A 72,089-nucleotide genomic window follows, 5' to 3' on the forward strand; every position below is an offset into this window, starting at 1 on the left:
TGTTTGTAATTTGGCCAGGAAGGCGCATTGGGGTTTACCTGTAATGCCTTCCTGGTATGAAAAAAAAAAAAAAAAAAAAAAAAAATGAAATTTCAGTTCAACAAACCAAAAGGTTTGAGAAAAACATAAAAAACCTCGATTCTTTAGAGTAAAAGTACTACTTCCGGTTCAGATAGAAATATTTAAAAATATAAGGTTATAAAAATTATTATTTCTATCATATTTAAAAAAAATTCAGTCTGATGCAGTTAGTGGTTTGGGAGATAATTGAATTCAAAAACTTAAAAAAAGAGGACACCTATAAGGGGAGGTACCATTTCCGGTCAACTTATAATATTGGAAAAAAAATTACAACGTGTCGATAAGAATTTCATTAACCGATACTAAGTTTCAGTTCGATAGGACTAACGGTGTTAAAAATATCCCCAAAATACACACACACACATTTTTTCTAGATCATGAAAACGTGATCAGTGATCGATTCTGAGTTCGAATCAGTCAAAATCTCGAGTTTGAATTTTCGCATGATCACAAAACTTCATCTATTGTTACTATGTACGTACATAGATAAAGTAAAAATATGTACCAGGCATCAATCAATTCATCTTGAATCGATAATTTTCTCATATTCAGAATGATTCACCAGTGATGAATCATTTGTGTACATTATTTGTATATTTTTAATTTATGGTTGCTTTTGTTCCTATTCAATATAAAAAAGCAGAGAATAGATTTTATTCCTATTAATGGGTCCATGTGGACTTAACATTGTATTTTTTTGGATGTTTATGACTGATTTTATTCCTATTGAAGTTAAATTAATATAAATTAAAAAATATTTCAACAGATTTTGTTTGTGGGGGGGGATGTCCCGGTCTGACTTCCATGAAATCTGACAACCCTAGCTTTTGATAAAAATGGAACAAAATTTTTTTTTTGGCTTTTTATAATAGTTGGGGGGGGGCAAATTTTAGATTCCTACTTCAGTTGATTAATACAAGGACCAAAATAGGACCAAAGAGTCCCTAGGGCGAGATGTGACGTATGCATGTTCGCGCTTCCAATAAAATAATTAAATGGTTTACCAATCACTTCAAAGTTGCATTTGGTTCAAAGTGCATACTTCAAGTGTCCGATTTAAATCGAGTTTTATATTTAGTCCACGAATAAAAATAATCATTTAATGCGGACAGATAAGAAAAGGAAAGAGAAAAAAAGAGGAAAAACTGCCGTCGAGGGTAAAGTTTGCAAAATATCAGATAAACAAAGCGGATAAGGAAATCATGTAGAATAGCGATAGCTATTAGCCCCTATAGGGGGGTTGAAGGTTTTGGACCGTTTCCCAGCCTATGGAAATTCAGTTGAATTTTGAAGAGGATCTTTATTACTCGATTAATACAGGTGTATTTGTATGTACAGCGAAGTAGGTAAAGGATTCACTGGAACGAGCTAGGTCGAGTTCCTGAAGCTCACTGGCATCTGGGGACGATGCACTGGTTTATAAAGGTGTTGCTTGAGCAACGCGTAGCTGGGCTGGTGAGATCACGTTCTGGAAGATTCCGACGGGGTCGAGGTCTTCCTTTGTGTTCGATGTTTGATGCGTAGCTCCTTGGGATTTCCCGTGTACTCGTGATTGCGTATCTGGAGCGAGTCGAATCGCCTTTATGGGTAAGCTGGACGAAGTATTTCGGCCACGGCTAACTTTCGTGTACGAGAAGAGGACACGATGATGTCATTTGTACAGATTAAGTTCGATGAGGGAAATAGGTGATATCACAAGTCGTGCTATATCTCTACACCCCCTTTACAGTTCTTCTATCGCGCGTGAAACAGCTAATCGTGTGCGTGTAAAGATCGTGGACCGGGAAGGGATAAACCGCGCGATAAACTCAGCAGTCCTGCGCGCAATCGTGTGGCTTGACGTTGTCTTAACACAGAAAATTCTTTCGGGCGCGCTTTTATTACAAGATGGCGGACTTAGGCACGTGGAGTAAAGAATTGATTGCGGAATTACTTTTAATGTACCAGTCTTCTCCGTGCCACTGGAAAATTAAGTCCGAGGAATATAAAAACAAAAATCTGAAAGAAGCTTTTAAAAAAATAGTTGACTTCGTTAAAGAAAGAGGATTTTCTAATGCTAATCGAGATTTTGTTGTAAAAAAGTTTCAAAGTTTAAAAGGGTCCTTCCGGAAGTTAAATTTTCAATAAAATAATTAATAAATAATTTTGAATAAATTTTAAATTTAGAAGTTAAATTTTAATTCTTGAAATCGTTAATAATTTTCTCGTAATTCTACAATCAGTGGCATATGACAATATTGCTTATCTATATTTCTTAACCCACATGGTTCGTTTCTTATTTTTGATTAAATCGACATCAACGAACATCATAACTTGCGCCGTGATATTTCTTCTATCCATTTTTCACCGCAACACTACTATAAAACTGCGTTACTTCACGCACGATTAGCCTTTACACGTTCGCTCTTTCCGTTTTAACAAAAAGTGGTAGGAGTAATCGCGCGGGAAAGAACGTTAGTGTTTACAACTGCGAAAACAGTATCGCGCACAGGCTTACCCGCACGCAATCCTGTACGCTCCTGAAAAAGCGCGATAGAACGACTGTGCAAAGGGGGGGGGGGGGGCTAATGACTCTTCAGGATAGAATTCAAAATGGCCGCGACGGAACATTCTGGAACGGAGACCTGAGAAATAAATTTAAAAAAAATGTCCTCTTAAATAAAGGACGAATGCTCAGCGTAGGTACTGTAGGACACTGGGCAGCCAAGATTAGATGTGCATGTTTGTACATGAGCGATGATGATGTCATCGCAAAGTCCGAACCGCATTTGCGGTGATGATGTCATCGCAAAGTCCGAAACGCATTTGCGATTTTCGACCGCGCCATCTTTTTCCCGCGCGTCACTTGGCCGCAATTACGGCCGAACGGCTCTATACGCGCACTTGCGATTTTCTGTCGCGCTATCACTTGGCCGCAAATAAGCTTGTAAAAAAAAATAGAACATAGTTATGACTGCGCGCGCACACACTAAGGTTTCCGTCGCGCAAAAAAAGACGACGCGGTCGAAAATCGCAACTGCTCATAAAGGCGCCGATGACTTGTTTATTTTTAAGAAGTATATAAAATCGCTGGCTTTAATTCGGAATAGCACAATTTGTGCAGTATACTAAAAGCGCGCGTCAAAAGTCGCTTCATATAAAATCCGGTTTTATTGTGCAGTACCACAACAAGGTTGGTCGCGCCGCAACTGAAGAGCTCTCCGTTCGAATTGTTTTTACCGAATGCGCAAGCGGGCGATAGCTTCCGATAACACAATAGCGAGAACATTTGATAAAGAGTACTTATCTTCGGCTGGAGACTAGCAGCTTCCATCTCCAGGTTCTCTTCTTCAAAATGGCAGCAAGGCAGCGGGATCGGGACCGGCAGATAGAAACACGCGCAAGGGCTGACGTAGAGCTACTGACCGGTTCGGGCCAAAGCCGGTCGCTTATATAGCGTCGGTTCGCGCACTCATGAATACCAACTGCTCCACGCCACGGACGAAATTTTTACACACATTTCATTTTTAATTTGTTTCTAAAATTCTCAAATTGATACAATTACAATGTAAAACACTATTATTTGTTCGGAAATAATATTTGCTAGATTTTTTATGCTGTGTGAGTCTAGTTTTTTCGAGTTTTTCTTTGTCGACATGGCGGTAAAGCCATCAATGGCTACGTCCACGCACCGATATATACACCCGAAACACCCGATATTTAGGAATTTTTCCATAACCAGTTCCCATATTGCAACCTGTAGTTGCTATTTAGGAACTGGTTATGGAAAAATTCCTAAATATCGGATATATCGGGTGTAAATATCGATATTGTGGACGCAGCCAATAGCCGTTACGCTCTTGCAAGCTTCAATATTGGGGTTTCCCCGATGTCGTATTTTTATCGATGCGCCATCGTATTTGTCGTTGGAATATTATATCAGAAGCTAGCGACGATTTATGATTTGTTTTATTTAGATTGAAGTTTCGCACGCATTAGCTTAGATTATTTGTTGGAAAAGCTTAAAACGTGTGGAATTAATTGATAATTTGATTTTTATCGATCCATCGACCTGAATTCTTGCTCTAATTTGCTTGAAAGCTTTAGCGCGAATATATTGCGATATAAGTTGACAGGATATTTTCATATGACAGGCGATAGATTAATCTAGATACGTAAAATTTGCTCGGAAATAGTTGTCAACTATAAAAATATTCAATGGAGCGTTCAATAATGTACTAATAAAAGTTATAAAAACTACATATATATGAACACATCACTAATCAACAGATTTTATATAATGACAATACATATGCAAAGAGATAAAGACACGTTTGTACTTTAAAACTTAGGTTAAAATGGGCCGAGGCCACTTAATTTTGAAGGTGTCTTTCTTTGAATTGAACCTCTTTTCATTTCCTTTTGAGCTTGCATGATGCTGGTTGGTTTTAAAATAAAATAGTTATCATAACAGACATGTTTTTCATAGAAATTAGTGCAAATATATGTCGAGTTGTCAAATATGTCAAAACAATAACTAATTTTTATTGTTTAATTCAAAGTGTCCAAAAGCTAAAACATGTTAGAAATTCAAAAGACTTGAAACATTTAATAAATCAAAGAATCTTTCTGTTCATAATATATAAAACATACTTCATATTTCCATAGAAAGAAGGTTTCTATCGGTATACAAAATTTGAGTGTTGTTTCATATCTTTAACAATATTTGCACAAGTTTATAAAATTAAGTAATTCAACTCCTTTAAAGTCCTCATTTATCAGAAATCATTCAACATCATTGGTAATTCTTGAAAGAAGTGTCCCAACAGCATCTGAATAATTTTCACCGATTATTTTGCTAATGAATTTGAATTATGTTTGTTCCTTATACAAATCTAAACCAAATTTTACATAGTTGATTTTTAATAGATTATTGTCTACTTGATATTTACACATTCTATCACCATTCCTGGATTTCGTTCTCTTTACTAATAATTGATTATATATCGATGGATTCTTTGTTATTTCTGAAAATTTTATACACAGTATGTATATATATATATATATATATATATATATATATATATATATATATATATATATATATATATATATATATATATATGTATATATATATATATATATATATATATATCATTTCGTTACATGATATTACAAAGTTATACTATAATAGATTCATAATGGCCATTGTTGAAATGCTTATTATTTCATTATTTGGAATTTTAAAGTTGTGTGGTCGGAGAATTCCGGCTGTATCAGCTAGTTTTATATTTCTGTATCTGAAACTAAATACACAATTCATCAGCAAAAAAGCTCAATGATAAAATTTGTCATTATGCAGATTATTCCAGAAAGAATTATGTGTCAAATTACGCGATATAATATTGTTTGCTCAATGAAATGCCAGTGATAAGGAGGTGTCATATGTCGACAGCAACTCGTCGAGATATTCTACGGCAACAAATTAAACGATCAGAATTTAAATTATTTTCAATAACATACATAATTATATCATTCAGGGTCAGAAAAAATAATCAATAGTCAGAATAAAATTAATAAACGGTCAGAACAAAGATTATAAATGGTCAGAATGTGAAAATTAATAAATGGTCACAATGTCGAAAAATAATAATTGGTCAGAATACTTAAAAATAACAAGTAGTCAGCAGAATTTTTTTTTGTCTTAGACTTTTTTTTTAATATAAATATTTGCAATCGATAAGCAAATTTTATCACTGGTCAATTTTATTTTATAAGATTTGGCAATCCATTAATTGCCATCTTTTTATCAATTATTCGAGCACTCTGTGGCGCTTTAGTCTAGTGTCTTTTGCACTAGACTTTATAAAAGCTTTTGCCAGCTCGTTTGAGTGGGTTTCGAGTCTACGCTTGTAGTTCTTTGTATAAATATCTATTTCAGTTTTAATTAATGGTATAGTTATAGCATGTTTATGAATTTAAATGCTTCTCGCAAACCATGGGGCATTTGTTATTATTCTAAGAGATTTATTTTGGAATCGTTGTATGATTTCCACGTTAGAATTACTACTCGTTCCCCATAGTTGGATACCATATGTCCAGACTGGCTTTAAGATTGACTTATATATTAAAATTTTATTCTCTAATGTTAGACTGGATTTTCTTCCTATCAACCAGTTCATTTTGTGTAGCCGCTGGGTGAGTTGCTCTTTTATTTTTGATGTGATCTTTCCATGTCAGTCTCCTGTCAAGGGTATTTTGCTGCAGTACTTTCAGTCAGTTCATCGTTTTTCAGTCTGACTACTCGTTTCTTATAGACTAATGCAAATAATTAAAAATGAATTTTAAATATGTTTAAGTAGTTCTTCTATTAAACAAATAATATGCTTCAATTATCAGTAAACTTTAAAATTTATCGCTCATAAATTATTTTACTATACAATAGTAAGACCTGTAGTCATCGTATATGTATTACCCAAAAAAGGAAAAAAAAAGCATAAATAGCATTATAATATTTTATTTATCGATCATTATATCTCTCTGTTAATTGTTATTTTGTGTCCTCTAAAATATTTTTCACTTCATTGACAGTTATGATAGATTTTTCAAACTTTTTAATTTGATTTTCAATCAAAAACATTTGACTGTATACAAACAAGGTAGAAAGTTTTGATAATGGATTTGTAAACAAATTGGTTTCCGCTTTTTTTCATTCCTTACTGTATATATTGAAAAAAATTTAAATAATTTTAAAACTACAGATTCTACATCTATTGACAAGACATCAACGGTAGTAGAAGCTTTGTTGTGAATAATATGTGCAGGACCTCCGACGCTTTTAGCATATATTTGCAAACAATGTTTCATGTATTTTTTAAAAAATGCCTCTCTTCCTCCAAAATTCGTGTTAGTATTGTCAGCCCAGAATATTAGGAGGGCTTTTACTGGAATATTAGAATGTTTTAATGCCTCAATTATGAATCGGAGGGCATCAAGATGGGCGGCGAGACGATCACCAATATCAGATATGCTGATGACACAGCACTAGTTGCTGAAAATTTAGCAGACCTGCAAAGATCTCTAGACCGTGTACATCAAGAAAGCAATCGAAGAGGTCTGTGCATAAATCTGAAGAAGACAAAATTTATGATAGTAGATAGAATGCAAACAGACACCGGGAATCTAACCTTGGATGGAGAGGTGATAGAAAGAGTAAAAAGATTCAAATACTTGGGTACCTGGCTGAATGAAGAGATGGACCTAGATGAAGATCTAAGAATCTGCATCGAGATGGCTAGAAAAGCATTTGTAAAAATGAAGGCGGCGCTTACAAACAAGCATCTCAATCTTCATACACGGTTGAGATTCGCGAAGAGCTACGTCTGGACAGTATTACTACACGGATGTGAGACGTGGACTCTGAAGACCAAGATGATACAATATAATATTTCGCAATACAATACAATATCTAAGGTGATACAATATAATATCTCGTTTATACAATATTTCCCGTGGGCAACTTTCTATTGATGGAGGCTTTTGTACCTGATGTTCCGTTATCGAGATTTTAGTGATGTGCGCGAGATCGTTATTTGCGGAATAATCACCAAACTATTTAATTTCTGGTAATTGGACTATTCGTCACATTGAGGTGGTCACAAAGACAATTTTTGCCATGAAAATCGCGAATACACAATATTTGGCACTCAAGTTCTCGTTAGTATGATGGACTTTTCGGCTGCCAGATGTTCCGTTATAGAGATTTTAGTGACTTTGTGACGAGTAATTTGTGACCAGTAATCACCGAACCTTAATTTCTATGACATCTACAATAAAACCATATGGTTGGAAACTGTTTGATTAGGACCATATCTCAAACTGACAGCAGGATTGCTTTTGTTATTAATCTTCTGTTAGAAGTGATATGGAGTGTAGGCTTTGTCTCTGTTCAGTTGCAGTCGAGTCTTCTGTCTCCATTCATGACAGTCCTCATCCACTGGTTCAACGCATCTCGATCTGCTGTCATTTGCATGTCGGCCACAATTACTTTTCACATATTGACATCTCAATTCAATTCCATTACTACCTAAATTTATTTTTCAGATCGACAAAGACGATAGCTTACCAGATTCCATATGTAGTTCGTGTGATAACAGCCTGGAAAAGCTGAACACCTTCAGAAACATTTGTATACGCAATCACAATTCGCCGAAACCAAAGTTACCCACAGTTAGCCTACCGGCTAAAGCACACACTAGGGAGAACCAATACAAATGCGACACATGTTCAAAATCATTCAATAATAAATCTACCCTGACGAGACACTTAAAGACTCACACAGGGATGGAACCCTTCAAGTGTGACAAATGTTTGAAATCATTCAAACGTTCTTCTCACCTCTCGAGGCATATGAAATCTCACACGAAAACAAACTCCTTCAAATGCGACATATGCTTAAAATCGTATAACCGTTCAGCTCGCCTCTCGAGGCATATGAAATCTCACACTGGCGAGAAACCCTACGAATGTAACATATGTTTAAAGTCGTTCTCCGATCAATCTTATATGGCGAGGCATACAAAATCTCAGCACGGGGTAAAACCCCACAAATGCCAAATATGTTTAAAATCATTCGCTTCCAAACAAAGGTTCGAGGAGCATGTTAACACCCATAACGGAATAAAACGATATCAATGCGAAATTTGTCTAAAATCGTTCACAACTAAATCTTACATGGTGAGACATATCAAATCGCACACGGGGGAAAATCCATACGAATGTGACATTTGTTTAAGATCGTTCAATTTGAAATGTTCCCTTTTAGCGCATATAAACTATCACAACGGGATAAAACCACACCGATGCCACATTTGTATGAAATCGTTTACGACTAAAAAAAACCTGGTGGATCACATCAACTCGCACAAAGGCATAAAACCGTACAATTGCGAAATCTGCTTAAAATCGTTCACTTCCAAGTGTAACATGCTCAAACATGTGAAATCTCACAGCGGGATAAAACCGCATCGGTGCGAAATCTGTTTGAAATCATTCACGGCGAAACGCTACCTCGAAAAGCACATGAAATCTCACACAATGGCAAAACCGTACATTTGTGACGTTTGTTTGAAATCACTCGCCACTAAAAGTCTCCTCATCGAGCATATTAATTCTCACAGTGGAAAACTCCACAAATGCCACATTTGTTCAAAATCGCTCACTAGTAAGCGTAGACTCGTGGAACATATTAATATTCACAATGGGATAAAGCCATATCAATGTCCGATCTGCTTGAAATTCTTTGCTTCTAAGTCTAATTGCGACACGCATGTGAAAACACACACTCAATTAAACTATTCGAATTCGGCATATGTTTAAAAAGATTACTTGTTAATCTGATATTGTGCAATATATTTATTTATTTATTTACAAATTTGCCATAGTGACTTTACAGATTAACTCCAACTCGTCACTATGGCTACATAAAAAGAAAATGAATTATTATTATATTATATTATTATTATACAAAAATTATAAAATAAATATAAAATATAAAACAAATATAAAAATACAAAATTGTAAAAACATGAAATATAAATATATAAAAATATGAAAAATAAAAATATAAAAATTTGATGATATAAAAACATAAAAATGTAAAAATATTAATATAAAAATATAATATGTTATAAGTAGAGTCCGGAATCTGAAGGGGTTGTTTATTGTTCAAAGATTGTAAATGCATTGTTAAAGGTTTGCCGAACCTTTTTTACAAAGAATTTACAACAATGGAACAATAGGCGGCACGTTTCCGGCCCCTTCAGATTCCGACCTCTAGTAATAAGGTGCTACGATCTCAAACTAAACAATAAATCAACCAGATCAGTATATTTTAGATTAACACATTCAGCCCGGCGCATGATTTCATACATTTGCCCATGTGGCGGCACTGTCACGCGTATCGGCATTAAATCACTTTATATAATGAGTTTTCCCTAAATCTTTAGAATTTTACAGGAATTTTAGGGTTGGGGTGCTCAATGCAGTGGAACCGTAAAATTATAGTCGGCTATAGCACTATCCGCGTGGTACACGCCGGGTTGAACGTGTTAAACAAATCCAATCTAATAGAAATGCGGTTGAGGAGCTTGATGCCCCTGGCGACAGGGGACGAAAGCATTAAATTGGTACGTGCCTCAGGTGAGAAGAACAATTCGCGGTATCTAGTAGATCTGTATTTGCTGAATCTGAAACATTGAGGTTCAACTCGGCAAGAATACGAGGATTGCATATTAATCCAATTAGAAGTTTATAAAAATGTTTTCCCCTATATGTACATATGTACATATATAAAACTGATTTGATTTTGATTTTTAAATGCTTTTTATTATTACTAGATTATGTTCTTAATGCATCTTATATCTATTTTAATAGCTACTGATAGTCTGATCATTTTCTATTTTATTTTTGTTAGTAATCATAGTATTATATTATTCAAATGTTAATGTACACGTGATTGGAATAAAAAGAGCTCAAAAGCCTATTTATGTACAATTCTTATAAATTATCATAATACATCTTATACATACTAAAGACTCTAAATTCGAAAATCTAAAGCAGATTGTGTTTAGGTAATCTGTGTTTATACCTGAAAGGTGTAGACATCTTGTTGTAATGACCGAGACTCTTCATAAGTGTGTTAGTATGGTTATTAGTGATTTTGTCATACAATCTACTGGTTAGTTTGTTAGTAATATCTGTGATTAACGGAATATTGTTGATAAATGGTTTGAAATTATCAAGATTTGTCACAAATTGACACCTCGAGTTTGCTGACATGTGCCATGTTGATGTAAACTTCAAACTGAATAAAATCTTTGTTCTCAAAACAATTGTTTTTATTAAACAACCAATCATCGTCCCTAAACTCATTATATCTTATACCAATGTTTTTCAGCCTAGATTCTAAAGAAGTTTTGAATACACGTGTTGAATGGGTTCGGTGATAACTGGTCACAAATTACTCGTCACAAAGTCACTAAAATCTCTATAACGGAACATCTGGCAGCCGAAAAGTCCATCATACTACCGATAACTATCATAGTAACGAGAACTTGAGTGCCAAATATTGTGTATTCGCGATTTTCATGGCAAAAATTGTCTTTGTGACCACCCCAATGTGACGAATAGTCCAATTACCGTTGAATGTTGGGCACAGAAAATCACGAAATAACAGCAGGTTAAATCTATTTTATGGCCCCCAAAAAAGGATCCCGTATAGATAATATCTCAAACAAATAGATACGCACGCGATTCGCAAACGATTCACTTTTGCGAGGTAGCCCGTTTACCGTAAATCATATACCTAGAAAGCATTGAAAGTGGTATTTGGTTGTCAAATGAAAACTTAATCAGTGTTTTAAAACCACAATTTCACTTGTGTCCTTTTGGATCAAATTGAAAGCAGAATTCCCAGATCTTTATGAATTTATTAATTTATTTATTTTACAGGCAAAAACCCATTTAAGCAAATAACATAATATGAAAAATATAATATAAAACGTATTGTATAAAAATAAAAGGTAATTGGATTATTAGTCACATTGCGATGGTCACAAATACTATTTTTGCTATGAAAACCGTGAATGCGGAATATTTGGCAATCGAGTTTTCGTTAGTATGATATGTAGCTATCGTTAGTACGATGGACTTTTCGGCTGCCAAATGTTCCGTTATAGAGATTTTAGTGACTTTTGGGGGAGCGAATTATGACCAATGATCACCGAACCAAATAAAATAATAACATCAAAAGAAAACAATAATAATAATAAATATATTAATAGAAAACAATATCAATATCAAAGTAGTGAACATCAAAAATATGCGGTTTTATCACATGACATAATATATTGTAGCGTATACTAAAAAGAACCGCCGTTAAGTACAATCAGATTAGGCCGAGGCGCATCCCTGACACTGTGCGACCGTTATAATTGGTTTCGAGGATTATCTGCGGACTAAGTGCAAGTAGGCTAAACAATGGCCACCGAATTGGCGTAGTAGCGGCACTCGGTCGCATTCCCGTGGAGTTCTCAGAAGTGACCGATAGCGTGGGACTGAGTGTCGTGGGAATACATATCCGGGTACATGCCTAAACAATAGGGAAGTAACCGGACGTCGAAGATGCCCAGGGAGACCTTTCCTTTATAAGGAGGTACTTAGGCGATATCCAGACATTCTGGACGGAGCACTGCCAGTGTGTGTATCTCCTTTTTAGTGATCACCAATTTAGTAGTCAATGGTCACCAATTATAGGACGGGTGAAAGGTTTCGACCGTTTCCCAGCGTATGGAAATTCAGTTGAGTTTGAAAGAGGATCGTTTATTTTCATTGTACCAATATCCTTGAAGAAATATATCTGGCTGTCGCAAAGATAATAGAACATAAAAGACCTAGCTCTATGCAGACCACAGCTATACCTGCTATCACATTATTTCCCGGAATTATAGTACAAGTTGTATCTTAATAACAGCAATCCACAAATATACAACAAGACAACCTAAATGCATTTTAAGTCCTCTTTAATAGCATTCGGAGGGTCTTTCAAATTCACCTTTTTCAACATCCAAATATCTTGCAAATACTAAAATTTTGGTTGGTTTTTGTCACATCATTACTTTCAACTAAACATAAACTATAAAATGGGCCCTTATTAATGGATTTTCAAGTCCTATAAACCGTCCTATTTAATTCGGCTGCCCATCCAAACCCCCCCCCCCCCTGATCAAAGCGACATATTAATTTTGAGTCAATTGGTGTTTATTTTAATCCAAATGGCCAACGACTAGTATTTCCCCTACGTGCTAAAACGGTTCGGTGATTACTGGTCACAAATTACTCGTCACAAAGTCACTAAAATCTCTATAACGGAACATCTGGCAGCCGAAAAGTCCATCATACTAACGATAACTATCATATAAACGAGAACTTGAGTGCCAAATATTGTGTATTCGCGATTTTCATGGCAAAAATTGTCTTTGTGACCACCCCAATGTGACGAATAGTCCAATTACCGCCAAAACATGATAAGAAAACATGGCTGTAAACTGTTTTTAGTTTAGGCCAGATGTCAAATTGACAGTCGTATTCATGTAATTTTGAAAGTGCCATGGAGTGTAGATTTTGTCTCTTTCCTGCTTCAGCAGAGTGTTCTGTCTCCATTCATGACAATCCTCATCCATTGGTTGAACGCGTCTGGACCTGCTGCCGGCTCCAAGTCGGTTGCAATTACTTATTAGTCGGTAGCAACTATTGACATCAGATATCAGATATCAATACGATCTTCATTATATTTTTCAGTGTTATGAAGACGATGGCTTGCCGGACAAGATATGCCTATCATGTGAAAATAATTTTGAATTGTTTTCTGGATTTAGAAATGTCTGTATTCGAAGTGACCAAATCCAGAAATCGAGGTTATCCAATTGCCTTAATATCAAAACGGAAGAAGTTATACTGGATGATTTAATATTCCAGGATGAAATTGACTCTGATCCAGTAAACGTTAACGTTAAGGTTAGTAAATAGGAATTGAAAGCCTCTGAGAGGTGATAAATTAAAGAAAATATTCCATTATCAATAATACACTAGTACTACTTTGACATTTGGAAATACATAGTATGCATATATGTAAATTGAAAACAAAATGGCGAAGTTTCAAAACAATAGAAAGTTTGTAGGAAAAAATACTGAATCGTTAGCGAAGTGAAGTATAGAAGACGCTTTTTATGATATAATTTATGTTCTTTTATATTACAGATGCATGGAAGTGGAATTGGTGCTAAACCTCGCACAAGGGAAAAGTCGTACAAATGTGACACTTGTTTAAGGTCGTTTACTTCTGAATTTTATATAATGAGACATATGAAAACTCACACAGAAACAAAAGTGTACGAGTGCGACATTTGTCTGAAGACATTTCCCTTCAAATCATACCTCAAAATACATATAATGGCTCACAGCGGGATAAAGCCGCACGAATGCGAAATCTGTCACAAATCGTTCACTCGCAAGACGAGTTTATCAAAACACGAAAAAATTCACACCGGGGAAAAGCCATACAAGTGCGAAGTTTGTTTTAAACCATTCTCTACTAAGTTCGCTCTCGGCGAACATAATAATTCTCACAATGGGATAAAACCGCATCGGTGCGAAATCTGCTCGAAAGCGTTCACCCACAAAGCAAACCTTGGACAGCATGTGAAATTACACGCAGAAATGAAACTGTATAAATGTGAGGTGTGTTTGAAAGTATTGTCTACGAAATCGAACCTTTTAAAACATGCTAAATTACACACGAAAATAAAAACGCACAAATGTGATATTTGCTCTAAAGCGTTTTCTTACAGATGTGATCTTGCAAGACATGTAAAATTTCACACTTGTAAGTGACAGTATTTTTTTTTAGTACTCTTTCGATTGGTTTATTTACAAGGCTCTTCTATATTTCACTTTGTTGATTGGTCTGACAATATATTATTCATAATAGGTCCTTTTGTTGCCTTAAATATGTAGTTCAGCGTTCATGTTCGCTTCCATATCTTTCTTAGTTTCCTTTTCTCAGCGATTGTTTGTTAAATTAATAAGAGTATATTTCTGCCATTTTCTTGTTCTTAAAAAGGGAACTCATTTTCAGAGACTAGAGACACTATGTATAATAATAAAAATAAATTATTTATTAAAAATTATTTAATTATTTGGTTGAGGCAAATATTTTGTTCCGTTTCGAAGTCCATTATGTTTTTAAATATAAGTTAACATTTAATTTCCTTTACGGCGCAAAAAACGAATAGATATTTTAGAAGTTAATGCTTCAAATTATACGAAAAAATATAAATAAATTGACTCTCGCAGGGAAGCAAATTTCAAATAACATTAAAAATATTGTACATGTAACATACTAATACAATACAACAACTGGTAACGGGCTCTCTTTGGGCTATCGATTGCAGCCGGTCGCAAATTTTTGTAGAAGGGCGTGTGCCTCTGAGGCCATTCTCAAGATGAGAGTGGCCTCCCTACGTCGTTTATAGGGATTGATTCCGTAGTGCCTGTACATGACCGGAAGAATGGGGATATCATTGGTGATGATTTATAAGATGGCATCAAAGGAAAAAATATTCTAAGCCGTATTTGTTCAAATTGTATTTTTCAAAAAGGAGAAATAGGACGGGTTTTTTAAATTTTGTATATGTAATTTATATATATATATATATGTTTAATTTTTGTTGAATTTTTAACTATTGTGGCAAATTATGAATTCTTGTAATGCTGCAATGGTCCAAACTTTATATAAATAAATATAAATTATGATTTGAAAGGATTTCTTCTTTTAGAGCCCACGCAAACAGAGGAAGGTCTGACGTTCTGAGCTCGAAGTTCAGCCTTCTATGTCTGGACTTCTTAGTAACAACGCACACAGCAAACTGTCAGATCGCAGCGATCTGATGGTCCAAACCAGAGAAATGTAATATTAATAGAAGTGGCTTTAGGTGTTCTTTTGTTGTCAAGTGACATTCTGTCCGCGGACAGATCTAAATAATTTTAGCATCAGTCGTATTTGACGCTTGGTGCTCGACGTATGTCCGATAAAAACTTCTCTGTTTGTTTATATTACTCGCAAGATGGGCAAGCATCGGTAAAAATTGCACAATACATTCAAAAACACACAATAAACAACATGGGATACATTTTTATAAGTAAATTGGTCCTATTGTATTCCGTGAGATGTAGCGTATTTATAGAGACGTACCGCGTAAAATTGACAACAATTATTTATTCGTAAGGGCCCCTCTATTCTTATTACATCTCTCTGGTCTAAACCCAGAACTCTAGACAGCAGACCTTCTTCTGTTTGTGAGGGCTCATAATGACATATTTGTGTATAACGTCCACGATTTGCATTTATGATTCAAGGATAATTATCTTTTCGGCATAGCTTTGAGTATGTATGTGGGGGTTCCCTGCGAAACATCAATTATCGTTAAATGAACTCCGTTTCTATACTTGTCTTGTCAGCTTGGTACTAAAAGTATATGAAAAATGTGTAATTAATTGAAATGAATAAAATAGATATATAAAAATGTAGCTGTATTAACATAAATTGTAGGAATATAGCACAAATTGTGCTATCCTGAATCATAATCAGTGATCTCATCTATTTCATTACAATACGTAAGTCGTACGATGGCATCATCGCGCTCCTGAACAAACATGCAGAGCTAACCTCGCCTGAAATTATTTTCTCCACTCAAGGGCAACGACCCAGTTTAACTCGCTTTATAATAACGATCACGAGCCCGTAGAAGCTTCCAGAAGGATGGTTTCATCACTCAATGTCACACATAGCAACCTTGAGGCACAGTTGCACACTGACCTGATCTCTATGCCCGTGGAAACTTCCAGAAGTATAATCTCACCCGGAGACAAAGGATAACCTCGAGCTCCCGAAAACAGGATGACAATATGACATCACTGAACCAGTATATAATCCAGAGCAGCAGACTCAGATGCCAGTTCAGCCCGCCCTACTGCTGAATTGGGCAGTTAGTCCACTTCCCCAGGAATATACTATACTTGTAATCAGTGCCGGTTTTAAGGGGGGCTGAGTCGGGCGGCGCCCGAGGGCGCCAAATAAGTTAGGGCGCCGCTCAATGCGTCAAAGGCGCTTTAAATTTTAAAATTAGAGCGCCAAAAGCCATATAATATTTTAGATTAGAGTGCCAAAGGCGAAATTTTTTTCTAATGTTTAGAAAAAACTGCCCGAGGGCGCCATTGATAATAAACGATCCTCTTAAAAATTCAACCGAGTTTAGATAGGCCGGGACACTGATTAACACACCTTCCAGCGTTCTAAAAGAATATTAATATTATTCAAAATTGATTACAAACTACATATATTATATTATAGAAACGGAGAGTTGATTATAATTGGTGAAACCAGGCCCATCGATATGTAGATACACTTTTTCGTGCGTATTTAATAGCAAAGATCATTGATTAAAAAAATTCTACTTGTATATTGATAAAAAAAAATGGATACTTCCATGAATGGCACCATTTTTAACACGATTTTACCAGAAGAAAAATAGAAATAATTAAAGGTAAAATAATAGTGCTTTATACATTTTTTTCGTTACATTTTTATTTTTATTTACACCTAAAAAAAATACAACATCAATTTAATATTATATGTATCAAATAATACGCCATTACAACCAGATCGTACGTCTTCTGGAAAATGTGTACGTTTTCAAAGCCATTTTCCCATTTCTGCATTCGGTGCATAATTCCTTGAACCACGCATATAGCATGATTTATCGATAAGTTTCTGTAAGATCAGTTGAAATCAGTTGTCGCAATTGTGCGACTAATTTCGGTCGCAAGCTTAGCAATCTTCGTAACTGGTGATTCATGTGAAAATCTCCAATTCTTCATCTAATGCGAGTAAAGCTGCAAAATGATAATTAGTTCTGATCTAGTGGAGTATTAGTCACAATAGCAATGGGCTAGAAATATTTGTAACCATTTGAAGGCAACGATGTGTCCAAATGCGACGCACCAGTGGATTAAAGTGTTATAACGCCCAAATTGCACAAATCAATAACCGTACGGTAAGATGTGGTCAAAATTAAACTCAAGTTTATGGCCATAGACGAGCGACTTGGGAACCTTTTATACCCCTCGTAATACTCCTGGTAGCTATTAACTGACAATTGGGATTCTCGGAAAAGTCCACAAAATGAGTTCCGCACCCTCGATAGATCCACAATTTCAAATGCGCTCATGAAAAATTAACGCAATAGAAGTCCACAAAAAGGGGACAGCACATTCAGATGATTGCACACAAATACGTTTGCACATTTTGGCTTCTTACGTTTGCCAGATTTTGACAAAGAATTTATGACCAGACAACCAGAACCCGAAAGCCATCTAGCTGAATTGCGAAAATTGTGAATTCATCGTCGAACTCACAGATACAATCGCCCACGCCGATATTGTCGCCAAGACTGTCCCTTTTTTGTGGATTTCTATTGCATGAGTTTTTTTGGGTGTATTTGAAAGGGCTCGTATTTAAGCGATTTTATACATTTTGATCAGTATTATATTTAACGAATTTTCAATATGTATTTATGAATAAGCATCATTTAATCAGTATTGTTGCGTGTACGTGAAGAGGGGGCTTCCAGAATCGGAGAGAAAGACTCAGAAGGGTTGTAGAAGTCGTTTATTGGTCTGCTCTCGTCGGCGCTCCAGGTCGGAATGGTTTCCAGGCTGAGAGCGCCTCATATTTATACCCGTTGGGCGCAACACACATACATACACATGTAATAACTATTGGTCAATGAGTTGGGGCGATCCCATTGGCCGTTACATACGGCTTATTCATTCGGCGAGGACATTTTGACGCGAACGAGAGATCGGGTGATTAGCGCTCGCAAGCCATCGGTCTACGAGCGCCACCCACCTAATCTCTACTTTACAGTATTATGACTAAAAGAAATACTGATCAAAATATATTCATACATCTGAAAGTATAAATCTGTCGAAGGTGCGGATCACATTTTGTAGATTTTTTTGGTCACCGACAATTGGTTGATATATTATTTTAACAAGCTCATTTATTGGGATTATTCCGCAAAAAGATCTCGCGCATGTCACTAAAATCTCTGGCACCCAAAAACTCCATGAATCTACGCGAAATATTGTACTAACGAGAACTGGAGTGCCAGATATTCTGTATTCGCGATTTTTGGGGCAACGACTGTCGTTCGTGCGATCGTAATTTGCGCAATAATCCGTTTTCCATTTATTGTGTATAGGATAGCAATGGCCACTAACATAGTTTCTTTTACCAATATTTTGACGTTTCTAATATGTCAGATTTTATACTGTCCTTGAATTTGTTTTTTTGAGGTGTTGTTATTTATTATGATGAACAATGAGTGATGCTGAAGATGATGACTTCTGCCGCTACGGAACTCCTCTGGATCCTTACGAAGATGGTCAGTCAGTGTACAAAATACTTACTAAAAAATATAACCTCTAAATGTGTGTAATTAGAAAAAAATCATAAAATAAAATATGGCAGATATTGAATGTCTAGAAAATTTTCAGACGACGTCCCCAAAAAGAAGTCGGCATATCAGGATATTACGGAGCAATATGCTTTGGATTCGCAAGGCAAACGTAGATTCCACGGAGCGTTCACCGGAGGATTCACAGCCGGCCACGGGAATACTGTGGCCGTACCCGAAGGATGGACGCCACAAACTTTCAAAAGCTCACGATCAGATCGAATGAAATTAACGGTATGTTGTATATATAATATAACTAGTATATAATATAAGAAATTAAATATAATCTGCTTTTGAATTCAATTGATAGCAAAAAGCTGAAGATTTTATGGACGATGAGGATCGTAACGAGTTTGGTATTGCTCCGAGACAAGTTCACACTACTAAAGAATTCAGCGGAGCGAAAAGAAAGAAGCAACAGTATTTTCAAGACGGTCCAATTCCAGGTTTTATATTACGACTATACATACATGTTTATATAAATTTTCAACGTTTATTCTAATCCATCTTTGCTATTGTTAGGAGAGCCAGTTTTGCATAGATTATTAGAACCCGTTCACGAGACCGTGGCTATTAAGATTCTCAAAAGCATGGGTTGGAGACCGGGACGTGGAATCGGAGAAAAAATTACACGCAGCGAGAAAAAGACAGCCCGTAAACTTTACACTTGTCATGTTCCTATCGAATTCAGAGTGAGTATTCAACATTGTCTCTCAAATTCAAACTATGCATTTGAATAACATTATAATTACCAGAAGAATAGACTTGTGTTTTGAACAGAGCGGTCACGGGTTCAAATCCCACTGGTTTCTGCTGGCCAGACCTTGGATTTGTGACTCTAGTTCGATCGTTTCCTACGAGAGTTTGTCTCTGTGGGTATTAAACCTTTGCCTGCGGCAATAGATATAGCGAACAAGCCCTGTACGCGGCGGCACCTTTTTCGTGAATTTGGCAATCGAGTTTTCGACCTTAAATACAGATTTTAATATTTACTCAAGTAACCAGATATGTTAATTAACACATAAAGTATTATTATAAACAATAAAATACATAATATATCTCGTAGTTTTGGCTTAATTGTCAAATAATCATTCTTCATACAATTGAGACGTATCGTTGCCATTGTTCAACAGACGTGACGTCACATAAACGAGGTTTCAGTATGGTTCCACAAAAAACTCATTTTGATTGGTATATATTCATTTTAAGCAAATTGAATAGATGGCATTCAACTCTCAGTAATATATTCAACCAATTTTGAACCTTAAAACAGTTGAAATAGGCGCATATAAGGCTCAAAATCCCGTGCAAAGTTCAGAAATTCTATGGAAGACAGCCGCGCTACAGACTTGTCGCCCAAAGCTTCCATAGAAGACGGCCGTGGGCAAACGGTTAAATGATATGTATAATACTTGTATCAAATGTACAATGTTTCTGGCCAGGAAGGCGAATTGGGGTTACCTGCTAGGCTTTCCTGGTATAGATTAAAAATATATAAAATACAATAAACGACCATCGTATTTCAGAATGCCGATGAAAGTAAAGACGACAATGTCGAGCTTCAAAACAATGAAGAATCGTCCGAGGATGAAGAGACTGTTTCAGAGATACTATTCGAACCTGACGACTTTGAGCCGTATTTAGCAAAGCCGAAAGTCGACTCTTTCGGTATAGGATATGTAGGTCTCAGTCGACATTCGATTCTAGGAGCGTACGTTAATCCGTTGGAGGTTGATGATACGCATGCTAAAAAAAGTCATTTGTTGACAAACGATAAGGGCAAAAAGGTATACTTTGAATGCAATGATATTATAGTATTATCTTAATGTATATTATACTATTAATTTTATATTGATTCGCTTTAAGGTATCGATTAGAGGACAAGCTTTCGGTGTCGGAGCTCTCGAAAATGAAGATGAAGATATATATGCTAGAGACGACATGTCCGGATATGACTTTTCACTCGACGTTTCCAATAAAGCCAAAGAAAAACCTGATAAAAAGAACAAAAACGTACCTTCCAGTAGTAAATCGGTAGGTTTATAAAATGTAGCCAATCTTTGGCGCTGTATTTATATTTGTGTTATGCATAATTTTAGATGCAGTTCAAATGATTCCAATTATGGTACAATTCATAGATTTGCTGATGATTTATTTCTTTAGATTTTAGAGGGCTTTGTTGCCTCAACTTCCTTGCAACCGCCGATGAAAGTTTTCCCGCCACCAGCTCTTCCTCACAATTACGTTCCGGGTAAAACTAGAAAATCAAGATTCAGCAGTATTGAAGATACTCATCCAGAACAGACTCCTGTGCGAGATCAAGGTATTTCATCAGAAACAAACCTATATAAATTTAATTAAAAATTACTCGGTATGTATTTGAATATGATTTTTTTTTAGGTTTAGGAAGACACGATTTGACGGCTAAGCAACGAGGATCAATCCTCGGCGAACAGACGTCTGAAAATCCACCGATCGCTAAAACGATTGAAAAGCCAATCGAAAAAACCACAGAAGAAAAGCTGGCCGCTATTGTCGGTAGAAACATCAATTTCATCAACGATTCCGACAAAGCCAAAGACTCCGATACCACCAGTCCCGTAAAGTTGCCAGAATCTGACGGACCTTTTAAACCGTTTGCGACAAATCCCACTAAGCAGTTACGATACGAAAAGTTCATCGCCATGAAGCAAGGATTGTCGAGCTCGTACATGGAAGATGAAAGAGCGTCTGACGATAAATTGCTCAATTGGGAAAGGGATAGAGAGTTGGCTGAGTTTGAACAAGCCTATAAGCTTTATAAGCCATTGACTGGAGCTATGAAGGATAGGTATGCGTAATGATATGTCAATTTGTGATATTAATGATGGGTTTGATTGTATTGAATTGTATTTATATTGATAGGTTTGTATCGGCGGTGCATCAGGAAGATATCTCGTCTCCGTTGATCGTTGCTAAAGACAAGGATTATTATATACACGCGTCGAGTGACAGACAGGAAGCAGCGAGGCTTGGAAAGTTCGGTTTGATGACGAGAGATACGGCAGCTTGGAGACCAGAATCACTGCTTTGTAAAAGATTTAACGTACCCGAGCCACAAAATGGAGGGTATACTTTTGCAATGCATATGTATTTACTGTATGTTATTACGATTTTACTGATTGCTAATATATTTTTCTTGTTGTTTTAGCTATGCAACACAAAGCGAAGAAAAGAAAAAAGTTTCATATTCATTGTTTGAATACTTGGAAGCTCCGGTCCATGATAAGAGAAGTTACTTGAGGGATCACAGTCAGTTAAAGTCGGTTAATAGCGCTAGTTCGGCAAAACCAGTAGAAGTGAATGTGCCTGAAGTGAAAAAATCTGTACCGACACTTGTTGTGGAAAATGATTCAGCGAAAAAGCAAAAGCGACTAACTGTCGCTGAACTTTTCATGCAAGAAAAGGAAAAAGAGCGAGAAAGTTTCAACGCTAGTAGTAAAGAGACGGGTCAACTTGCATTCCAGAAAGAATTGACAAAACCAAATACAACCGAGACCGATGAAGTCAAAGAAACAATAGACAGCTTCAATAAGATAGATCTGTACAAAGCGGTCTTCCTCAGCGACAGTGAATCAGAAGCTGAAGACGAGTCTGCGGAGACTTCCAAAGACAAAGATAAGTTGACATTGGCCGATTTAGCGGCGAGGAATGTCGAAAGAAATCCTTCCCCACCCAGGGGCATATTTGCAAATCTAAATTTGGATCGTATAAATTCGTGGCGTAAACCCGACCCAGACAAAGACGTGCAAACTGCTCCGGAAGTAACAATGATAGTGTCTATCTCTGTGGATAAAAGTCGTGGCGAAACAACGGCTATGGATGTTGATGGTGTGTACGGGCCTAAGTTGCCGGAGAAGCACTTGTTCACGTCGAAAAAGACGAACAATGGAAGCAAGTGTGATGCCGTTGAGATCAGCTCGTCGAGTGATAGCAGTGATGATTGGGTCGAGTCGAGCCACGACGCTAGTAAAAAATCTAAACGATCCAAATCTAAAAGTAGCAAAAAGAAGAAGAAGAAAGATACATCGATAAAGCATCACAAGCATAAGAGCAAGAAAAAGCACAAGAAGAAACACTAACAAAGAAAATTTAGATTGTACAATGTCTAATCTAATATGATAAAATAATTAAATAAACGTATTGAATGTACTTTCTTTGTTTTTACTCAACTTGTACTGACAACCTCGAGAATGAGCAAAATATTAGTATTTATTAAAAAAATGTATAAACTAGACTAGTGGTTAGCATATAATGATTTGAACAAAGTGCTCATGGGTTCAAACCCCACTGGTTTCTGCTGGCCAGACCTTGGATTTGTGACCCAGGTCAATCGTTTCCAGATCGAGTTTGCCATTTTATCTGATTTTCACTGAAACGGTTCCAACAAATTGGCAACCTTATCCATTTTCTAGCAAACCTCAAGTTTTCAGCAGTTTTGAATTTCGCTAAATTGTATAAAATGCAGCAAATTTACAAATCTGACCATTAATGTATCTGTGAATGTTGATTGATATGTATTTACTGAATTGATTAAAAATGCTACAAACTTACAAATTTAACCATATGTCTCTGTGGGTATTAATTGATATGTATCTACTATTTATTATAATACTTGTATCAAATGTACAATGTTTCTGGCCAGGAAAGGGTTACCTGTTGGGCCTTCCTGGTATAAATTCAAAATAAATAAACGGTTTATTACAGGCTACCTGTATTTTTAATATTGTAAAACGCAAAACATTAAATATCTCGAATTGAAGAATAGTGGACATCCGCCACTTTCAAATATAGCGGCTCATATGTTGAAATTTAGATACTTACAAAAAAATTCCGATATTATTTGATTTAATTGTTCACTTACATACAAAAGCAGCCTACCTTCTCATTATGATCACAATGCAACTATGTAGTTTGGATTTTCCGATTGTTAACATACATACATACATAATCGACGAAATTCTCCCTGTTTTCGTTGCACAGTATTACTTACGTGTGTGCGAGCAGGACACACGTAAGTATACACAGGACATATATAAGTAAGGACACAGTATCCTACTTGCGCAAATGTAAATTAAGTTGTGCGATAGAAACAGAAATTTCCACAGCACGCCACTGATGCATATGTATCTTATCTTACATACATATATACGTATAAAACTGAATCGGCTTCTGTAATTCGATTCTGATTGGCTGTCGTCAAATTCGTTTCTGATTGGCTAGATTGGTCAAAGACGTTTGTGATTGGTCGGTCGTTAAATAATATCATTTTTTTTCGATTCAAATAAATTTGAATAACAAAATAGATTATGATTTTTTTCATGGTTTTCATTTCATTTCCATTTACCGAGCGAAGCCTGGTAGCACCACTAGTTCAATATAAATGTTTTATTTGATAAATGTGGTTAACAAAAGTGACACATCGGAGAAACCATAGACAATTTTACACCACACATGAAATGGCGGAGCAAGGCTATTGTCTATGAATGCATTAGAGATGGAACAAAGGAGTTGATTTAGATTGGGATTCAAATAAAATCAACACCTTTCTTTTGTTTTGCTATAATTTATTGGGTGTTTTTGAAATAACAATTTTTTTGTGGTATATAAAATAGATGAAAGCTATGATAATTGGGTCTTTTCTTTTTTTTTTTCAATTATGTATACATATTTATGATAATTTATATGAATGTATTTTTAAAATAGCTCTTGATGCAGCTTTTGGCAAATTTAACAAACACAAGTTGGTGAGATCGCAATGCACACGACTTATTCGAATTTTTCAAAAAAAAAAAAAAAAACAAACCATACATATAATACAAGGTCCGACTGTCGTTATCAATAATAATAATACGTCTTTTTTTCATTCTCTATACAACATTATAATCTTCACTACAAACACTTAAGACTCTTAACATTTAATCACACTTTTTTCAACAGAGAAAAATATTGTGTATAGAAAAAATCCTGTAGAGAACAATCACAGTATTTTGGAACCGATCTGGTAAAAAGGCAATTTTCAAACATAACCGAATCTGTCCTGACAATAATTGAGAGCCATATAATATATACACATATATATATATATATATATATATATATATATATATATATATATATATATATATATATGTATATATATATATATATATATATATATATATATATATATATATATATATATTTATAAAATTATAATTACAATGTCACAATGTATGAAAAAATCTATTAACTATCCCAAAAAGCTTACATTTAATATAATATAAGACTAATAAGATACATATTTTTTCACACATTATTCAACTCGTGTGCAGTCCGCTTCGCCATTACAAAAAAAAGCACGCAGACAACACACAATATAAATATATATATATAGATATTTTTAATTTATTTACGCATAGAAACTTAAAAACATTTGAAATATTTCATGTATTTGACTCGTGCAGCAAAAACGAACAGTCCGCAGGCCGTCGTCCAACATTACAAACAGACAAAACAACTTGAAGAGCTCCGAATATGAGCTCCAAAAATAACAAAAAAAAAAAATAAAACAAAAATTAAAAACACAGTTTTACAAACTGCAATTGCATTGGACTAATTGGATAAATAAAAAATTTGAACTAATGTATGTATGTAGATTTTTCTTACCTTCAATGTTAATCAATTAATAATATAATAATAATAATAACAAAGTTTGAATTCATTTTCTTAGAAAAATATTCAGTTTAGAAAATCGGCTAAATTATGCGTGTATGTAAGTATGTATGCATGTATAATATATGTAAGTATAATATAATTGAATATTATCAAATACATCAATATTACAACACCGAGATACACATATACACAGCGGATATATATATATATATATATATATATATATATATATATATATATTAATATATGTAACATATATCGTGCAAAACCAATATATTATTCACATTTATCGAATCGAAAGGGGCACGCACACTGTAAATGTGATACTTACTTACCTTACTTGTTTTTTTTTTAATTTTATTTTCTGCACATATTACAGGTGTGCAAACTAAGTAATCAAAAACTACACATAAAATCGGGGATACATTCTCAAAACGATTTAAATATTAGATCTAATGATACGATATACGAGTGAATACGCCAATTGCAGTACATTTTATAACAATATTCATATTATACTGAGTGGGGGGTGAAGGGGGGTAAATGTGAATATAAATTAGTATATGCTAACATGTCCGTATCGCATATATTGAATAGTGATCTGTCCGATTTCTTTTAAGAGTTGGTGAGATCAAAAATATTTTTTTTTCAATAAAAAAAAAACATATTTTCATTTCTAATAAAAAGTATAATAGTAAATTACAATATCCAACTAAACGTAGTAATATTATTATATAAAAACTTATGGATTATCACATTTTTTTTATATCATTTAATAAGTTATTAATTTTTTTTTCATTTATTTATTCCTTACGGACTAATAATAATAATATAATCATAATAATATTTTATAATATTTTGCCTGCCTACAGTGGGGAGAATAATACCATAAGCGAAAGCATAAATACAGAGTAATAATGATAAACGTGTTGATTGATATCAATCGAACACTAAACACTCCCTGGTTCCGCAAACATAGAGCAGGATTTGGTAACTTTTTAATAGTTTTTTTTATTATTTCCTTTATTCATTTAAATCATTTTTGTTGTAAAATCCCCGCCATTGATTTGCGTCACATTAAATCATGATAGATAGGGCGACGGCGGCGGGGACCGTGAGCATTTATTTATCCGAGATTAAAAACAAACAATACAAACTAGCACTTTTAAAACGAGTTTGACCAATCCAAAAAAAAAAATGTCGCCGATCAAAACAATCCCGTTCTAAATCTAAACATATATAATATATATAAATATTAAAATAAAATACTTCTACGTACAAATACGTTTTTTTTTTTTTTGTTTGTTAACTATTTAAGTAGTTTATCCCACTAGAATTACATAGGTTATACCTTCAAGCTCAATTCACACACTCAACTTAAATATTACAATGTTTAAATATGTGTGTATGTATTTTTTAATTTTTATATATGGAAATGTTTTTTTTTTGTTTTCATTTAAATTTTTTCCTAATGGCAGCATAGATACGCTATTTATTTTATCATTACTCTTTTAATATAATGTATATATTTATTATAATACTAATGATGAACTCAGTGGCACAAAAGAAAATGACATAATTCACATCAAAACAATTTATCACGAAAAGTTTGAGGGATGTTTTTTTATTTTACGGATTCTACGCACATACTCTCTGAACACGTTACTTTAAACGACTATATGAACTAACGTTAAGTTACAGAACACATTTAAGATTATTAATTAAGTATTTATTAAGGTAGAGATATGTTGAAGTACGTCAAAAAAAAAAAAAAGAGGGCAGCGAGAGCATCCCAAGTCTCGTCCGAGCTTCCAGAATGTTCCGCCCCTGCAAATGTGAAGATCAGCTTGCAGAATTCAGACGAATAGTAACTAGGGATTCAAGTGTTCAGAGGCGACTAAAACAGTAGCTAAGAAAAATAGAAAGGCTCAAAAACACGAGCATTTTATAATTAACAAAAAAAAAAAACGTTATTTCCAACAACAACGGACACTAAAGTAAAACTGGTCAATTTGGTAATTGGTAGAGATCGCTTTTACATTGTAAAAAAATTCAAATTTTACACCGTTTCAATGATAAATTAAAACTAAGCACATACGGAAAATCCAGCATAATTAACTAAAATATAAAATATAATTAATTAACTAGATGCGACACATAAATCTAAAAATTTATTGCCATTACTATAATAATAAATTAAAAATTCAAATGAATCATTAACATATACATATATATATACTTCAGATCCTTTGTGGTGATTTAAAACAAATAATAATGTGTATGTGTGTGTGTGTTAATCAAGTGTGAAAGCGCAAACGGAGATTTTAATATATATATATATATATATATTGAGGCTTTCAAATGACACGGAGATATTCAGAAGACCGATGACACGGCGCTATGCGATGTAGTGAGTGGTGTGGTGGTGCTGGGTCCGTTTAGAAGTGGTCATCGATCGGCAGAAGAGTCCGTCATTTGGCGGCGGGGGGGCGTAGGCGCGGCGGGGGCGGGGGCGCGAGGGGTGCGGGGGCAGCGCCCGCCGCTCGCTGTCACGCCACGTCTCCGACGGCCCGGCGACAGCCAGCCGCAGCCGGCTCCTCGGCCACCCACTCCGGGACTTCCACGTGGTACAGTGTCACCGACGCTATGTAATTATTCGGCATTACCTGAAAATTGCAACGCCCTTTTAATAATACATGTGTACATATATACAGAGTGGGGATAATTCAGAATTACATGTGACATTAACATTTAATATACATACATATATAGGAAGCAAGACGAAACTAATCAATATGTTGAGAATGGCTGAAGGTCATTTTCTAAGTATTATTTATTTATTCATTTTTTTACATATATACCAGGAAGGCCTTACAGGTAAACCCCAATGCGTCTTCCTGGCCAATTACAAACAATGCAGCATTTTTATAACACAAGTCAATGAATTAACCTTTCCACCGCGTACGACTACTATACATGTCCTAGCGAACATGCCCTCAGCGCGCGAGACACGCATAGATGTCTTGGAAGTTCCAACCTGTATAAGAGCCGTCTATTGTGTTAAAATTTTATAACTTAGATTGAAAATATTACTAAATGTATACTTTACCAAATTCAATAGATGGCAGTAGTCAAAAAAAATAAATATGGGTTGTAAAATTCAAAAAAATATTACAACCTATATTTATAGTCGAAAACGCGATAGCAAAATCAGCAAAAAAGCAGCCGCGTACAGGGCATGTTCGCTAAATTTAGTGACGCGGGCAAAGGGTTAAGAGACACTGAAAACTCGTAATTACAGAGACATCTATGAATTGTACATAAATTTTATTGTACATTAATCATACTCAAATAGTGGTGACATAGTAGGTAGGAAGGTTTTTAGCCAATTTAATCGGGAACCGTTTCAACAATGAAATCAGAAAAATTGACAAACTCTGATAGGAAACGCTCGACCTGGAGTTACAAATATCCAAGTCTGGCCAGCAGCACTACAGATATACTCAGAAAAATTCTTTTCAATCGAGGTCAGCTCATGGGATCGAACGCGGCGCATCTCGGTGCTAGGCAGAAGCTTAACGACCGAGCTATCCTGTTGGCTAATATGCTTCTCAATTGAGCTCAGCACCTTTTCAAGCATTGTCAATACTGGTTTTAGGGGGGGTGCTGGGTCGGGCGGCGCCCTAGGGTACCAAATAAGTTAGGGCGCTGCTCAATGCGCCAAAAGTGCTTTAAAATTTAAAATTAGAGCGCCAAAGGCCCCTCTACTTTATAAATTCTAAACATTTGTACTCAAATTCTATTCATCGGGTGAAGGCGTATTCCCCTTTTGTATTATAATTAACGTTTTCCTGTGGCAGCCACAATTTAAATCTTGTGCTAAATGACGCTGCGAAATCTTCTGTAACATCGCAAACTTTTTACGATATTCTCCAAAGATTGTTTTACACTATTTTCAGCTTCAATATATCGCTGGAAGATTCTAACTGATTACATGCAATTGTATTCCTAAAAAAAATTATTTTAGATTCGAACAGTTAAACGAATATTCAAAAATGTGGGGTTTTTTGTATTTTGTAAACAAGAGACGATTTTCAAATTAAGCTCACCGCGAATTCAAAATCTGAATTTAAAAGCCTTTCTTTCAAATAAAGTTCAAGGTAAAATTAATCCACTCATTGTATTAAATTTTATAAAACAGCATAATTTACAAGAATTATATCCAAACATTTGGGTTGCTATGCTTTTGCTGACACTACCTGAAACTGTAGCAAGGTCCTATGCCCGGAAAAAGGAGGATGGTAATCCATTTTTTATAATTTTTTTCTAAGGGTGTTTAGAAAAAATTGCTCGAGGGCACCATTGGGTGTAAGGCCAGCACTGAGCATTGTCCATCACTTTCATAAGCAGGATCTCTGAATTTCCGCTCGGGTGTTAGCCTTTTACTCTTGGATTGTTCAAATAGCCACAGTATAGTGTGCTGGTAGAGTTATTGCATACCAGTAAAGAAGTCATGAGCCAAATATGCTGCTGTCGAAATCTTGTGTTTATTAAGTAAATTGTGTTTATTTACACAGATCGACCATCTCCTGTTAGAATTTTCCGATTTTTCTAGCTTAATTGTTGTGATGGGTCCAATAAATCGCTATCCTCCCCCGTAGTTTCTCGCAAATTAGAGTTATTAGCATCTCGAATTTGTTGATTCTTATAAAATGCTACCTACATAATGTAGTTCTCGCAAATTTTCTGAGCATCAAAAATTTTTCGAGTGTCCGTAGATGTCTCTATTGTATTCTATGTACTTTTATATATGTAATGAAAAAAAATCGAGAAGAACCAATGGCTCCATGCTATAAGATTTGGCTATTATCCATCTGTCTTAAGTGTATCTTCCAGTTCTTCGGGCACATCACGAGGCGAGACCAGGACAGCCTGGAAAAATTGGTCGTTCTGAGAAGCAGAGGAAGAGGAATATCCTCAACAAGATAGAGTGACCAGGTCACGGCTGCCACTGGGAAAACGCCGCATTACAAGTCAGAAGACAGGAAAGTCACGACCCTCAGACATATAGAAAATAACAGGAAAGAGAGTTGAAATATTCAGATGATATTCTCGCCAAGGTCAGTGAGCATATACTTTCTTCTTCAAATAGCCCTACAGAATCTTCAAATAATCACACGCTGACAAATAGTTGAGGCCAGACAACGGTTCCGAAAGGAGACATGATACATTTCTTCAACGGACTTGCGTGAAATTCTGTGTAGTGTATATCAATCCAGAAGTGCTCTATCCTTTTAGAAATAAACCATTTCAAAGATTATGCGAATAAAAATCACCTGACGTTGAGCAGAGCTCTTCTGAGTTGAATTATCTTCAAAAAAATTACTTTATAGCATAATGCTATACTATATAGTTTGCTTTTCCATTTTCAAATTACTAATTTTTAAATTGTTTCTGCCTCTATATATTTTTTTGATAGTAGCAAGAGATATAGGAAAGGAGAAGCCAATTTTACAGGAATCATTTAAAAGAAAATCAGAAAAATTGATAAGAAACAATCGATCTGAAGTAACAAACCGAAGTCTGGCAAGCAGCGCGACTCAAGTGGGATTCAAACCCGTGACCACTCTGCTCGAAAGCATAATATGCTAAGCACTAGTGCACGCCGCTGGTTATAATGTGTATATAATAAAAACGATTGGCATACTTCGAAGATAATGTCTTGGTAGCCGTAGCAGAAGGTCGATCCGAATGGATTGGTGGTGTTGGTGGACGAGGCTCGGTTCAGCACGACGGGTCTTTCTGCTGGACGAAGAGCGCCTGCGACTTGTTCCCATCGGCTATATGCCGAAACTACTACCGGAGGTGGACTCACGTCAATCAACTTGTCCGATGCGCTTCTGAAGTATTCAAAAATAAGGAAAAAGTTAAATACAGCGTTTTATTATACCAATACATTGCATAGCAAACTTTAAACTGAATCTGTATTTAAGCACAATCGAAGACGTGTACCTTTCAGGCGGAACGGGAAGATGAAACTCGCACCGATGGTACATATTAAAATTATAATGCCCTGGATAGTTGGTATGTAAAACCAACTTCTTCACTTTTTGAGTGCGAGCATCAAATAAAACATCCTACAAAGAGAAAATGGCATTAGTAAAGAGACCGAACGTAAATAGAGTAAGGTAACACCGATCGACTCACTAGTCCTAGAGTAAAGTAATTAAAAAAATAATCGCTCTTGGCCGCATAGTGCCTCCTGCGAGCCTGGGGACTATGAATTCTCATCTTGTCCTCGGCCTTGTAGAAAACCCTCGACGGAGCTCCGAGCGCCCGAGCCACGTCCTGACAGCGTTCACCGAATATGATGCAACGCGTCAGACCCTTCCTGGCCGGTTCTAAGGTGCGAGTCGCTCCTGAAATCGCAAAAGTTCACCAATCAATTATAAATTCCTACATCAACAAGCAAGCTATTCTTATTTTTTCATTCAATCGATTTAACTGATACATACCTTCAGTGTAGAGATGGAGACGAATGCCGGTAGTGCGGTGACGGTCTCGCAACACGTCACAACGACTTAAATAAAGATGACTATAGTAACAGCTCAAAGGTAGCTCGGGAGCGGTCACACCTATCACGGCACCGTCGCTGCTATTAGTCTATGAAAAAATCAATTTTAATTCAATTCCTTCATTGAATCAGTCGATAAGTTCATGCAATACATTCTCATGTTATCTTCAACTGACTGTAAACGTTAATGAGTACAATTGGATTGCTTGTAAGAAATGTTTAACCTGAGAATGGTGGGCTCCATGGTAAATAGTCGTTCTTGATACGACCGGTGAAGCACCGTTGGGAAATTGAAGTGAGCCGAGACCATGAGCGTATCCCGGCTGAAACATATATATATATATATATACATATGAAGATTTAAGTTTAATGAAATACATTGTACAATATTTGACTTGGTTCTAAAAGTTTTTTTCATTATAAATACATGTTCAATTCTTGTCGGTGATTATTCCGCACAAAACGATCTCACAAACGTCACTAAAATCTCGATCATGGAACATCTGGCACCCGAAAACTCCATCCATCGAGAGCCACGCATGCGAACTATCATACTAACGAAATATCGAGTGCCAGATATTCCGTGTTCGCGATTTTCGTGGTAACAAATGTCGTTTGCGTGATCGCAATGTGCGCAATAATCCGTTTAACGCTCAATTCAAAGACTAATTGGACAATGGTTTCAATATTTCCAAAATTATATAAAAAAGTCATATAAAATCGACAAATTGTGAATTTTATAATCATACAAATTTAGCTACTATGAGACGTATTCGTAATCATTGAGAAAATCTTTTTTTTTTTTCAATTTTGGATAAAATTTGAACTTATGACCCCGTCTACTGATAAGAAAAATGCTTAATAAGCTAACTTTAGCTCATATTCGAGTTAACCCTTTGAACGCCGATCGACTTTTGCCAACAAGTCCATGGGCCTAAAAAACGCCGATAGGCGTTGTATTTTAATCATGTACAAAGTAAACAAGAATACTATCCGCTTAGTCTTTTCAGGTAGCATTGAACATGGCTCGTGTAATCCATGTCAACGTTTATAAAGACTGGTTTACACCAGAATTTCTGAATTTATAACCGTAGCAGAATTTCCCGATGGAAATCCCTAACTGCTGAGTATTTTAGATTGTGGCTTGGCGTTTAGATTGTGAGTATTACATTTTAACAACAATGAAGAAGATGGAACTAGTTTTGGAAAAATACATTCATTAATAGACTTATTTTGTTTATTTTATATTGTTGCAAGATATATTAGAGAGTCTAAACACACCTTTACAAAACTTGAAATCCACGGCGGTAGTTATCTAGGGTTTGTTTGGATTAGCTACAATTTTTATACCTGCTTTCTAAATAATTCTAGTTGGAAATGTTGGCGAAATTTTCAACATGGTGGACTTTCAACAGAAAAGACGTCAGCACTCAAAGGGTTAAAGTGATGTACATACATATTTGATTGCAAGTCACTCATTTTTAGAGACAAAAGTACATATCTCAAATAGTAAGCACATACTATTATATTGATGTGATACATTAAAAAAAACATAGACCAAGCCACAGAGTGTTACATTCAATCAACCTCAAATTTGCTGTCTATCGGAAAGTAGAAAGACAATCCTCTAAAGTTGAGAGCAAACATTTGCCTCTCGGAATCATAGAGACCGGGGTGGGTGGCTCCGAACGAATGTTCCACTTGTTCAATGGACGGAGGCACTTCTGGTGAGTTGAACCACGCACCGCTAAAACAGAAACCACACGTATATTTCAAAACAATTCACCACAGAAGAAATTTCACAACTTAAAACCCACATACCAATATTTGAGCTTCACAAGCTTCATATTATAAACTTCTATAATCTTTAACCTCTGCGCCACCGGATCAAATATGAGCCTTATCCCATCCTGGGGCATATTAATGACGATATCTACAGCTAAGGGGTTCTAGAAAAAAAAAACAAACAAAACAATCACCGTTATTATTCCAAATGAAGATCACAATGAACCCTATTGATAGACATAAACTACAGAAATTAACATATTCAATTAAGAAGTACAAACAATCACAATTCATTCGAAACCAGTATATCCAGTTGAAACTAGTTCAATCGATGCATAGATATATATACTTCTATTTATAAAAACACGTACAGAAAAATGTATGTACGTACAAAAGTTTCAGTATTTGACCTTTGAAGAAGCTAACGAAAGTATTCATATGATTAAATGATTTACCACATCGCTATAAAGGACTTGCACTCCGCGTATAACTCCCACTTGAGATTGAATGATCGCCACCGATTGGGAAAAGTGCATGCCTGAAAGAAAAATAAATATTGTTACTTTAGTACTTGATTTTCATTTATTCGTATATTATATATGGTATTTCATTAGAGATCGTTGAACGTTATCGGTCGAATTGGTTACATCGTAAATATTCCGAATTGACATTGGCCAAGATAGTGTGCCGATGTCAACGAATATTAGCCTATCATGTAAATAAACATTGCTTGGGATCGATCCGATGGATTATTATTGTTGAAAGTGTTCGAATCGATAAAAAGTGGTGTGCGGCCTTACACAAGTGTGTGAAATTGGTAATGATTATGATGCAATAATTAATCCTTATTATGACATGGTGCTTTTATTTTAATGTGTTTATTTTATATGATCGTAACTGTGTTATTTGTCACGTTTTTGTATGAACAATTTTTATGTTGGGATTTTTATAAAGTTAACGGTGATTGCGATTTATATATTTATGTGGGTTTTTCATTCCAGATTGAACTTTTTTCATTTCAATTTTCAATTTTTTTGAAAAGGGGTCAATTTGGAATGAAAAACCTGTATATGATTTTAAAAAAATTGTAGAGAATCTTTAACATATGTAAGTTTTCAATGTATTAAAACGAATACTCATTTGGTTAGTGTTTTTTTTTAAAGCAACAAATATGTATGAACGTATTGCTTAAAATTAATTTGAAAAATTTTATATAAATTGTTAAAATACAAAAAAGCCTTTTGTTTTAATTGTTTAATTTTTTATTTTATTTTCCCCACTGAGTTTCTTGTATTATTTTTGCTTCATATTTAATTTCGATTTTTGTTTTCTTATTTGATATTTGCATTTTTTGTATATTTAAATAAATAAATATAAAAATTGAGATTAAGCTGAAATATATTTTGTAAAAAAAAAATAAAACAAATGAATCAAGTCTTAATTGAGAAAAAAATGATATTATAACAACATTTATGTACTTGTATTGAAAAATGTTTCAAATACACATTATCAAGATTTAAGTGTATACTTTAATATAATTTTATTACAGCATATTAAATATGGTACATACATATGTAGCTATAGTCAATTCGTCTACACGGTTTAAATAAAAAATAACTAATTATTTTCTAAAATAAAAAATCAAATTTGCATCCGACTATTTATACATATATTTACCACGGTCGCGTTAAAGTAATTAATAAAAATAAAATAACTCGATGGTTTTTCGATATATGGACAGATTTTCTTTGTCTTTAAGTTCAACGCCTGAATCCGACGAAATAAACATCTCTCCACAATTGAGACAACAACAGATTACACTGTAATTAGACTGAAAAATGAACGATAAAACATTGAAAATTTACTCAAACCAGAGATAATAGTAAAAAAATAACAAATTAATTCGAAAAAATAAACATTCGAAAAAACAAAAGAAACGCGAAAAAAATAAAACAAAATAGTGCGTATATCGGCGATAAACACGACTAGTGAGTGCCAGCCACTTGTAAACAGAAGAGCGAGGGCGAGGGGCTGTGCGGGGTGGGGGGGAGGGGGCGGGCGGGCGGTGCGACCGCCACGCCACGGGGGCGCGGGGGCGCAGGGGCGCAGGGGCGCAGGCCCTCGTCCGCCGAGTTCGCGGCGAGCGTGTGTGTGGTGGGTGTGTGTGTGTGGTGTGTGGTGTGTGGTGTGTGGTGTGTGTGCGCGCAAAACAAAGGGCGGCGGCGCGGGAGTCGGGGGGCGCGAGGGGCGGGGGCGCAGGGGCCGGGGGCGCGGCGGGCGGCGGGCGAGTACAGACCGAGGACAAACTCCCAGTGTTCTGTGCCGAGCGAGCGCTCCGGCACCAGCTCCAGCTCCAACATGTCGTCCCTTTGTGCTGCGGCTGTCAGCGGCTGTCATTAAAACAGCTGATCACAGCCACACATCCACACCCACACCCACACCCACATCTACACTCTCATCCCCTCTCACTTATTATTCACGCACACAACAGCGCGCGCGCAACAACTCTAGCATGGGTGCATTCGCTACAATTTGCGCAAATTATTTTACCGAATGCGACGTCGTACTACGTAATTGTTCAATATTGCGCGACCCTGAATTATTTTCGTAGCTTTTAAATGCGACGATTAATTGATTCTTCCTCATATACCCGCTCTTCCGGTTGCGCTCCCACTCCATGACAAAAAGATGCATGTGTTTGGGAGCATCTGGCATTGTAGGCTTTAACCTGGCACATGGTAATTGGACTATTCGTCACATTGCGGTGGTCACAAAGACAATTTTTGCCATGAAAATCGCGAATACACAATATTTGGCACTCAAGTTCTCGTTAGTATGATGGACTTTTCAGTAAAAGTCTGAATTCTCGACAGGACGGAGACCGCTAGGTCGGAAAGTAGGCTCAGTCGACCCGACTATAGTTTATGGCAGGCTACGAAAGTGATATAAGAATTAAATAACAAAAAAAGCGATGCTTCTGCAGTCCAAACGAGAATTTTGAAAGATTTTTAATTGGAAACGAGCAGTACACGATTGAAATTGACGAAAGGAAGTTACATACATATGTGCCAGGGTTCGTTGATTACTGGTAACAAAGTCACTAAAATCTCTAACGGAATATCTGGCAGCCGAAAAGTCGGTAAAAGTCTGAATTCTCGACAGGACGGAGACCGCTAGGTCGGAAAGGAGGCTCGGTCGACCCGTTCCTTCCTGTGATTGGCTACTCTTTGCGATTCCAATAGTATTGCCGTGCCCTGAATTATGTAACTCAACTTTTACCCGATGAAATACTCCCGACATAAACTGCCCGATTCGAATATAATTTCGGACGGTTGGGCAGCGTACGGAAATATACTCCACATATTGCGAATGGAATATACACACATTCGTTTGTGGTTCAACACAAATGCATCTAAATATGAATCAAAACGGGTACGCGTAGTGCCAAATTGACGCTTCATCTTTCTTCTTACACGCATCCACATATTTTCTACAATTTGCGTATGTATTTTTCACTATCATTTGGATCCACGAAATTATCCTGGTGAACCACTTTTACCGGAATTCGGAATATTTCCGTAAGCTTCCCAACCGTCCGAAATTATATGCGAACCTGGCAGTATGTGTCGGAGTATTTCATTAGGTAAAAGTCGAGTTAATTCAGGGCACGGCAATACTATTGGCATCACAAAGAGTAGCCAATCACAGGAAGGAACGGGTTGACTGAGCCTCTTTTCCGACCTAGCAGTCTCCGTCCTGTCGAGAATTCAGACTTTTACCGATTTTTCGGCTGCCAGATATTCCGTTATAGAGATTTTAGTGACTTTGTGAACAGTTATCACCGAACCCTGGTACATATGTATGTAACTTCCTTTCGTCAATTTCAATCGTGTACTGCTCGTTTCCAATTAACAATCTTTCAAAATTCTCGTTTGGGCTGCAGAAGCATCGCTTTTTTTGTTATTTAATTCTTATATCACTTTCGTAGCCTGCCATAAACTATAGTCGATCCGATTAGAGTGAGACTTACGAAAACCAAGCCTCTGTCGCATTCGTGCAGTGTGTTGTAATAAGTAAAGAGCGGCGCAACATTACGCTGAAACGGGTTAACCTTTTATTTGCTTTCTAGAGAGCAAAACAAAGGTTTAAAAAAAACCCTTTTAATTCGAGCTAGCGCATCCTAGGGCCGCTCAGTATTAATAAGTAGAGATACGCGCGACCGTGCTAACCATTGTCAATTTCAATTGCCAACCTTTTTTTTTGCTCTTTAGCTTTGTAGTTTGCCCTTTTTCCTAGAAAATAGCACGGTCGCGATGCGCTATAGTAATAAGGTCCACTTTACGGCACAATCTCTGAGTTGATGAAGACTCAAAAAATGAACTCGTATCAGGAGAACTTTCGTATGCTCCACCCATGAATGTCAAGCATATACACATACTTGTCCCGGTAATTAAATTATTACACACATTGCCATCGCCTTAAAGACAACTTTTGCCATGAAAATCGCGAATACGAAATATTTGGCACTCGAGATCTCGTTAGCCTCGTTAGTATAATAGTTAACGTTAGTATGATGGACTTTTCGGCTGCCAGATGTTCCATTATAGAGATTTTAGTGACTTTTGGGTGAGCGCTTTGTGGGCAATAATCACCGAACCACTTGTCCCATATTATGTTCTAATGGTACGAGTTCATCTTTCGAGTCTCCATCAATTCAGAATTTGTGCCGTAAGATGGACCTTATTACTAAGCTACAGCGCGACCTGCGCACCATTGTTCATTTTTATCCACCAAATTTGTTTTTAAAGTTTTTAAATCCACCAAAATCCATATAAAATAAAAGTATTATTTAAAAGATTTAGTATCTAACTCCCATTCGTAGATATCATACCAGCATATCTTTATCCCAAATATCGATAGATAAATTTTAAAAATATATATTTCTATGGTTTAAAACTTCACTTTTTTTCCAAGGATCGACAATATTCCAAAATATTCAAAAAATATTTCAAATCCTCAGATATCACAAAATGCATTTTTTTTCTCGGATAAATACTTCTCAAATTGAAAGAAGCTGTGTTACAATTTTCAATTTGATTGTTAGAAAGGTTTAGGGGTTATGTTTAATTTATAAAACCTAGTGTTTTTACCGCTACTTAAATTTAAAAATACGCGGACTCTCATAGTTTTCAGAATATTCGGGCGGTCCTTGATTTACTATTAATGAGTCAACGGTAATTTTCTTTAATATTTATTTTTATTCGATCAAAAGTGATCAAATAATAGCAAAATACTTACCTTAACTACATCAAGTAAAATAAATTAGAATGGAAGAATTCAACACCTTCATTGGTTTTGTTTTACTTACCAAACAATTTGCTATTTTTTGTGCTGAAATTTTAAGAAAAATATGTCGCTCTAATAAAAATTCAAATCCAAAGTTGCCTCTTTGATTTCAAATCGAAATTGTATAGGTAAATACGTCATATATTTTTCCTTGGTCACTCTAATCTAAGGTGACTATTTTTTCTAAATTGAAAACCGGGATATTTAATCAAAAAAAAAAAATCTAAATACTTTGATTATTATTAACTAACATAAAGAATTCATTTTCTTGAATGCTCTTATAAAATTCTACACAACTGGTTAAAATTATTCTTATCGATTAGCAAACATTTTAAAACATTCAATATTGAGTTTTATCACTGGACCACATATTGTTCATCGAAGAAAAAAGTCCTTCGGCAGATGCATATGTTCCTGGTAAATAAAGGCAATATTTGACTAATTTGTCAATATTTTTGTAGTGTGTATCATTTTCGCTGAAGGCTTTGTATATTTAAATTCTAACTACTTACCCGGACAGATACTCAAAAGCACCAGTACTGTAATGGTAATTTTTTTATAAATTACTGATTGGATTGGTGTGCAATCCTCTAATTGAACTTCAATGTTCCCAGCAAACTCAGATACCGAGATTCTCCTCACCTGAGGCACGTACTAATTTAATGGTTTCGTCCCCTGTCGCCAGGGGCATCAAGCACCTCAATCGGATTTCTATTGGTTTGGATTTGTTCAATCTAAAATATACTGATCTGGTTGAGGGATTGTTTAGTTTGGGATCGTAGCATGTTATGTTTTTATATTTGTTTTATAATTTTCTTTTGTGTAGCCATAGTGAAGACTTGGAGCTAATCTATAAAGTCACTATGACGAAATTGTATAAAAATAAATAAAACAGTACGAATGGTCACCTTACTTTAACCGAAATGACCGAGCGATCTCAATCGCTTGAAACGACAACTACAAACCTAGCTTTCTCGATTTTTCGAGCGCCAATAATATGTATTGAACATATGTGGGTATCAATTATTTTTTCTAATCACAGTATAAACTGCTAAAAGAGCAAATACAATTCTAAGCATTCGTACTACACTCCTGAGCTTAGTTGGACGCATGCGCATTCGTCTTCAAATCGGCGAACAACGACCGCGTTCCCTTCGAAGCTTGCAAGGCGCTTTCGGCGACCCAACGCTAGATGACCATATTGAAACGCTCTTCGATTGTAGCATTCGAATGTCGCAGCTGATGCGGAAACGCAGTCGCAGAAGAGCGCGCGCTAGCAGCTGCCGTTGTTTTGACGGACAAACGACAAGCGACCAACGCGTCGCAAAACGCGTAAACATTTCGGCGAACACAACTGTGACGCCGTTTAATGTTTTCGCCATCAAAACACGCCAAATGACGTCACCGATCAAAACAAATAAACAGAACGAGATAAAACCTTTCATGCATCGAGAGCAAATATGATTTTCAGGGATGGACGCGAGCGTTCGCTCCCGCGGCCATGACCGATTCTAGTTTCGAGGGTGTAGCGTTTTGCGTATCGCATTTCGCATCGTCACCGATCCGATGGACGGCCTCGCGCAACGTTGCTTGCTCGTCGCATTTCTTCTGCGACGCATGATTCATCCGTTACGCAATTGCGAATTCTAAATATGGGTCAGGGTGAACTGGTTCTCCGATAATTCGAATTTTCGAAAACTGCGTTATTCGAAATTTGAACGTTCTTTTGTTTTTGAAACACTAGCCGTGGCGGCCATTTTGTTCGCGTACAAATTGCGCTAATGGCGGGTTCGATGTTTCTTTTTCAGCTGTAGCCATTCTCAACGAGAACTTGGAATTAATAAAGCCTTCGTGATCATTTTGACGTGCAAAATTTGTTTGGCGCCTTTTTCAGTATTTGAGAACCAACATATGAGTAGGTTTTGGATGATGAATGAGTAATGAGACCAGATGTTGTTGGTTTATTTGCTTTGAGTTATTATCTCGGCATAAATATTATGAATTCACATTTACAAGATAAACAAATTGGTCCAATTTTCTCTTACGATATCTAAAAGTAAATAAACAGTAAAACAAAAATAAGAAACGACTTTTTTTTTTTTATCAAAAATCAACTTTATTGAATCAAAATCACTTATATATATATAAATATATATAAACTTGTCATCTAATTACACGTATTATTCAGAGAAGAGAAATCTATTATTTTATTTTATGTTTGACAAAATTGTGCTATAATTGTCAGCATACTCTCACTATTATATACTTTTCTCTATTTTAAATTCACAATTATCACATCTTTAACAGTTTATACCTGGATTTATAAACTCCGTAGTTTTTCCTCGTAATACGATCCTCGAGTCGCAGTGTGCGTACAAGAGAAATAAAGTTAAAAAAAAATCACTAACACAATCGATTGAACATAATTAATATGTATGACTACATTGAAATACAAAATAAATAATTACGCACGTACGTAAAATAAAAAAATAAACTTAATTGTAAGAGCACGTAAAGGTTAGAAGATTAGCGAAAGCAAATGCGCATAAAAAATCATATATATATATATAGATATGCACATTTGAGAACGTAAACGTCGCCTTTGATAATAATAATAGATAAAGAAATGCAAAATATACATAAAGATTGGATTTCGTCAATAAATCAAGCGAATTCATAGCTTACACATACACAACTAAATTATAAAATAGAATGTTAATTAAAGCTCTGTTAATTTAATGTACATTTTCAAACGGTTCAAATATAAAAATATATATATATGTTGAAACGAACGCATCGACTCTTATCAAACTTATTCCCTATTAAGTTACTCGAACGTAATGCAGATTTTTAAATTTTATTAAATTTCAAAGCGTTAACACAATTGTATCAAATGATTATCATCGCTGACAAATAAAGGTTCATTATTCTAATCACTGGAAATAACGTAAAGCTTAATACGAAACGTGGAAATTATAATTACATAAAATTAAATGGCAAAATCGACTGTTGTCATATTTGGAAGAATAAAATAATCTTAACTGACTGCCATTCCTGATGATGTCAAACAAATAATAGATACAATTATATTCGATGAGCTGCCACTGTTTTCTTTTTATTAAATATATAATACATATATAGTATATATATATATATATATATATATATATATATATATATATATATATATATATATATATATATATATATATATATATATATATATATATACACAACACATTATTAAATTAAAAAATGCACTAAAATAATACTTGATTAATGTTAAACGTGTCAACGGGTACGATCATAATTTGATATGAATAATTGATTTGTATATAATAATAATAAACATCAAAGGTAACAGGTAGTGTTATATTAGTTAATATAATTAAACCTCGACGAGGTTTAAAAATCTATATGTACAAAATAAATACTATAGAAAAAAATGTCTTTTCATAATTCGGAATCTGTAAAAAATATTGTACGTCACCGTTTCACAATTAAAATATGGCACCACGCAATTTTATATCATGATCATTAAATTATAAATACATCAAAGTTCAAAAACTATTGTCCCCCGTGATGGAAAAAGCTACGCAGAATCTATACAAAATCAATCAGATCAGTCGAGCCAAGCGTTCACTTCCGCGTGTGAAACTCCTCGATGCAGAGTTTGCAAGACCACGAACCTTCGGGCGGGGTCGCCAGCGGCGGATCCAGGCAGTACATGTGATAACCGCGATCACAATCGTCGCAAAACAGAAGTTGGTCCTGCGAAATAACAAAAAATGGTAAGAGCATTGACAAAAGTGTACCGACGACCGGCAGTATCGGAAGCTGGGTGTGGACTTACGTCGTTGTCGCTAGTTCCGCAGACAGAGCAGCATTTGCACTCTATACACTGCCAACGGTACTTGCGGACCGATACGATCATGTTGTCGGTGAACTGCAGGCAAGTAGGGTGACCTGTCACATACAAGAAGACAGTTCAAAATCGAGCCGCTCAAATTATACAAAACAATCACGAGTGAATGTGCACACAATGCAGGTGTGTGTTGCCGATTGAAGATGCAAGATTTCAAGATTGATCAGTGTTTATACCGTATGAAATCAGCGAAAGTCCCAACATGAGTCAACTTCCTTATAATATAAAGCCATCATCATGAGAAGTGTCACAATTCAAACGTATTTTGTATATATTATACGGCCTTGTACAAAGTAAGAAAACATTCACAATATATAAGCATCACCAAAAGACATCAGTTAAAAATTCAGCATACAATTTTTACTTTATATAATTTGGAAAGATACTTTGTATGTTAGTTTGGTTCATAAAATCCGTGACGTCATTGAACAAATGAATATTCAATTAAATTTGAATGAAATAAAACCATTTAAATATAAATTTAATAAAATGTTTACTATTAGATTAGCCATATTTAAGCGGTTTATATTAAACCACTAGTCTAATATGTATATAATTTCGAAAGAGACTTTGTATGTAACTATTGTTGGTTCATGGAAAAACAAATGAATATTCAAATAAATTTATATTATATTAGCCATGTTTATGCGGTTTATATTACAAATACCGAGCGAAGCCGGGTACAAGCACAAGTAATATATAAAACATTAAAAAAGTTCGTTCAATTAGCAATATAAAATGGGAGGAGACGCCATTTTGAATGTCGTAATTTCAAAGTTATTTCTTCATATATCCAACACAATAGATTACAAATCAACTATTTATATATATATATATATATATATATATATATATATATATATATATATATATATATATATATATATATATATATATATATATATATATATATATATATATATATATATATATATTATATATATAGATACAAATAATTCATTTAAATTTGAATATACAGCAGGTTCGGCACTGGGATCAACAATAAAAACCATCAACCTTTACACTTGTATATTTAATACGACAGACCGAGGCTGTCGCGATAGAATGACATTAAAAGCCTGCCCTTTCAGCTGACAACTTAACCACTTCATCGCCATAAGCGCACCGGTGTGCGCTCCTTCGTATTTAAGGCTATGACTCGAAATTAATTTTGGTTTCTTCACAGTGACATCGAAAAACATCCTGTGATACTGATGAAATTGAAAAAAGTCAATATTTTTCGTTAGTTTGAGATATATTCAAGGTAGTGTCACTAAACGCTTATGTATAATAAAAAAAATCGAATTGGTCTCTACAAACGCGTGGCGATTAAGCGGTCAAGACTCAAATCACCGGCTGATTGCCGATTAAACGACGTCACAGCCGGTCAGTGTATAGGTTTTCAATTAGGAGCAGGCCTGGCACGGTATGACGACAGCCTCAGACAGACACGTAAATGTTTCAATTGTAAATAATTCACTATTGTTGGCATAAATAAAATATGTATTTGATATATTTTTTTTTACATACCTTTGTCAATTCTGCAACGGCATATACTGTTATAATTCCGGAGCGAGGCAGCATAAGGAGATAGGTATTCACAGTGTAAGAAGGATATAAAGGGAATATATATCGTTTTTTTTTTTGTTTTTGTAAGGCAAGTAAATTTGCTTGGAAGTCGACACAACATAAAATGCGATTATTGTTAATATATATATAACATACGAGACCAAACAAATTTACTTTTCATTGAGAAACAGGTGAGAATTTTCAATCAAAACAATCGGGTTATCATAATATCGACGTAGATGCGAAATTTTGAATAGAAGTGCAAATGTTTAGTATATAAGATGACGGTTACGACTCATTGGCAAATTTGACGGAACGCTCAATCGCAACGCATCGATCATATATCGTGACAGAGGCGTGATGATGTTTGCGACGGAGCGTTTCACAAATTAAACATATATTCGTTTGCTTTTGTAAAGAGGAATTGGTTTTAAAGGTGGTTGGGATTGATTGAAGGGATGAAGCCAGCTGCCATTGAACAGTTGGATTCGCGTATAAAATATTTGTGCCAAACAATAGTGAATCACATTTTTTTCGATATCGTAAGAGAATAAGAAAAATAAAAATAATAATCAAAAAAAAAAAAAAAAAATAATAGCATAAAAACATTTGTAACGAAACTATATTATAAAACCAACAAACTACAGGGGGTATAATGAAAATTGTATAAGAAAATGGATATATTCATAATAAATAAAAAAAAAATGCAATTAAATCATAATAATAATAACAAATACAAAATTTTTCGCTACCGTCGTTTGTATCAGAAAATGCTTTCGAGTGGAAGTGCATTCACTATTCTTCAGCACAAAAAAAAAAAAACAATGGATATGGATGAAAAGATTGCCAAAAATAAAAATCAAAAAATAAAATAAAATCTCAGAAGCACTTCTTCGTTTATGTAAAATTCCACTTTATTCAAATATATATTTATATACCACTCATTATTATTTAAAGTTGTATAAAATTTCAAAAAAAAAAATAACTAAAACAAAAAACAAAAATAAAATAAAAACAAAAGAGTAATATATACGTATATGTATACAAAAAAAAAAAAAAAACGATGTCAAAAATTCTGTGTAAATAAATTCGAAACCAAATTTTAAACAACATATGCATATATATATATAAATGGAAAAATATATATACGTATACAACATTTGTGTCACAATTTATATGTACATAAAATTATGCGTATTAATTTCGTTTTTTTTCCTTTTTCTTTTTTTAATTTAACTTGTTTCAAAATCGATGTTAACGGATTGCACTTCCATTGTAAACATTTTGTGATAACATTACATCGTAAACAAACGAAGAATCTCAACAGAAAGGTGACGTGCCCAAAAAAACGCAGAAAAAAAAGAGGTTCGAGATCACTAATTAAATTAAACATTACATTAAATACGGAAACAATAAATCTATGGCACGACAATTAATGAAGTTATATATTAAGTCACATTCTGACATCCGTCGAGATTTAATCCGAGTCGTTGAATTCGGTATGTATATATATTATATTATTTCAACACGTGGAATGTTAAGCTCACATATATATATATATATATATATATATATATATATATATATATATATATATATATATATATATATATTTATATATATATTTTAATATAATTAATGTCTTCAAATACACACAAGCGATAAAAACATATCAATTTAAAAACTACAAATCGTACAATGGTAAAATAATATATATATATATATATATATATATATATATATATATATATATATATATATATATATATATATATATATAATATATAATAATAATAAAAAGAAAAACAACAATAAATGCTAATCAAGTGTATTTTTTTTTTAAATCAATGTGGAACTTAAAAATAAAGTAAAAACGTGGTGGGATGATAATTTAACATATTATTACTATTGTAAAACTGCTTATATTGTAAATAAAATAACCGAGTACGTGAGACCGTCGCGATGACGACACAAAACAGCATCAGGTCAATAAGACACGAGTAGTAGCATCATCGATCAGCCGGTGACTCTTCTGCTCTGGAAGCATCACGACGGCCTCGGTTTGCAGCCACATCAATAACCCACCTGCACATTCATATACAATCGTATACTTGTTGACCTTCACACACAAATCGGCACACAGGTTATGGACGTTCGGCTGCAAACCTTCAGGAACGTACACTTCAATTGAAAACACACCGGAACCGATTCAGCAATATTAAAAAAAAAAAAACGTTTCAACTATGCTCAAGGTTCAACCGTACGATATTTCGAATGTTTGGTCTCCACATTCTGGTATGATACGGCGCGCACGGCAATATCGTACAGGTGACCCTTAAACCGTCAAGACCTGACCCTATCTTCGGAGAAGGCCCTGGTCTTCGTCAAAACGAATCCTCTCTCTAACCATATAATGTTAAAACACTTACAACTACTTTAATTTAACATGTGGTAGCAAACAATTTAGTATATATTATAATAATAATCAGTGCACGGCTACAAATTCACACTAAATTTGAATTTTTTTTTTTTAAAACATACGTACACTAAACTTATATAAACAATATAATAAGGTGAACCTTTCGAATCATAACAGTCTCTAATGCATTCTCTATATATTTTATTTATTATATATATCGTTGATCCAGCACTGAAAGATCTGTCTCAACTAAATGACATATATCTTTATATATATATATTTCGATTATAAATTAACAATCATTAAACAAAACCGAGCACGCTCTCGCTCGATCGACACATTACATTTCTCATAAACTGTTGCTTATTTTGGAATGGATTTTGACTAGGCATTTATATATTTTTAGGTAAAGGAAACCTCTCATTGGTATCGTCAATCAGTTTCGGACTGTTAAAATTAGTCTTATAGTCCAAACGTACGATTGGTAACTATCGTTTCGGCAGACAAAGCGACGTTGGGGCATTTAGAATGCGGTGTATTATTTTTATTATTTATGTATTTAAACGTTCAAAGGCACTATCGATGCAGGTAAGATATGATGGACCCTCGACGAGAAGAACACACTATGATTTTTGTAACAAATTATGCTTATTAAGGCCTGCAATCGTGTCGGAAGATACAAATTTAAGTGCACTTAAACATACGTATAAAATTTAGAATTAATAAAATTTAAATAATAATACAAAAAAAAAGAAACAACGAAAAATAACTTCATGCGGAAAGATAATATAATTTTTTTCTTTAATTAAAAACAAGAATAATTTATCTAAATAAAACAAACTTTGGATAGTTAACTTTGAATAAAATATATGCTATATTTTGTATATAAAAAGATTTTTCTTTAGTAAAAGTCAGTCGTCAAAGTGATAACGATCAGTTTTTTTTTATTATTATATCAAACATCTTCAAAGTTGAAGACGTGTTTTATTCTTAGAATAGTTCTTTGGCAGTATGAAAGAATCGGTTGTTCTATTGATATAGTTTGAAACAATTCAACAACAACAACAACAACTATGCAATTTGTGACATAAAGCATACAACGGAAGAGTGCACTGTCACGACGAAGAGTCTCGACATTGCAAACTTCGCATACATATTTTCAACAATCCATTACAGTTTTCAATAATAATAAAAAAAACCACTTATATATGGTAAAATTCGACTTAAATATTCATACTAACAACAAAAAAAATAAGAAGATTAAAAAACAATACAAGACCTGGACGAGGCCGACACGACATTATCACCGGATTTCAGAACATACGATAAATCGGACTTGTAATCATATATATATATATTAAAATTCAACCAAATTTTCAAATCCGTCCGTTACCATACGTTCGTCATCTACTGGATCGTGACGGCCTTCATCCAGCCAATTTGACAAATTCATCATGAAAGCGAGGCCGTCCCGATACTGACCATATTCAAGGACTCGAGCTGTATAATGCTCGTCACTATAATCACGACAACCTCGATTACAGACAATATTTCAAATAAGCAAACGAAAGCCTCAAATACCCACACACACACACACAAACTACAATTCAATTCATATTATATATATATATCGGTGGATATTTGAGACGTTTCCATACAACATACATATATTATATATAATGCATCGTCAATCAATTAAAATAATATATAATAAAAAAAATTCAACAGATAAAAGTAATAATTTTTGGTACTAATATTCGGGGTAAATTCATACCCCCCCCACACTAATATATATATATACGTTACACAATAATAACTGTTTTGACATGATTAAGTGACCGATAAACCGCACGATCATCGTCACCGACTGCGTCGGACGATCGCCGTCGTCCGACTGCCGACACCAAGCCCGAAGAAGCGCCTCTAACATATGACACGACGAATTAAAATAAAAAAAAATTTGGCACACAAAAATCCTCCAACGGAAAAAATCACCAACCCGACACATATCGATAGAAAAAAAAAGGATACACAGAGAGCTTTTAACGATGCCGAGATATTATTAAATTCAGTCTTACGTCCTAAAATGCATGCAAACATGTAAACAGCACACACATATATAATAAGGAAAAATAGAATGTTAACATGTCGTCGATTCTAAAAAGGAATATTAACTAATAAACAGCAGATATACATTCAATATTTATATATACGTATGTATATTTAAGAATAATTTGCACTTTTATATCAATATATATATATATGTATATGAAGAACATCTAGATTGGCCCCTATATAAAATGAACACGACTTTGCTCACACTAAAAATTATTATATGTATCGTTTCCTCATTTAAGTTAACTACTTATGTGTGACACTGAAAGTACTAAAACGTCTAAAAAAAAAAAAAAAAAAAACAACAACTTATTCAATGCTAAGACAGGTACCTAAGTTTAGAGTTAAGGCTGATCTTCTATATATATACATATATAGTAAAAATAAAAAAATCGTCTTATATGTAAACGGTGAGTGTGTTTTTGGATTCGAAATATGTAGGTTTAAATTTTAAACGTTGCATTTTAAGTAAAAAAATAAAAATAAAAACGTGAAAGGAATCGTTACTGGCACTAAATTAGTATGGCCACGAGAGATACAATCGTTGATAGTAAGAAAAAGTATTAGACAAACTTTCGTCGTTTGAATCGGTGCGGCCAATAAGGTGGTAACTGACGTTCGTCTCTTCTATAAGAACATTCTCTACATCTTTCGTTTCTATTAGTTAGCCACTGTTGGATTTTTGTGGAACAACGTGGTTTCAAGTGGCAACATGTCTCGAGAGGCGCCCGTCGTTCTCTCTCCTAGTGCTGGTTTGTTTTATATATAAGACTAACTGAACAATAACGCATGCAATTCCCGTTCCCATCTGTCGGAGAAACGCAGGCGGCGAACTAATTTGAAATCATACAATTGTTTATTTTACCCTAACAACGCAGGTGGCGACACATTTGAAATTATTGCGTTGCAATGCCACTCATTCCTGTTTAAGGGCGATTTTTTTTGCCGAAACCATCGTGGGCATACACACAATAACCCGTGTGAGTTGCATCACAATCGGTTGAATGGTATAGAAATGCATATGTGACAAATTCATTTTTATATATGTATATATATATATATATAGATTTGTGGAATAATGCTGCTACTGCATTCACAGACCACGTTATTTCGCATATTCATAGTGTTTTCTGTTGTTGTTTAGAATATAGTTCGGTAATTTTTGATTTTTAAATAAAGCGCGTGTATGAAAATGTATTTTTCTATTAAAAAAATAAATGCTATTAAAATATCGACATTGAATAACAAAATTGTTTTTAAAATACAACTTTTGTTAGTTAACACCTTATTCGCAGTATGTATTCAATTATAGTCGAACCGATCTAGCATAAAACTTACGCAAAACGTACATGCTATCGCATTCATGTAATTGGTCATCGAGCCTCGATGACCAATTACATTTCGTTTCAGTTTCGCATTGCATTTTGATCAAGAAATACAACATTGTTCGTGCGTCTATAGCGGTCGGCAGAATTTGACTTTTACTATTTGTTAGTTTTGAGTTTGTGCCTCGTATTTTGAAATATTAACATTAAAAAAATTTGATATAATTATCAACGTCATGTTATGGAGAGCAATACTTACAGTAATATTATTAAAGACTTTGCATTGTATATATATCTTTTATATTAATGGAGAAGTGAAGAAACCAAAGTTAATTTCGAATCATAGTCTTAAACACGAAAGAGCGCGCACCGGTGCGCGTTTGGTGATTAAGTGGTTTAATAAAAAAAAAATACTTTAATGTCCTTATAATGCTACAACACATTGCACGAATGCGACAGCAGCTCGGTTCTCGTAAGTCTCACGCTACATACATTTTGACTATTCAATTCGGTCTAATCAGAAAGATGTTTGTAAATTAGCGTTGTATGCTACTTAATGATATATTCAAATTATGAGTCCATCCGAGACTCGTGAAGCGTGTGGTTGTACGTACGATAGGATGTCTAATACCCATGTTTCAACGATTGCATTTAGCACAGCCGAGAGTCTTAGGGGTTGACGAGATTGCATTTTTTCCGATACGGACGCTTGTGTATGATGGGGATTCTGTAGACTTTCCGCGAGCTCTTGCGCACGCTGGTGATCTCCGAGTCGACGGGCTTGGCCGGGGGCGAGTCGGCGACGGGATACCTGTCGGGCGAGTCGTTGTCGGCGAGGTACGAGTGCGGCCTGTCGGCGCCGTCGACCTCCCCCGTGAGGCTCTTGGCGAACATTTCGAACTCGTCCTCGGAGTACGTCTTGTACTCGACGTTGCCGAGGTGCGCGTACCCGTTGGTACCGTTGTATACGACGGCCAACGTGTTGTCGTTGCGGTCGGCCCGTATCTCTGAAACATTGTTTTTTGTGTGTTTGTTGTTGGCGTCATTGCGACGGTGCGACTCACCTGAACGCCCGCAGTCCGAGCAACTGACGAGCTCTTCGGGCACGCCCGTCTTCTTGTTTTCCCGCTGATCGCCGAGACAAAAGTCGCAATAGGGGGACGGCGGGGGTTTCACCGCGCCGGGAGGTAGTCGAGACGCGGACGGACTTAGCGGAACTTCACTCGAGCGACTGGTTTCGTCGTCGACTCGGGGGGGCGGCGAGGTCGGAGCCGGCGAAGATGGCAAACCCGAAGCCGAGTTCTCGTCTGCCATTTCGGCCGGTGTTCCGGGCGGTCGTACACGACGAGGTGGACCTGGAAGCAGCAACGAATCTAACGTTACGTTTATTCGCCGTGTTTAAAGTACTGAATTCATATGTATGTATGTATGTGAGTTTGTTCAGCCATGCACAGAAAGCGAAATATTATACAAATAATTAAAAAAAACCCGAATGTGACCAACCCATGACTTTATCAATGTATTTGAGGAATATATAAGAAGGACACAAAACAAAATTCGATATTGAATAGCATTATGAAATACTGACGGCTATGACAGCATATTCGATACAAATTGAGCGCAAATCTATGGAAACTTGCACAAGACAAAAGTTCTACTTCCGGTTGTCGGATTTTGTTTAATTTTTTTTTATCACTTAAAATCACTAACAGATAAATATCAAGAAGATAAAAATAATATATTGTTTTAAAAAAAATACTACTTCCGGTTTACGAATTCTGACCAAAACCGTATCAGCTCTAAGTTAGTACATAAAGAATATAAATATAAATTTTCAGCTTGATACGTTCAGGGGTGTGAACAGAATAGTGGTCACAACATTTTTGACCTTTCTAACAAACTAATGAGAGTTTCAAATATTAAAAATATAACCAAACAAAGGAGTGGACACTTTTAATTGGTCAAAAATGAATTGACATAAAAAAATATCGTCCAAAAATTGGGTTGTTCGTTTCATTGATCTTATGTAGTGAGTGACATACCATTCATTTGTCGGCTTCTTGAGACATATCAGAGCTGAAGCTATACTAAGTTTGACCCACAGAATTCGAATATGACAACGATTTTTTGTTGGTTTCCTCGCGTTTGTGAGATGTGCGAGTTTGAAAAAATGCGCATTTACAGATTTTTGCGGTTTCAAACTCAAAATTCGGGACTGCTGTGCCAAAAGTGAGTATTGGAAATCATTAGTCAGATGTTTTCACTATTGATTATGATTTTTTATTGCTTTACAACACGCATAATTAATTATATAGCGAATTTTAAAAAGTCAAATTCCTTTCTTTTCGAGCATGCAATAACCATGCATTTATTGGGCTAGTTTTATATTTCACTACGTTTATAAGGATAAGTTTTCAATTTCGATATATTTTTAATATCTGAACATTTAGTAAAACGTCATAGGAAATCAATTTAAAATCATTTACAGCTTTCACCAAGATTGAAATATAAAACTGGCCCAATAAATGCACGATAGCTTAAGAAAAAAAAAATGTTTTTGACTTTAAAAATTCGCTAGAAAATTAACTATAAGTAGTTTAAAGCAATGAAAAATCACAATTGATAGTAAATACATGTGCCTATTGATTCCAATACTCATTTTTGCAATACTCACTGCAAAAATTTGAGCATTTTTTTAAACGCTCATATCTCACAAACGAGAGCAAACCAACAAAAAGCATTGTCATATTGGAATTCAGTGGGTCAAAATTAGTAAAAATCGATAAGTCTCTTTGAATCATTTTCTTTGTTGCTCAGTTTTATTTATAGTTAATTAAAAACACTAAGCATAACAAAAAAAATTCCGACAAGAACAATCAATTCTAGAGAACTGAACAATCAAAAAATTGTTCAGTTCTCTAGATGTCAAACCAAGTTGTTAACTTTGACATTCATTTAACAAATTGAATTAATTTAGTTAATGTACGACTTTTAGCCTGAGCAGAGCTGGGTATTTATATCAACAAGCGGGCCCCTGTTGTTCAACAACCAATTCCTAAACTAAAAAGATTAAGTCGTGTTAATAAATCTACATACATATTTCACAGTACTTCCCAAAGGACAAGCATTGATCATATCCATCATTCAATATATCGATTAGTTTAGCCTAACGGAACCAAACCGTAAAATTTTTGATATTACCTATATTCACTTATATGAGTCTGCTTTAACAATGTACATGCAAAGAAAGTGTGGTTCCATCAGACGAAGCAATTGAAGTGTTAATCTACACATACATACACAAGCATTTAGAAGTTGAACAGTCAGTAAGGAGTGTGAGAAGTGTGTTGTATATGTATATGTATATATGATAAATAGTATCCATCAGGTTATATGCGCATACAAACCTGAAGGACTATTTAGGAATGTAACGTAACTGTCTTGGTATTCGATGGGTTGAGCTGCAGCGGCTGCGGCTGGATCAAGCGGTGGCGGGACGACTCCAGGTGGTATGACGGGACGAGCTGGACTGTCGCGGGAGTCGCCGTCGCTCCCGGCCGACCCTCCGGCCTCCTTGTGTGAGTGGGTGTAGTGATAGTTGAGACCTGGACGCGTTTTATATCTCGCCCCGCATACTGAAAACGAAAACCAGCCCCGTCAACGATTGCCGACCCTCAACGCTAGCGAGCAATTCATCATACCATTACATACGTAAGCGTTCTATATTTGATCTATCATACGATTGATATTTTTTTGTATTTAATCTACGAAGCAGAGCAAATTGTCACGTCGGATTCAATTTAAACTTCATCGATTGCAGGTTAAGAATAAATTGTACATAAAAAAAAAACAACTTTCATACATGTTTTTAAAAATTTAACCCTATGTACTCGATATTTTTTTTAGCTTTATTATAAAACAAAGCAGAGTAGAATGCCATTCAGTTTAACAGACGATGGCGGCCGCTGACTCATATTTGTATCATGTTGACGCTTAATGGCCCACTGGTATATATATATGATTTACGACTGCGCAAACTTTTTCAAAATCGTTTGTGGCCAATGATACAATTTTGTATCACGTTTTCGTTTAAGACGAAAACGTAATACCAATATATATCAACAGACTGAAAAATATATTCGCGCAGTCGTGAATCATATATGTATCGGCGACCAGAAAGCGTTGTGCACCCAACATGATACAAATATGAGTCAGCGGCCGCCACAGTGTTAACCCCTTTCGTGGTATATGAGCATCGAGTATCCACACTTGATAGAGCACATACGAATACACAGACGTTATGCGAATGGCCTCTAAGTGTAGCAAACAGTTTTGTAAAGTGACAGTACACAATCAGTGATTGAACAATATCGATAAAAGTCTACAACGCATTTCCCAATTCATTTTATTATACATTTTTTGGGTCTACTCCGTTCCACTGACTTGAAAATTCTCGTTTTTTCGTTGTCGAGTTTGTATATGTACAAAACCGGTCTACGTGACGAGCCAGAATGTTAAATTACAGAAAACACAAATATCAGAAGGCAAAGATCGAAAATCGAAAGATCAAAAAAAAGGGTGCATGGTAAACGGTACATACTCACTAAATTTGCGCGAGCAGGATACAACAGGAACAAGAGGAACAGGCTTCTCCTCCCGTATTAATGTGCGCGCGCAGAATACGGGAGGAAAAGCCTGTTCCTCTTGTTCCTGTTGTACCCTGCTCGCGCAAATGTAGTGAGTATGTACCGTTTACCATGCACCCTTTTTTTTTGATCTTTCAACTTAAGATCTTTCGATTTTCGATCTTTGCCTTCCGATATTTGTGTTTTCTGTAATTTAACATTCTGGCTTGTCACGTAGACCCGTACAAAACATATATACGAAATGTTTTACATAGTGAAATACTTATTTTACGAGATAAACTGCTAATAAATATAGTAAGAATTGATGTTTAAACTTCTTTTTAATATTTTAAACGGATTAAAAACAATATGCCTCATATATTAATAAAGATATTACATACATGTATACTGTACAAAAAAATGTATACAGTATACAAACCCCTGTTCAAGGAGACAGAAAGTCTAGAAATTTGTGCTCACCGATATTTTTTACTGATATTGTTCAATACAATGTCAATCACAGGTTGCATACTGTCTCATTATTTCAACTTTTTGCGACACCTAGAGGTCATTCATGTAACTGTCGTGTATTTGTATGAATACTCGATGCTCAGATGCGCCTGTATAACCAATAAGTACCACAAAAATGGTCCAACTGAATAGCTTTCTATACTGCATTGTTTAATAATATAGTTAAAATCAATTGATAACAAAGAGTTAAATTTTAAAAATAACTGAAAATTTTAATAATTTTTTTTTTTTTATGCAATCGTACTTTTTCTTAACATGTAATCGATGAAAGTCTTTATATAACTAAATTGATGTATATTTTAAAATGTCTATTATAGTTGGTCCACTGTATGAAAATATGCATACTGTCCCTTGCACTGCCTCTCGACCAATAGCATTTCGTACAGACAATAGAACATTGTACATACGAAATGTTATCGGTCGAGATGGGGTGTAAGGGACAGCATGTGCGTTTTAAAAGTTTTCTTACAGCGGATGGACTATATATGTATAAAAGCATCAAAAAAGTGACTCATAATTTTTTTGTACATATTTTGACGCCCTTTAAATGGCAACCAAATTTGCCGAGGCAAATGAAGAGCATCGTGATATGACCAAGAAATTTTCCAATCACTTTTGTGGTGACATTTTAACCAAACAACCGACAGATTCTCAAAGACAATGGCAAATATGAATGAAGCGGCGAACGTGCAAGTGTGCTATCGTATCGGTTACTTCGCAACTTGAAAAAAAAACAACGCTTGAAGTATCAAAAAAGAACACCTACACTTACATTCGCAGCCGTAGGGTTTGTCTGCATCGCCCGGTACTTCATAAGGTAAAGCGGCTTGTGGCGCTTTTTTTCTTCCTCTTCCCTAAAAAAAAAACGCACACATCGCACAATTACAGACGGGATCGCTGTTCACAAATTTGAATACCACAATAAATGCAAATTAACCGCCTAATTGTAAATAAATCTATATATGTATATATTGACGAAGTTTGATAGACACAAACATGTGGAGTAATACCAAAGGAATTTACCGCTCCTCTGCCACGTTTAGGAACTGGACTGTCACTTGCATCGTTTGCTCCGCCCGAGCGAGACGAGTCGTTGCCGCCGCCCCGGGAAGACCGTTTCCCCTTCGCTCCGCTGCCGGCCCCACCAGCTCCGCCGCTCCTCCCTCCGCCGCCACCGCCCCTCTTCCGGCGACTGGAATAGTTCTCATCGCAGTAGTCCTCGTCGGACTCGGGCTCCGGCTCGTCGTACGCGTCCAACTCCTCCATTCCCATATCGTCGTACATCCATTCCTGGAAACGAGCACACGATCAATACAAACCCACGTACAAAAGATTGGCAAACGTCGGCACGGATCGTACTTTAGGATCGTCCTTTATTTGAGCGTCTCTCTGGTGGCTGTCTTTGCTGTCGGTATCGTGGGCGTCCAGAGACGTGCCGTCTCCGGTGACTTCGACGCCGGGTCCGTCCATGCCGTCGGGACCGCCCAGTCCGAATCCGGCGCTCCAGGAGTTCGCAGCCCACCGTCCACTCCGGTGATACGATAAATACTGTCTGCGAGCTTTCCGCCACCTACAATAGCACATTGTACAATGAAAATTCCAACAAAAATATATAACAATCTTAGGAAAGAAATTATATATACATATACCTAGCAGCTGGGTATGTGTATATTTGTCCTTCTCGAGCTCCGGGCATCCGTTGATGTTTGCTCATGAACAAACTGCAATGGTTCTGAGCGACGCCTGAAATTCAAATTGGCTCGTTATTAAAAATTTCCCGTTTTGATCCGTATTTGTGTCCAATTTTATGATATCTACCGGTTTGAGGATCCAAGAACGGCATTCTGAGTCGCCGTTCCACACATAGTCTAGTATTGAAGTTTGCCGAGTTTTCAATGGCTTCTCTGTATGCCGAATCGTTGAAGAAGCTGGAAATTTAAATGCATTTTATCAGACGAGTAATTATATATATATATATGTAAAAAAAAAAATCAAATACAATATTGTAGTAAGAATAAAATAGATTATATTGTGAACATATATATATATATGAACAATTAAAGCTTTTAAAAGTGAAATGAAAACAAATCCAAAGGTGGTCATATAAAATATTACGAATTATTATTAATATAAAAAAAAATGTTTTCCTAATTTTGAGGTCTATTTCAATGAAATTTTTATACTAGAAATTTCACCACTCGACCCACAATGGTCAATTACATTTCGTTTCAGTTTTGCATTGTATTTTGGTCAAGAAATACAACATTGTCCGTGCGTATAGCGGTCGGTTGAATTTGACTGTTGTTTTTGAGTTTGTGTTTCGTATTTTGAGAATAAAATTTTAATATAAAATACGCAAGTTGTTGATATTATAAATTTACTTATGGAATACGTATATATTCATTGAAGTATAATGTATAGAATAGTCATTCCTAACAAAAGTATCGCTTAAAAGCGATCCATCGAAGAGAGAGACGGAAAGTCAGAAGAGAGACAAAAGAGTGAGGAAAAAAAATTCGTGGAAGTGATCGTCCCTTGACGTTCAGGGACGCACGGGCACATACAGATGTTCGGACTTTGTCGAACTAATACTACCACACAATTTCACTAGTAGAGCCTATTTCAAAGAGATTCTACTGCTACAAAGATTAACAATCAACTGAGCAAAACAGCCGAAATCTCCGTTTGAACGGAGTTTTTGTAGCAACATTTTTGTAAGCTAAGAGCGCTTCTACCCATTCTACTTCAATGTATATATTTTATATAATTTTTAGACGATAAAAGTAATTATCAACGTCATGTTATGGAACATTATTCAAGACTTTGCATTGAATTATATTGTAAATAATTAAAAGAAATTATTTTACGTTCTTACAATGTAATAACACATTGCACGAATGCGACAGCATGCTCAGTTCTTGTGTAAGTCTGAAGCTACATTAAATCGACTAGTTACTAGTATAGAATTTGTGTTTCGAAAAAACAATACACATCATCGACAAAAGTATAAATATGAAAATAGTACAGGCTTTTTAAATAAAAAAGTACACGCCCTTTTATAAGATTTCTGCATGGATGCGTTCGGTATGAACAGTTTCGTCTGCGCTTGCGCAGTTTGATACAACATTGCTTTATATATTGTATACAATATACAATTTTGAAATATATAATAAGATGTGGGCATAATAATAAGGAATGTAAAAAAGTGGACACGTAGAGCGGTAGCGGCGATTAGTTGCGGTCGCCGATGGCACACGACGAGCGTCGAGGGTTAACAAAATTGGGTTAACGAGGTTTCGCGAGTTTGACCCGTATTCGGAGGGGGTATAAGGGCGATAGTCGGTCGGCGCGGTAAGATGGCGCTGGCCGCGAGGAGCGATGGTGAACGGGTGTGTCGTGTCGTTCAGCGTCACCTTTCGATGTTGTGGAGGTTGGCGGGGTTGACGACGAGCGGTTGCACTTCGGCGGCCGCCATTGCGACTTCCGCGAAGCGAGATTGCGATTGCGATTGCGATTGCGATTGCGATCGCGGCCGCAGCCGCAGCCGTCAATTTCGCGCAACCGCTACTCTCCGCCAATCTCACGCCACTCCACACTCTACACTCCGCTCCTCGGCACGCCGCTCGATATGGACGCCGACGCTACTCACATGTTGGCCAATTGCAATTTCACCGCGCGATGCCTCTTCGCCCCACTACGTCTGAATTCCAAACTTCCACATTTCCAATTGCCGTGCTTATTGGATGCATATGAAAGGACGGAATGTTATTTTTTGGCCGTTTCCCAACCTATGGAAACTCGGTTGAGTTTTTTAGAAGATCGTTATTTATGTTCAGTATGCATGTTTTTGCAAGTACAGAATTTAGGCTGGGAAGGGCAGGGCTATAATTATACTGGGTCTACCTCACGGCATCGAAAGTCAAAAGATCAAAAAAGCAAATATCGGAAGGCAAATATCGAAAATCGAAAGATAAAAAAAGGGTGCATGGTAAACGGTACTATTTATATAAATATGTATAATATATATCAGTGACATGCTCTGAAATTATCTCTCTTTTTGTCATACAGCCTTGTTTAATGTGCACGCGCAGGATACGGGATGAAAAGCCTGTTCCTCTTGTGTCCTGCTCGCCAGTGGCGGCTCGTCTATATGGGCTGCGGGCTTTTCGTTGCTTTATTCGACGACTGATTTAAAGACATAATTTTATTGGAAATTACTGAATTTTTAACTGTTACTTAAAGCGCACTATTGATTATTTATGTTTTGTGACACAAACACCTGTATATGTGTTAAATATTAATGATTTGACTCGAATAACGGACGATTAAAATTTTAACGTTGTTCAGTAAAATGGCGGCTCGTCTATATGGGCTGCGGAGCTACAGCCCTCCCAGTATAGTACAAATGAATGCTATTTTTGCCGTCTATATGGGCTGCAGGGCTGCAAATCTCCCAGTATAATACATATGCATGCTATTTTTGTCTGCATTTGATAACTGGTATGGACAACGAGTTAGTTACAAACCGATTAATCTATGCAGCCCTCCTGAACGTTAGCTGCAGGAGCTGTACTGTGTGTATATGTATGGGTGACCAGTGGCTGTGGATGTGTCGTCGTCTCGATCAGCTTGCTCTGGAACGGTACGGGGTGGGGGAATTATACAAAAGAGTAACGGTTATGATCTCGTTTTTATTGATGGCGCGCCGGGGAGTTTCTCGGCGCCTGTGCCCCTTTATGGCGGGGGCTGTGGATTGAGTAGGCTGTGGCTGGTCAGGAAGGGTAGACCAGCCACGCCAAGACCTTCTCGGCCGGTGGATGGCGGGCGTCTGAGAGCTCGCCGTGTTCGAGGCTTGGGTCGAACACGTGGTCGAGCATAGTCGGTAGACATAGTCGGTGAGGCACGACTATGGAAGAAGCCATACTCCTCGGAGGGCTTCTGTGATGCCAATGAGCGCTCGCCGTGATCGCTTGGGCGGATCACGGGGCCAGAGTTCGGGGCTTAGTTCGAGGCCGGCTTTTACGAGGGACGCTGCATCTGGCGGTCCGCGCCGGGATCACTGGGCGCCGGACCCACGGGAGAATCTACAGCGACTGACAGATGGTCAGAGTAAAAAAGAGAAAACAAAAGCCGAAGCCGTAAGAGGACAACCAACGGCCATGAGGGTTTTTGGCTCGGACACCTCCCTCTATGAATTCTCACGAGCCGCCACTGCTGCTTGCGCAAATTAAGTGAGAATGTACGACGGGGGAGAGAGAGTTTTACCGCACGCCACTGATATATATACTAACCGTTTTTCATATGTATGCATGGTAAACGAAAATTTTCGATTTTTTGGCGGTGACGGTCACCCAATAAAACTATGTATAATTCGGGGAAATAACGGGATAGCAGGCATAGCTTTGATCTGCATGGAGCTAGGTGTTTTATATTCTATTGTCTTTGCGACTGCCAGATTTATTTCTTCAAGGATGTTGAGTATTGGATGGTTATCGAATTAATAATGTCCTAAATGTGGGTCTGGGGGTACAAAAACTATATTTTCATGAATGAATTTGAAAATGTTCAGTCTTTCTTGTCGTCTGGTCCTGTGCAGAACTAAACCTTTCAGTTTTCTGTCTGTTTTTCTATTTAATTTTTATTGTGATTAAAATTTTCAACACTATATTTCTCATACAATATTTATCACAAGGTAAATTTTTTGCACTAATCGCATGCACTTCATTTTTTTATTAATATGATTTATACAAATGCTGATAAAATTAAAGAGCGGCCGATTTGAGTTCGCACACAGGCGGCCGAACTTCTAGGCGCGACCCTGAGAATATTTATCATTCATTGGATACAAAGTATTATTGTTTGTATAACAAATGAGATGGTTGTTTCATTTCGGAGAAGTAGGCATACTGATTTCAAAAATCAAAAAAACAATAAAAAAATAAAAATCTTATGGTAAACGGATTATTGCTCAAATTACGTTCGCGCAACAATTGTTGCCACAAGAATCGTGAATACGGAATATCTGGCATTCGAGTTCTCGTCATTAGAATAATTTTTCACGTGATTGATAGAGTTGTGGCGGCTCGCTTATACGACATGGTCGAGTTTGGTTGCCTTCCTGCGAGTGGGAACCAACTCGGCTGGGTTCGGAGAGCTACTACTCACTCTGTCTTCAGCTGTCATATAATAAACACGTGCATTAACATGCCAGTCGTCTCATTCGTTCATCCTCCATACTGGTGACCCCCGACATCGAGCCACGCAGCCTCGATCAATTTCAACATGCCGCTCATCCCTGCCTCGCCGAGCCAGGCGGGGAAGCTACCCGCCGCGCCCCCATCGCCATCAACACAGCACGCCGCGGCCCGCGGGTGACAATAAACGAGCAGACACGGCTACCTACCTACCTACCTACCTACCGACGTCCAGCCACAACGTCGATGACAGGTGCTTAAAAAAATGGGGGAGCGAATGAGACGACGATCTTGACAGCTGGATGTGGAGTCATGCGCGATCCACTACACATAGAACGGTCATCCAGCACCACAAGACATACACCACCTCAGCACCATCATCATCATCATCATCATCAAGGCCCCGTCCGTCCCCACGAGCGTCGTCACGCCGAGACGGGCGGTAGCGCTACAACACCTCCACGAGCCACAACGACTCACAGTCCAGCTCGGAGTATCATCAACCACATCGATGCCCCTGCCGCCCCCGCCGCCCCACCAACCGACATCAGCCTCGGAAGAGCGGCGCCGCCGCAGCATCGCATCGCATCGGCGCGACCATCGGACCACCCACCGTCCTGCTCGCGACGTCACCGCCCTCGAATCTACCGACCATTCAGGGCGGTACACCTATGTACACAGCGGATGACCCACGTCAACATTTTTTTTCTCCCCACTCAATAATTTTTTTTTCTCTTTGTGTAACAATAATTTTTTTTCTATTGTAAAATTTGTTTCTTTGTAATTTTGGTATCGCTGATGCTGGGGGGGGAGTGATGTGGCGGCTCGCTTATACGACATGGTCGAGTTTGGTTGCCTTCCTGCGAGTGGGAACCAACTCGGCTGGGTTCGGAGAGCTACTACTCACTCTGTCTTCAGCTGTCATATAATAAACACGTGCATTAACATGCCAGTCGTCTCATTCGTTCATCCTCCATAGAGTTTTTGGGTGCCAGATGTTTCGTGATTGAGATTTTAGTGACGTGCACGAGATCGCTTTTTGCGGAATAATCACCGAATCAATTCTTATATGCTTGTATGCGCATCTTTTTGTGCATCAAATTTTAGCCCGACGTCGAAAACACAATTTAGGTTAAATATGAAATCAACCGAGAAAAAAAATCATAATTCATCTTCGTATTTCGTAGCTTCAACTAGTCTAATTTATAATTTCATGCATGTATTGTTGGTTGGTAACATCGAAAACAAATCAAATTTTGTATAACGATGATATCAATTCCGCTTTCGATTTCGGTTCTGTTTCTGGATTACTTTTTCAGTTCCGGATCCGCAATCCTTTTTCAGTTCTAGATCCGGATTCCTGATCAGGATTATTTTTTCAGTTTAGCTTCACTTATATACATAAAAAACCATTAATTTCTGATTGACTGTCATTAAATTTTTTTTTCAATTCATTAAAGGTCTGTTCATACTTAACAGCACTGCACGACTCCGTTTCAAATATGTCATTTTATTATATTTCTATTCATATCTACCTACACGTCGCGGTCACGTCACGTCACGTCGCGTTGTTGTTGGAAGAAGAAGCTCAAGAGGGCAATAAAAAAGCATGGAGGCGTTTTGATGTGCATCCCATGTTAAAAAATAGAAAAACCGAAGGAGAGTTTTGGACACTGTATAAGGAGCTTGTGGATGATGGACAATTTTTTTTTAAATATTTCCGTATGAACCGATACCAATTTGAAACAATACTGGATAAAATAAAAACACAAATCACCAAAAAATCTACAAAATTTAAGGAAGCAATGTCAAAAGGTCATTGTCAGCGCCAAAACCATGTCGAAAGATTAAACAGCTGTCAACTGTCACTATCGATAATTGGTCCAAAACAGCAAAGCGGCAGACTCATGGCACGTAATTCGCGTGTATATCTCCACGATGGCCAAAAAAACGGATACGATACGTTGACGGATGTTGCTGTAAGGTATGAACAGGAAATGTCGTGGCGTAAACGTGACGGTTGGTATGAACATACCCATACAAAATGTACCAAAGAATACTTTTCGTACGGCCGGATACCTGCTGAAGTGGGTACGTGCTGACTAGGTATGAACAGACCTTAATTCGATAAATTTAATAAAAAACAAATGAATTTTTACTACAAGATTAACCATGTTTAATCGGTTTATATAATAAATGAGTAAAACCACTAGTTTATTATAGTTTTTGTGCACGCAAATACAAAATTTCGTCGCGTGTGCGTAATTTCGAATTATCGAGGTGGCTAATTCGGCGTAATTTGGCAGAGGTCGCGTTGGTGGTCATGTGCGGTTGTCCGTGAGTGGCCCTGCTCGGACGAATCGCGGCCGCTGAGCTCGGTGATTGGCGCCGGCGCGCGACTCTGATTGGGCGGCTCTCAGCTTTCGTTTAAACCGAAACCCGCGCCCTCGAAAGCGCCCCCGACTCGCGCGCGACCCCCGGAAGCCCCTCCGCCCCCGCCATGTCCGTCTGCTTCGTGCCCGCGTGAGTTGCGCCCCCGCCCCCCTCTCCTTTGCACGCTCGCCTCTCGCCACTCACCACTCGCCCACCTCGCTCACTATCGCACTACTTCTTCTCTTCATTACCACTGTTTGAATCACGAGACTAATTGCGGGAATTTGTATCACGTGCTTAATTGTCATACCCCCCCTCTTCCCCGTCCCCGCAGAAGTGACGCGTCGCTCCATCACTTTCGACTGACAGCTGCATTGTTAACAATTTCATTGTTGGCAATACTGAATTTATGTTTCAAACTATGCACTTTTTTTATCTCTTTCTACATACGCACACTGGAAACGTGAAGAATAAGAGGCGACTTAATCGAAGTGTTTAAAATACTAAATAATCATTACAAATGTCATATGTCCAATTATATTACATTCAACGAAAACATTCACCTCGGAGGTCACTCGCTTAGACTCCGAAAAGAAAAATCTAATAAATTGATCAGAGATTCCTCATTTTCAAACAGAGTGGTTTCCCAATGATATTATAATTTCTGACGACCTTAATATTTCTTAAAAATAACCTTGATGTATTATCTTATACTTGAAGGATTACTGTAAATCTTCTTTCCCAACATTTTATTTCTGTTTCTTGTTTACTTTTTTTTCTCATTTAATTTACAAATATGTTTAAATTGTTAAAAAATATGTATAAATCGAACCCCTTGGGTATATATTGGGTTAAATAAAAAATAAATAAAATATTTTCTGTATTGATCAAAATTTTGTTCATACAAAAGTTATATGACATTTTATTTTTATTTTATATACAACCTTAAGAGGGCTGTACACCCGAAACCTTAATTTTGTTACCGTTCCTTTCTTCGATATATATATTGAGTGTATGTATATATTGAGTGAATGCGACAATATATATCAATATATATATATTGAGTGAATGCGACAGTTGCGCTTCGGCCAGATAAAACGTATTTTAAATTGACAAAATCGAGGTTTCGTATTCTACTATTTTCTCCTCCAAAACTGGACCAATTTTTAAAAAAAATTCATCATCGGTATGAGAAAGATACTTTCTGTGCATCTATCGGCGTATTTTTTTAAAAATCGACCGTTAAATAAGCACGCTGGACTCGTTTCGTGGGTGTAAAAAAGAGGCCATTTTATAGATTTTTGGCGGCTCCTAGCTCCTTTAAAAAATAATTAATCAAAAAAATAAAACGATAGATGCACCCTAATGGTGGATATCCATAGCATATTAAAAAATAATTTCTCTAGTGCCATAATTGAGGAAGGGAGAAGTATAGTACGTTTGTATGGACAAGGTGCTGCTGTCCAGCCCTCTTAAGGCCGTATATAAAAAATACACAATATTAATATAAGAAAAGAAATTAATTATATATGAATCTCAATATGTTACTTATTGTATTTATTTATTAAGTCCTATCCATAGATGCATAATACATAGATCCGCCCTCACGGTTTATACTGGTCTCCCTTTTGGCGCATTTCTCTCAGTAGGTTAGTAGCTTCTAAGTAGGAAAGGTCGATTGTGGAGATCTTTTCATCTTTTCATCACTAACTGAGGGGTGCTGGGGGGTTTAACTAGCGAGGGGAAGTGAAAAAAACGCCGACTGCTGCGTCATAGGGAAAAAATCCTTTTTGTTCCCCCGCTAGTTAAACCCCCCGCACCCCTCAGTTAGTGGCGACAAGATCTCCAACGAAATTTGTTGTAATGCCATATCTAGTCTATTCTAGATCTATGGTCCTATCTGAATTTTTGGCGTTCCTCATACTCTATGTATAATCTATATTATATTAATTTTGTTAAAATGCTTAAGTATCTCTGAACTTAAGAAAAACTCAACCAACATATAACTTTTCTCATCACAACTTGATATGAAAACAGGGTTGCCAGATGTGTCCCTATTTGACGACACATTTGTCTGTTGAACTCGGGACAGTTCCGAGTTCAACAGACAAATCCCATGTCCCGCATTGTCTCTGAAAATCTAACTATAATGTACGTACATATATAGTTAAAGAGGCTCGCTTAATTTTTGTACAGAAATGGTTCGACTTCAGAAGTAACAAATTTCAATCGTAAGTTTTGTCCTTAAAACCAGACATGAAAATCTAATTTTCGTCAATTGAAGAATTAAAAAACAATTACTTGCGATATTGACCTTCTATACGAAGCTGTCTGTTTATTTAACAATTTTTTACTATGACTGAAGTTAACTAGAAAAAAACAATGTATGAGAAATGGATGACATTTTTATTAAAGATTATTCCGCTGGCATTAATTTGTATGAAATTGTGGCCCACATTCTCTCAATTCCACATTCCAATGCAATTTGCGAAATAATATTAAGTCTAATAAGTGCAGCTTGGAGAAAGCAGAGAAACAGATTATTGTCAAAACCGTAGAAGTTGAATCAATGATGATATAAAATTTTGATAACGATAAAATTGGAATGACTTGACTAAAGATAGCGAGCATATTTTGTATGTAAAAGCTCGGAAAAATACGTATAACATAATTTTATTAAAATATGTATTTTTTCTTAAATTCTTTCTTATTTTTTGATTTTTAAATGCTTTTTATTATTATGAAATTATTTTCACAATACATATCTTATATATATTTTAATAGCTACTGATCTACTGATCATTTTCTATTTTACAATTTAATTTAATTTGGTTAGTAATCATAGTATTATATTATTCTAATGTTAATCTACAGCATAATAGGAAAAAGAGCTCAAAAACCTATTTACAATTCTTATAAATGCTCATAATACATCTAACACATAATATTAATTAAAAACTCTCTAATGTCGACGATCTAAAGCAGATTGTGTTTAGGTAATCTGTGTGTTATACCTGAAGGGTATAGACATTTTGTTGTAATCACCGAGACTCTTCACAAGTGTGTTAGTATGGTTATTATTAGTGATTCTGTCATAGAATCTACTGGTTAGTTTGTTAGTAATGTCTGTAACTAACGGAATATTATTTATGGCATGCAGTTTTTTCAAGTTAGTATATATGGGTGTATTATAAATTATTTTTAGGGATTTATTTTGTATTACTTGGAGCTTGGAAAGGTTAGTATTCGAGGAGTTATTCCATACAGGTGAAGCATAGGTTAATAAGACAACCCTGCATGAAAAGCATCAGTCATTAAAGTTAGGTCGATAATAGCTAATTCACATTTTGTACTAAATTTCAAAGACTATATAAAACAAAGTGATTTATTTTATGATTTATTTACTTGCACACATGCATATGTATGTATTATATATGATCATTTATTGTTGCAAGATATATTTACAATATTTTTTATTTATTTTCACAGCGAAACAATCATTCCCGATGAAGATGCCGAGGAAGACAGTCAGGGTGAAAACACCATGGCGCACTTGGCGCTTGCTCAATTTTGGAAGAAAGTCATGGAAGACATGCACAAATTGAACTTGGTTCGCACTCTTGTCATATATTAAAAAAAAAGTCCGTTAATTGATATAAATTTGTATTATATTGTTGTGATTTGTTTACCATATAGGACGATTTCAAACAACAAGTCCTGCCATTAGCAAGGATAAAAAAAATTATGAAATTAGACGATGAAGTCAAGATGATATCGGCTGAAGCGCCTTTGCTTTTCGCAAAAGCTGCTGAAATATTCATACACGAGCTAACTTTGAGAGCTTGGATACACACTGAAGAAAATAAGCGCCGAACGCTTCAAGTCTGTACCATTTTTTTTTTTCAGATTTTTTTTTTTGTTTTCTGTAAATATTTATGATTTTATTTTCATTTTTAGAAAAACGATATCGGTTCGGCTGCTGCAAAATCGGATCAGTACGATTTTCTCATTGATATCCTGCCGCCGGATGAGCTGAAGCATACCAAACCGAGAGAGGAAGCTCCTGCCAAGACTAGCGTTTCACAAGATCAAGTAAATTGTTTAGAAGGCTTTTTAAAATTGAATTTGAATACAAAATATCTAACGTGTTTGTTTTTCAGGTTCAGTATTATTTGCAACTCGCTCAGCAGCATCAAGCCGCATTGCAGCAGCCTCAAGCTCAAACACAGCAGATTCAAACTCAAGTAAGCCAACCGTCTTCTGCACCGCCTCAAGTAGTCCAGGTGGCCAGCGCTTCGGCAACACACCAGCAACAATCCGCCGTTCAAATCGTTCAACAAATAGTCACTCCGAATGGAGAAATACAACAGATACCTGTAAGATTTTAATTTTTCGATTAAATTTTGTCATAGTATTCATTATTGACAAATGTAACTGTGGTTTTTTTTTAGTTTCAACTTACTCAAAGTCAGCTGAATATGATACGAATGCAAATGCAAGGCGGGTCTCAACCGATAATAATACATACGACTCCAGTTCCTGCTGGACAGACACAACCTATTCAAGTAAGTCTAGTTTTGAATATGGCAATTGTTAATTCTGATTTATTATATATGTATGTACGTAGTAACAATAGGTGAAGTTTTGTGATCATGCGAAAATTCTTGACTGATTCGAACTCAGAATTGATCACTGATCACGTTTTCATGATCTGGAAAAAAGGTGTGTTTGTCTATATATTTTGGGGATTTTTTTAACACCGTTAGTCCTATCGAACTGAAACTTAGTATCGGTTACTGAAATTCTTATCGATATGACGTTAGTTTTTTTGAAATTTTTAAGTTGACTGGAAATGGTACCTCCCCTTATAGGTGTCCTCGTTACTTTATTTTTTTAAGTTTTTGAATTCAATTATCTCCCAAACCGCTAACCGAATCGAACTGAAATTTTTTTACATGTAATAGAAATTATAAATATTGTATTCTAATATTTTTTGAATATTTTTACTTGAACCGGAAGTAGTACTTTTACTCTAGAGATTGGAGGTTTTTTATGTTTTGCTCTGAAACCTTTTGGTTTATTAAACTGAAATTTCATATCTAGAAGTTTAAGCTTAATACCAAGTTATTTATAAAATTTGGTAAGTCTCCTTTAACCGGAAGTGGCAGTTTACTCTTGTTCGATTTTTCCTCCACTATTTTTTTTTACCTCTTAAACATGTGTGCTCTTCACAAAAAAATTCAAGTATAATTCTTCTATTAATGTGATGAAAATAAAAAAAAATCACTAAATTTAATAAACTGGAAGTGGGATTTTCCGCTTTATAGAAAAGTCAAAAATGTTGTGACCACGATTCTTCTCACACCCCTTAAACGTATCAAGCTGAAAATTTATATTTGTATTCTTTATGTACTAACTTAGAGCTGATAAGGTTTTGGTCAGAATTTGTAAACCGGAAATAGTATTTTTTTTAAAACAGTATTTCATTATTTTATTTTGATCGTTTAAATTATTTTTATGTTCTTGATATTCTTATGTTCTTGATAAGTTTGCCCTACATTTGCGCTCAATTTGCATCAAAAATTCTCTCTCAACCGGTATGTGTGAACGTGTATGTATGTTTAACTATCTCATTTTGTTTTTGTGACTTTATATTCTTCAAATACATAGATTAAGTCATAGGTTGGTCACATCCGAATTTTTTTTAAGTTATCGTTTGATTTTAGGTTCCGCAGCAGCAGCAACAGCAGACGCCGCATCCAGTTTATCTGACCCAAGTAATGGCATCACCAGAAGGCGAATTGACTTCTTAGAAAATATCGAACTAATGTTATAGCGTTCAAAGAAGTCTGATATTGTAATCTATAAAAATAGTATTTTTTTGTAAGAATATTTTAATTCTAAGGTATATCGGCCTTTCGAAATTAATGACCCTGCTTTGCAAGTTTGTTTTATAACACTAGATTTTGTTTCGCATAATGAGCACCATTCGCTTTATATTAAAAGAATCCGACTGGTGCCTTATCAGTTATCCATCGTTTCATTCCCGAGTTGTAGTCATAAATGCTGGTGAAATCTGAGGTCCACAATACATACATCAAGGTTCATCGTTTGAATTATAGAAATAGGAAAAATGTGTTGAATTTTTCAATATTATATATTAAAATAGATAATGCAAATGATGAATGCTAACTCATATTTTTTCATATCAAAATAGGGGTGATATAAATGCTCAAAATAGCTATATATATATAACGTTAAAATCGTTGCCAAAGAAAGGGCATTCAGAATACCTTATAATATAAAGTTTTAAGCAATCTTTTTTCGTATTAAATAAATAATAGGTCCTCGAGATTACAATTTGGAGCTGCCTTTAATATTTATATATTATTAGTATTATTTATAAACGGTAAATTAAGTCGTTTTTGTCTTGAAATAGCTGATGTGATTGGTTCGAGTTTTTAGGGGAGTGAGATAGGTGTGTGTGTGTGTGTGTATATCTTTAATTTTTATTAAATTTGCACTATTGTTTTATCCGATGTGTTTTGTAAATTATTTAACGTATTCCACCAAAGATTTTAATTCACCCGTCTTCAAGGAGGATTGATTGATTGATTGTTTTTCGGCAATATGCGGATTGGTCGATAGTGATTGTGTGATATTTTACGGTTATAGGAGTTAAGAAAACGTTCACTGTTTGTAGAGTAACAATAGTATGTTTGTCTTTTGTACTTTATCTGTTAATAACTAATTTGGTAATAAAATATTTTAGATTGGTATATTATTTGTGTTTTATTTCTGTATATTGTGTATTAACATTATGTATTTCAATGATTTACTATTGTAAAATATAGATTTTTTTTTATTTGTTTAAAGGAAAAGGTGACAGGATATTCACAATTGTAAATTGTGACATACAATTTATTGAAAAAAAATTGTGAAAGTTTTTCCTTAAAGTTGCATACAAAAGTTTTTTATCATTATTTATAGTAGTAATTTTCAAAAATTTTTTGTAATCGGTTCAAAGTCACTTGTGATTATTATATTTCATATCAAGGCTGTAGGCAGTAGAAAAACATGATTTGTTTAGTCAGTTGAGAAGTTCTAATCATTAGAAATCGCATTTGTTAACGATTCATAAAAAAATTATTCAAACAACAAAAATTTAATGACCTTCTCTACACTTAAAAACTTCTTTTTAAATAAATAAACATTTGACTCGTACATATCGAAGCAATATATTATCGTAAACGGATTATTGCGATAGGGTGCAGGATAATCATTGCCACAAAAATCGCGTATACGAAATATCTAGCAATCGAGTACTCGTTGGATCGATTGGTGGGGTTTTTGGGTGCCAACGTGCCAGATGTTCCGTGATCGAGATTTTAGTGACGTACGCGAGATCACTTTTTG

The 72,089-nt window shown here is 35.8% G+C and overlaps 6 protein-coding genes across 11 annotated transcripts; 4 read left to right on the forward strand and 2 right to left on the reverse strand.

Moving 5' to 3' along the window:
- The first annotated feature begins 7,928 nt into the window (after window positions 1-7,928).
- On the forward strand, window positions 7,929-9,544 carry LOC143909577 (uncharacterized). Its single transcript, XM_077427625.1, has 2 exons — window positions 7,929-8,092; window positions 8,164-9,544. The coding sequence occupies exons 1-2, from the start codon at window positions 7,985-7,987 to the stop codon at window positions 9,436-9,438; spliced, it is 1,383 nt and encodes a 460-aa protein (XP_077283751.1). The 5' UTR covers window positions 7,929-7,984; the 3' UTR covers window positions 9,439-9,544.
- Window positions 9,545-13,211: 3,667 nt separating this feature from the next.
- On the forward strand, window positions 13,212-14,634 carry LOC143909222 (uncharacterized). The gene is made up of 4 exons (XM_077427127.1): window positions 13,212-13,336; window positions 13,420-13,635; window positions 13,879-14,503; window positions 14,609-14,634. The coding sequence occupies exons 1-4, from the start codon at window positions 13,229-13,231 to the stop codon at window positions 14,632-14,634; spliced, it is 975 nt and encodes a 324-aa protein (XP_077283253.1). The 5' UTR covers window positions 13,212-13,228.
- A 4,296-nt stretch (window positions 14,635-18,930) lies between these two features.
- Window positions 18,931-23,945, forward strand: LOC143923239 (G patch domain-containing protein 1 homolog). The gene is made up of 10 exons (XM_077446819.1): window positions 18,931-19,124; window positions 19,237-19,430; window positions 19,507-19,642; window positions 19,719-19,888; window positions 20,723-20,983; window positions 21,063-21,230; window positions 21,360-21,519; window positions 21,597-22,026; window positions 22,101-22,304; window positions 22,387-23,945. Exons 1-10 carry the CDS (start codon window positions 19,061-19,063, stop codon window positions 23,315-23,317), a joined length of 2,718 nt encoding a protein of 905 aa, XP_077302945.1. The 5' UTR covers window positions 18,931-19,060; the 3' UTR covers window positions 23,318-23,945.
- A 2,487-nt stretch (window positions 23,946-26,432) lies between these two features.
- Window positions 26,433-36,718, reverse strand: LOC143909291 (PHAF1 protein CG7083). Of its 2 annotated transcripts, XM_077427208.1 has the most exons (10): window positions 36,548-36,718; window positions 34,707-34,789; window positions 34,288-34,415; window positions 34,054-34,213; window positions 32,691-32,789; window positions 32,408-32,555; window positions 32,100-32,311; window positions 31,905-32,029; window positions 31,600-31,792; window positions 26,433-28,558 (listed from the first exon to the last, which is right to left on the reverse strand). In XM_077427208.1, exons 1-10 carry the CDS (start codon window positions 36,609-36,611, stop codon window positions 28,442-28,444), a joined length of 1,329 nt encoding a protein of 442 aa, XP_077283334.1. In that variant the 5' UTR covers window positions 36,612-36,718; the 3' UTR covers window positions 26,433-28,441. The 2 variants fall into 2 exon arrangements, with proteins under 2 accessions (XP_077283334.1, XP_077283335.1); XM_077427209.1 differs by lacking the exon at window positions 26,433-28,558 and having other exon boundaries at window positions 28,750-31,792.
- A 6,239-nt stretch (window positions 36,719-42,957) lies between these two features.
- d4 (double PHD fingers d4) lies at window positions 42,958-59,753 on the reverse strand. 5 transcript variants are annotated; one of them, XM_077446500.1, is made up of 10 exons: window positions 59,520-59,740; window positions 57,925-58,034; window positions 57,756-57,849; window positions 57,466-57,676; window positions 57,130-57,396; window positions 56,879-56,960; window positions 54,388-54,585; window positions 52,015-52,305; window positions 43,451-43,563; window positions 42,958-43,368 (listed from the first exon to the last, which is right to left on the reverse strand). In XM_077446500.1, exons 1-10 carry the CDS (start codon window positions 59,579-59,581, stop codon window positions 43,237-43,239), a joined length of 1,560 nt encoding a protein of 519 aa, XP_077302626.1. In that variant the 5' UTR covers window positions 59,582-59,740; the 3' UTR covers window positions 42,958-43,236. The 5 variants fall into 5 exon arrangements, with proteins under 5 accessions (XP_077302626.1, XP_077302625.1, XP_077302623.1 ...); XM_077446499.1 differs by having other exon boundaries at window positions 43,237-43,368; window positions 54,358-54,585; XM_077446497.1 differs by lacking the exons at window positions 42,958-43,368; window positions 43,451-43,563 and having other exon boundaries at window positions 50,797-52,305; window positions 56,873-56,960; window positions 59,520-59,753.
- Window positions 59,754-64,601: 4,848 nt separating this feature from the next.
- On the forward strand, window positions 64,602-71,456 carry LOC143923277 (nuclear transcription factor Y subunit gamma-like). The gene is made up of 7 exons (XM_077446876.1): window positions 64,602-64,823; window positions 68,163-68,283; window positions 68,370-68,555; window positions 68,631-68,765; window positions 68,834-69,049; window positions 69,125-69,238; window positions 70,400-71,456. The coding sequence occupies exons 1-7, from the start codon at window positions 64,801-64,803 to the stop codon at window positions 70,484-70,486; spliced, it is 882 nt and encodes a 293-aa protein (XP_077303002.1). The 5' UTR covers window positions 64,602-64,800; the 3' UTR covers window positions 70,487-71,456.
- Window positions 71,457-72,089: the final 633 nt, after the last annotated feature.

Source organism: Arctopsyche grandis, chromosome 3 (genome assembly GCF_051622035.1).
Source record: "Arctopsyche grandis isolate Sample6627 chromosome 3, ASM5162203v2, whole genome shotgun sequence".
Lineage (NCBI taxonomy): Eukaryota > Metazoa > Arthropoda > Insecta > Trichoptera > Hydropsychidae > Arctopsyche > Arctopsyche grandis.

Coding starts and splice junctions, on each gene's coding strand:
- LOC143909577 (XM_077427625.1), top strand. CDS start 7,985: ATGGAGTGTAGGCTTTGTCTCTGTTCAGTTGCAGTCGAGTCTTCTGTC. Junction 8,093..8,163: donor CGATCTGCTGTCATTTGCAT/GTCGGCCACAAT, acceptor TTTATTTTTCAG/ATCGACAAAGACGATAGCTT.
- LOC143909222 (XM_077427127.1), top strand. CDS start 13,229: ATGGAGTGTAGATTTTGTCTCTTTCCTGCTTCAGCAGAGTGTTCTGTC. Junction 13,636..13,878: donor CAGTAAACGTTAACGTTAAG/GTTAGTAAATAG, acceptor TTTATATTACAG/ATGCATGGAAGTGGAATTGG. Junction 14,504..14,608: donor ACATGTAAAATTTCACACTT/GTAAGTGACAGT, acceptor TATTCATAATAG/GTCCTTTTGTTGCCTTAAAT.
- LOC143923239 (XM_077446819.1), top strand. CDS start 19,061: ATGAGTGATGCTGAAGATGATGACTTCTGCCGCTACGGAACTCCTCTG. Junction 22,027..22,100: donor ACTGGAGCTATGAAGGATAG/GTATGCGTAATG, acceptor TTATATTGATAG/GTTTGTATCGGCGGTGCATC. Junction 22,305..22,386: donor CCCGAGCCACAAAATGGAGG/GTATACTTTTGC, acceptor TTGTTGTTTTAG/CTATGCAACACAAAGCGAAG.
- LOC143909291 (XM_077427208.1), bottom strand. CDS start 36,611: ATGTTGGAGCTGGAGCTGGTGCCGGAGCGCTCGCTCGGCACAGAACAC. Junction 34,790..36,547: donor ACACTGGGAGTTTGTCCTCG/GTCTGTACTCGC, acceptor TTTTTCTTTCAG/GCATGCACTTTTCCCAATCG. Junction 34,214..34,287: donor CTTGTGAAGCTCAAATATTG/GTATGTGGGTTT, acceptor TTTCTGTTTTAG/CGGTGCGTGGTTCAACTCAC.
- d4 (XM_077446496.1), bottom strand. CDS start 59,581: ATGGCGGCCGCCGAAGTGCAACCGCTCGTCGTCAACCCCGCCAACCTC. Junction 54,586..56,878: donor CAAACCCTACGGCTGCGAAT/GTAAGTGTAGGT, acceptor TTTCGTTTTCAG/TATGCGGGGCGAGATATAAA. Junction 52,306..54,357: donor ATTCCTAAATAGTCCTTCAG/GTTTGTATGCGC, acceptor TGCTGCTTCCAG/GTCCACCTCGTCGTGTACGA.
- LOC143923277 (XM_077446876.1), top strand. CDS start 64,801: ATGTCCGTCTGCTTCGTGCCCGC. Junction 68,284..68,369: donor ACATGCACAAATTGAACTTG/GTTCGCACTCTT, acceptor TTTACCATATAG/GACGATTTCAAACAACAAGT. Junction 69,050..69,124: donor GAGAAATACAACAGATACCT/GTAAGATTTTAA, acceptor GTTTTTTTTTAG/TTTCAACTTACTCAAAGTCA.